The following is a 70,957-nucleotide window of genomic DNA, read 5'->3' as shown; positions in this document are numbered from 1 at the left end:
ATATATATATATATATACTGTATATATATAATTTCCAGACACACCTGGTCACAAGTGTGCCTCACTGACCGGGTCCTTAGTGAAGGTCCTCAGTATCATCCAGTTTCGGTCCTTCAACCTTGATACGTTCAGCTAAGGTAGGCCAGCATGTGCACATGTGCCTCCACATGGAGCAGCACCACCTGGATGCGTACATACCCCCACCCCCAGCCAGTGAGAATACAGACTACAACAACAAAACCACCTCTACTCCCAGAATCCACAGCCCCTCACCCACTCACTCACACACCACCGCCTTTACAACATGCACCACTCAAACAAAAACACATTCATGCAAAACCACACCCACTCCTGCAACACATACACACACACACACACACACACACACACACACACACACACACACACACACACACACACACACACACACACACACACACACCATTCACACATCTCCATTTCTCTTCCACACTCAGTCACTACCCCTCCTTTAGGTTGAAATGAACCACCCACAACCTCAACCTACACCATTCGACGTGTCTCCATAAACTTCCTCCACATCCAAAATGAGCCTTTCAAGGCAACCTGGGCCACCTTGTCACACATCCTCCTTCTTTCTGGCCCACACACTCCCAGCTGAGCAAGAAATGCAGAAAAGGAATTGCCAATATACCCTCTGCACCCCACCTCAAATGGCTGACAAAAAACTCGCCAACCCTTCTCCCGACACTCTGCCTCCAGCTCACTGTACTTTCCTCTCTTCCTCTCATGCACCTCCTCCATGTTCTATTCCCAAGGTACAGACAATTCCCCAAAGATGACCTGTCTTGTTGCACCTGACCACATGACAATGTCAGGCCGCAACCTTGTCACACAGATCTCCTCTGGGAATACCAATTGTGGCTTTAGGTCTGCCACCACCTGCCAATCACAAGCATCTGACTCTGACAGCCCCCTTGCTTTCCACCTCCTCTTCTTTCTACCTCTTACCACTTGGCCCTCTTTGACAAACAACACCTCTCTCCCATCAGTCTCCTTCTTCACTCTTCTCTCTCTCTCTCGATATCAGCACCTCTTGTTGCACCATCTGCATTACCACCACCAGCACCTGATCATGCCGCCACTTGCATCTTCCTGCTGCCAATGCTACTGAGCATGCACTCGGTGCATGCTGCACCGTTCCCAAACCTCCACAAAAATAATATCTCACCTCCTGCAACAACCCCCACAATCTCAAGTTTACTGGTGATGGAAGCACATCATACGTTGCCCACAACACGAAACTCAACAGTATTGGCACCATCCTCCAAATCTCTTGCCACGTCATTGTCCTCGCCTGCACACCTTCCCACCACATCCAAGCACCTTGCTGTGCCTGTCAGACTGCTTTCACATTTAATATATATTGTTACAACCCAGAGTTCGGGTCTACTATGAGGGGGTTAGACTCCGTTCCCTCCCGAACTTACCGGACCTGAGGCTGCTACGCACAAATAACTTCGTACTATGGCAGGTTGCGAACCAGCAACTACAAATGCTAATTGGTCTGTCGCACGACAGCAGGGTCCAATTGTCTGACACCACTTACCTGTACCATGTGACGGTTCCAATCGGGGAACGTACCCTCCGGCGGTGAACTATGTTTTTGTTTCTGGATGGAAATTTAGATGGCCGAGCAACCGTTTGTACCCGCCGGGCTGATGCTAATTTTGTTCTGGCCGATCGCTACTCTGGGTGTGAGCAATGGTGCCGGACGAATGGAAGAAAGGACATTCATGGACAGTTGGAAAGGAAACGTTTAACTATTGGATTTATTTACAAGTATTTACAGTGCAACTTAATCGATAGGAAAGAAAAAAGTTCAAGAGGCAGAAACTTAATATATGCCTTATGACGATTACGACAAATAAACACGACATGGGCGCCCAGCACACATTCACAGGTGGAGGGGGAGGGGAAAACGATTGTTGTGATCCTGTCAGCAAAATGATTACGATATTACCAGGACCTTGTTGTCTTGATTCACCAACGAGCACTACGCCGGCAAAGGGCAGTCCCCAGCACGAGCAGGCAGTCCCAGCTCAAAAACTGGAAGGGAGTCCCAGCACGAACACGATGAGGCAGTCCCAGCACGAACACGGGCAAGCAAGCAGGCACGTGCATATTGTCTGATGAACACATGCAGCGAGAAGGAGCAGAGATAGAGATGAATAAAGCACATGTGCTGAGGCCTGAGAGAGAGTGTGGTGCACATGTGCAGCGAGAAGGAGCAGAGAGAGATATGAATCAAGTACACATGCTGAGGCCTGAGAGAGAGTGTCGTACAGTGAGAAGGAGCAGAGAGAGACCGGCCAAGAGAGAGAATCAAGTGTGCAAGGCCTTTTTGTCAGGCCCAGGCAATGGTGGGGCTGTTTGAGGGTGTTTTCCGGGCTATCCATTGGTGGAGTGACACTTCCGCTGTCCCCACAAGCCTTCTCCAAAGTTTCTCTGGTGTTTATTAGTGGCCCATTGTGTCACCCTGCCCCCAGAAGCCCTCTCGAAGGGACTTTTACATGGTGCATAACCCAATGGTCTTTGGTGCATTTGAAAAGTTCTCTGTTCCACAAAATGTTGTTGCTGGCATCCACACTTGAGGCCTTTGGGCTGTCTTCTGTCCTTCAAGACTTTGAATCAGTATCTGTGGATACAATCTTGGTGCATCGACCTGGCTTCCCCTTATGAGTGGAGGGCACGTCCACTCATGCAATACCAATACCTGTTTTTCCTTCCCCAACGCATAACGACATACCAACCCATATAAGGGGAATGGACTAAGATAATGTTCTGCTATGAAATAATTATTCTAAGGGACCTGTATGGTGGTTGTCATTATATATATATGTATATATATATATATATATATATATATATATATATATATATATATATATATTGTTACAGACACGACTTTGATGTTAAAGTGGGCCGAGCGGAATGGCCGTCGTGTCCGCACAAATTACCCGACTATACTCGACGTTGACGAAGTCGCGCTACGCTGGCTCAATAAGAAAAAGAAGACACCCGGCTGGATTACAATCACACAATACGACACCAGGGGTTCAGTTCTCAAGACCTCCGGAGGAGGTTATATTAAGGCGGAAGGTTAGATTACAACTACAAGAGGTACATCATAGGAAGACAGGCACTTAGACACAACCTTATATTATTCCCGACAGACCACAGAGAAACAGGACAAAAACTGACTCACACGGGGATTGATGGCTAGGAAAGCGGGTATTCGATGGCCAGCACAAGGTGCACCTTGTGCTCAGGGACAGGATGGCGCGGCCCAAAAGATGCAGGAGGTCTCTCAGCGCTCGAGGTGGCGTCTCGTCGTCTCAAGCTGGGGGCGCATCTCTCTTCACATCCGGCGCGTGGCCGCGTATATCCGGCGGGGAGTGACACGCCCTCGGCTCGTTAGCTCCGCCTCGTGGAATCGGCACGTTGCTTCTCATTGGGTGCGTGCGGGGGGGGTTACTGGCTCCGCCCCCGACGAGGAGCTGACAGCCAGCCCCTTCGGGGTAACCCCGTGGAGCGCATGGTCTGGAGCTAATCGAGCCGGTGTGAGGACGCATCCTCCCCCGCTCCGCCGCCATCCCCTCTGTTGTTGTTGTAATTGTTGTTGTAGTTGTTGTTATTGTTGTTGTTTGGGGAAGAAGATGGGAGGAGGTATGGGAAGGTCCTAAACTCACTACTGGTGCCATATAATCACATTCTGGTGCAACGAAGAGTCATAATTAATGGAAACGAGGCCTTAACTGACATAGATTAAGAATAACTAGGAAGATGTCCGAAAGTTGTCTACGTGTGGTGCGGTGGACCTGGGCACGACATTTAATGGGGGAATAAGGGGAAGGTCGGCTCTACTGATTGTTATTTACATGCAATGGGACTAGGGAATGGGGGACTGGGGAAAGTTGGGGAGTATTGGAGAAAATAGGGGAATATTTACAAGCGGATATGGAGGCCAAATTCCATATTCGCAACATTGCACCCTTCTCTACCCTCGGGGCGTCCCGACCCGATAAATTTTTACCTACTTTAGTGTGGCACGCAATGTAGTTCCCTCTACTATTAACTCTACCCTGAGTGCGACAGTTTTACAGATATTCACAAATGAGTAAATATGTCCCCCTGCGACGTTGCACCCTTCTCCTCACAGAAACACACCCACAGGATAACCGAATCCGGAAAGAATTCTCAAACTAAACATACAGCCGGTAGGGAGCATTATTTACAAGACTATGCTGCTATTTACACTACGATCCAGGACCTGTTTTTGGAGGAACACATGCAGATGTTATGCATAGAGAGAGCGCGCTTGCCAGCATCGATACACCAACCCACGAGTGCTCTGTGGCCGACGGCCTTTAATAACGTGCAGAGCACCCTTCCCGAGCATCAAAAGCACCACCCCACCACCAATCGGTGCAGTCACCATTGTTCATTGGAATAAAAATAAATTCGACAACCCCTAACCCTGCAGGTGTCTCTTGCTCTTCTTGTGGTGCACTTGGTGTTAATTAACAGTGGTTCACCTTTATGGCATAGGTGCCACGTTGACCCATAGGTCCTTCCACGGGTGGTGCTTGGCCGCAAAAGAGCTGCGGTCCATTGTGGGTGGCCACAAACATTGCGGTCCATATGGTGTATCGATCCAGGCAGCCAACAGCGAAAGTGCAGGCCCACAACTGCGTAGCCAGCACCTCTCTCTCCTCTCTCTCTACCCCAAAGCCAGATCCTCGGAGGTGGGAGACAAAAGAAGAAACAAGTGAGTAAGGTGGTAAGGGCGCAAAAGTGCACGCAATATAAGGTAATGCACACTGGGGGCACATGGGAACCAGGTGAGACAGGTACGTTCCTATCGTACGCCCCCCCCCCCCCACCAGGTAACCTACATGGCCCCTCCCTTACCCCTTACTGTATCCACAAAACACAACACTACCCATAAACATCTACTTTACAAATCAACAAACATCCCTACTGTCTTCCCCGTTCCTCCCATAAACCAAATTCGTCTTCTCTCCCTCCTAACCAATCAAATTTGCCATTTTCAACTCTCATCAAAATTTGCCATCTCCAACTCAACATCATAATTTGCCATTACCAATTCATCATCAGTCCCTCCTAGGGAGGGAGAGATGGAATCACTCCAATGTCTCATCCACGTCGTGATGCGTCTCACAAATCCACACAGCGATTCATCTCCTGCAACAAAACAAAGAAAACACAGGTGTGGAGTCATCATCATCACCACAGGTAAGTGGCTGCGTATGGTGCGACAGGTTCTTCAATCCTAACTATTTCCTAAATGACTTTAACAACTTTACACTACCCGGGGTCTTTCTCCGGCCAAACCATTGGCCCTCTTACACTATGGGTTCTAAAAACCAATTCCCATTGGCCAAACTGTGGTGCGCTTCAATTTGGGGTCTCACTCCCCCGATTCATCTCCCGGTGCCCTCGTACAATTTCTGGGCTGCGACGTGTACCTCTCCCAGTGGGTCTACCCACCTGCACACCTCCACCACTGCAGTTGCCTCCGAGCTTACCTGCTCCTTACCCTAACCTAACTACCAGGGGAAGGCCCTCTGGCTCTCTCCCCACTCCGTGCCCTCTCTGGCACTGGGCTGCCCGATCCACACCCGGGATCCTCAGGCACCCACTCACAACTACCGGCTCCCAGAGCCCACCTGCGGCCTCACCTGGCCGACATCCTCACAGTGGTGGAGTGCCCAACCAACTACACACACTAACAGGCTACACGCCCAGCCATTTCCACAACACTAATGCACCCATTCACAACACCATTCTGCAACCGCACCACAAATGCCAATATCCAACCACAATTTACCTGCACCCTCTACCTAACACTTACACTACCCGCCCCGGGTACTCGTGAAAGGGGTCCACTCTTCCCCCATCCACACCTTCGCACCACTCCGTACCACTTACTCCAACTCTCTCCACACACCTGTACCTGCACACCTGTGCTCTCACACCTGGTGCCACCTGCACCCTTCTCTCCCCAAGCGCATTCGCGCTGATCCACACACTCACTACTCATACACTGCTCCACACACCTGTCCAGTTGCACACCTGTGCAATCACACCTGTTCAATTCTCACAAACACGGCATCATCTCAGCTAACTACTCCCTTCTGAAACTTGCGCTTCCCAGTCGTCCCTTTAAACTATTGCGCTCCCTCGTCATTATCATCCACACTAATCTACCTGCGTCCCTACTACAGGTATCAGTCACTAACTAAACTTAACGTCACCTAATGTCAATCCTCGCTAGATCCCTACACACCATATCCTAACCCACCCGGGCTAGTTTTCACTGCCATACACCCCATAAGCTATTGCTCCTTTGCCCCCCTCATGGGAAGGGTGGCAGGGATGCCATCCCACCACATCGGGGGTCTCTCACTACCAATTTTGCACATCAAATTTCAACAAATCAAAAATTTGCCAATCACTACCCATCAGCTGCCAATCACTACTGCCAATCCCTTGCCAATCATCAAATTTTGTTTTTCTCTAATTTTGGGTCCAAAACACTAACCTCATCACCCAGTCGACTCACTAATACCTCTCGGTGCGCCAATTCCTGTCCAAAGCCTGGCTTCGTAAAGCCAAGCAATGGATGCTGGTTGTTTTGTGCCAGCGGCTGGATGCGTCCGGCACTCGGTGCAGGGACGGGGGCTTACCCGTGCCGAGATCCCACGCACCACCTCGGCGTGGAGCCATCCAATGCCCCGATCTCGACCTGCCGGCACGTCTCACCAAAAAGTGGTCGCCATGACGACCCTTTCTATCGGGCTGCCAGCTCCGCCTAGTGGAGCCTGGACGCGGCCGTTCAAAGCGAGGCCCGGCACGCACCGAGGGCCCGATTCGGCTATAAGTCGTTCTAAACTCGACCCCGTCTAACGTCGATGCTTCACCTGGACGCTTACACCCCGCAGCCCGTTCCTTGCTCACACATCCAGCCGTGCCCATGCTCCTCGTACCTTTCCTTACACACCCAGGTACACCCATTCCACTCACAGCCTTGGTCACACACCTGACCACCGAACACTTTGGCACACATTCGTTGCTCGCACACCTCACCAATACACCGCTTCGCGCCCCCTCCTCGGTCACCTCCTCTGTGACAATCACAGGTGTGCCCTCATTCGCACACCCAACCACGTGCCTCACCACCAACTCCAGCGTGCATTCCCACTCACGCTCTACCATTCCAGGTGTGCATCCTTCCATCCCAGGTGTACACCCTCGCTCACCTGTCACAACTAACTCACGCTCCTTGTCACTCTCACTACTTTCACCTCCATTCTTGACAGCGCACTCACCCTTACTCTTGACAGCGCAGTCTTTCCCCATGCACCTGTCCGTCACACACCTTTCTCGCGCACACTCTCCCGTTACACCCTCTGTAACACTCACCACAGGTGGACACTCTTCCTTACTTCTGACAGCGCACTCTTTCCTCATGCACCTGTCCGTCACACACCTTCCTCGCGCACACTCTCCCGTTACACCCTCTGTAACACTCACCACAGGTGGACACTCTTCCTTACTTCTGACAGCGCACTCTTTCCTCATACACCTGTCCGTCACACACCTTTCTCGCGCACACTCTCCCGTTACACCCTCTGTAACACTCACCACAGGTGGACACTCTTCCTTACTTCTGACAGCGCACTCTTTCCTCATGCACCTGGCCGTCACACACCTTTCTCGCGCACACTCTTGCGCACACTCTCCGGTCACACCCTCTGTAACACTCACCACAGGTGGACACTCTTCCTTACTTCTGACAGCGCACTCTTTCCTCATGCACCTGTCCGTCACACACCTTTCTCGCGCACACTCTCCCGTTACACCCTCTGTAACACTCACCACAGGTGGACACTCTTCCTTACTTCTGACAGCGCACTCTTTCCTCATGCACCTGGCCGTCACACACCTTTCTCGCGCACACTCTTGCGCACACTCTCCGGTCACACCCTCTGTAACACTCACCACACCACGCTTCCATGTGCTCCCTCGCACACGCGCTACGACCGACTCACTCTCGCCAGCACACTCACTCCTTGGCACGCACTTTTTCCTCACACACCCCAGAGTCGGACTTTCTTGCACACCTCCATTTTCGCACACCAGACCTGTCGCACACTTCACCAACGGCCTCTCACGAACACCCGGGTCCATCTCGACCCCCAAGCTTCTTAAATCCCCTGGCGCATCATACGCACGACCATATTGGTCACCACTTACACCGGGTCCTCTTCCTCTTCGCTTCTCCTCCATCACCTGCGAATCCCTCATCCGGTTAATGAGCACATCACGATCCAAACACAGACTTTGGACCAATTCTTTTATCTCCTCTTTTATCTCCTTGTTATCTCCTCTCCGTCGCTTCTTAATTTCGCTCACCCCTTCTTCCACTTCTTCTAATTTGTGCCTCACCTCTTTTATTCCCCGGTACGTCTCCTCAAGCTCGTCCTCCAAGGCTACCTTGACCGTTTCCATGTGCGTCCTCACCTGCCGGTCCTTCGTCTCCATTACCTCTATCACCTCGTCCAACCTCGTTGTCAGTCCCTCACGTACCATCTGACATTCCCTCTTTGTCGCTATCAAGTCGTTTTTTATGTCGTTTTGTGTCGCTTTCAACCCTCCTAATACCGCAGTGTTCCTTTGAACCTGCTCCACTAACTCCGTCTGTCCCACCGTCAGCTGCTCCACCTCCTGCGTCAGGTCCTCTATGCCCCCTTGTAACTTTACAGTCCCCTTTCTCACCTCCTTCTCCATGTGCTCCTTACAGTGCCTCACCTCCTCGCGCACTCCTCCGACCTCCTCACTCACTCCTCTTCTGATCTCCTCTCCCATCACTTGCATCTCCTGCCCAGATGCCACCCTCATCTGCTCCATTTCCTCCCTGTGAGCATCCAGTTTGGTTTCTACCCCCATTCTGACCCCCTCTATCTGCTGCTCCATTTGTTTAACTTCCCTTTCCGCTTGGTCCCTCATGTCCCTCAATTTGCCTTCCATACTGTTTTCTAACCCCTCTAACCCATTTTTCACTCCCTCTATTTGATTCTCTTGAGCGGCCATTCTGTTTTCTACCCCCGTTAACCCATGTTTCACTCCCTCTAATTTCTTTTCTAATCCCTCACCGGTACCCCTCATTTGGCCCTCCAATCGCTCACCCTGAGCATCCATCCGGTTCCCCATTACCCCCATTTGGTTTTCCAATCGCTCACTATTCTTTTCCATAAGGGCCGTCATTTGTATAAAAAAAAGTTCCAATCTTCCCAGCGGCGCTACTTCGGTCGCGGGCACGGTGACCAGCGAGGCGCCATTTTGCGCGCCCGCTTCTTCGTGCGTGACGGCGCTATTTTGCGAACCTGCCGCCCTCACTGCTTCGCTCTCCTCCTGTCCCTCATTTTGGTCCTGGATCGACCCTACCTCACTCTCCTTTACCGGACCCCAGCTGTCTTGATCCGCCATAGCGCGACTTTCAAAATTTGGTTTTTATTTTTTATTTTCGTAAAACAAATTGAAATTTCGCCGTTATAATTTCGCGCGGGAAACGCGCTCCGAATCGATTCGGTCGAGCGCCGTACGCGCTCCGGCTCGATTTTCCCTCCCAAAATTTGGGCCTAACTAATTTAGTCCCGGGTTCGAATTCCACTCCTCGACACCAATTGTTACAGACACGACTTTGATGTTAAAGTGGGCCGAGCGGAATGGCCGTCGTGTCCGCACAAATTACCCGACTATACTCGACGTTGACGAAGTCGCGCTACGCTGGCTCAATAAGAAAAAGAAGACACCCGGCTGGATTACAATCACACAATACGACACCAGGGGTTCAGTTCTCAAGACCTCCGGAGGAGGTTATATTAAGGCGGAAGGTTAGATTACAACTACAAGAGGTACATCATAGGAAGACAGGCACTTAGACACAACCTTATATTATTCCCGACAGACCACAGAGAAACAGGACAAAAACTGACTCACACGGGGATTGATGGCTAGGAAAGCGGGTATTCGATGGCCAGCACAAGGTGCACCTTGTGCTCAGGGACAGGATGGCGCGGCCCAAAAGATGCAGGAGGTCTCTCAGCGCTCGAGGTGGCGTCTCGTCGTCTCAAGCTGGGGGCGCATCTCTCTTCACATCCGGCGCGTGGCCGCGTATATCCGGCGGGGAGTGACACGCCCTCGGCTCGTTAGCTCCGCCTCGTGGAATCGGCACGTTGCTTCTCATTGGGTGCGTGCGGGGGGGGGTTACTGGCTCCGCCCCCGACGAGGAGCTGACAGCCAGCCCCTTCGGGGTAACCCCGTGGAGCGCATGGTCTGGAGCTAATCGAGCCGGTGTGAGGACGCATCCTCCCCCGCTCCGCCGCCATCCCCTCTGTTGTTGTTGTAATTGTTGTTGTAGTTGTTGTTATTGTTGTTGTTTGGGGAAGAAGATGGGAGGAGGTATGGGAAGGTCCTAAACTCACTACTGGTGCCATATAATCACATTCTGGTGCAACGAAGAGTCATAATTAATGGAAACGAGGCCTTAACTGACATAGATTAAGAATAACTAGGAAGATGTCCGAAAGTTGTCTACGTGTGGTGCGGTGGACCTGGGCACGACATTTAATGGGGGAATAAGGGGAAGGTCGGCTCTACTGATTGTTATTTACATGCAATGGGACTAGGGAATGGGGGACTGGGGAAAGTTGGGGAGTATTGGAGAAAATAGGGGAATATTTACAAGCGGATATGGAGGCCAAATTCCATATTCGCAACAATATATATATATATATATATATATATATCCCTGCAAAACTTCCTTGCAAATGTCTGCTGCTCTTCTTCTGCTCCAATCGGCTCATCTGATCATGTCCTTGTTAAAGTGGATACTGTATCTCTCCAGCCATTCTCAAAGAGCCTCCTCAGCATCGACGAGTCTGGCATTTCACTCAGGCCAACTGGCACGGTCTTCAAGCAGCCATCAATCATCTGGACTGGTCTCCCATCTCTACCGCCTCTGACATCAACTCATACTGGGAATTCTTCCAAAGTAAATTGCTCCCTCTCATGCACAGATTTATCCCATCTTGTCTTCAGTTGTCATACCCTTCCTCCCGTCCAAGGTTCACGGAATCTTGTGGTGAGGCAGTTGTCCAGAAACAACTTGCCTTCGACTCCTGGAAAGCAAATCCAAGGGAAGGAAATCTCATTTCCTTTCACAAAGCCCGAAACAAGTGTGTGTCCACCCTCAGGAGAGCTAGGAAACAATATCTCTCCTCTCTCAAGACTGAACTCTCAAACCTGTCTCCCTCTTCCAAATCCTGGTGGCATCTGGTCAAATCTGTTTCTGGTGTTTGTGCCCCCTCCATCCCCTCCCTTACCTCAAATGGCTACACAGCTGACTCTGCTCATGAAAAAGCTGAATGCCTCAACTCTGTGTTTGCCTCTAAATCTTGTGTCCCAAACCCATCCTTCTCTGTACCCACCGTACCCAGTCATACCCAGCTGCTCCTGGACTCTGTGTCCTTTTCTCCTGACAAGGTGGAGAAGTTTCTGTCAACCCTCGACTCTGATTCTGCAACTGGACCTGACGGCATCAGCCCACGGGTCCTAAAATCCTGCTCTGCTGCTCTTTCACTCCCTCTCTCTGTTCTCTTCACCCTCTCTTTTGCTCAAGGTCATCTGCCATCAGCTTGGAAATCAGCTAACATCACCGCTTTACACAAAAAAGGTGCAAAAACAGATCCTTGCAACGACAGACCAATCAGCCTTCTCCCAATTATCAGCGAAGTCATGGAATCCATCATTGCTTCGGATATCAAATCTTTCCTCTTCTCCAATGGCTTGATCTCTGACCATCAAATTGGTTTCAGAGCAGGTCACTCGACTCTGGACATGCTGCTTCTGCTGTCTCAACAATGGATGGAGGTCCTCAATACCAAACAGGAAATTAGAGCTGTCTCCCTTGACATATCATGTGCCTTCGATACGGTCTGGCACCCCGCTCTGCTCACCAAAGTCTCCTTCTATGGTATCCATGGAAATCTCCACGCATGGCTTGCAGACTTCCTCTCTGGTCGTAGGCAACGTGTGGCCCTGAATGGGTTTCTCTCATCTCCCCCTCCTGTTCAGACTGGAGTTCCCCAAGGCAGTGTTCTGGGCACTGTGGTTTTTCTGGTCTTCATCAATGATCTCTCTGACTCTCTTGAAAATCCTCTCTACCTCTTGGCTGATGACTCCACTCTCTGGCACTCCATTCCTCATCCTTCAGATCGGCAGTCTGCAGCCTCCTTTCTCTCTGCAGACCTGGACAAAATCACAGACTTGTGAACCAAGTGGAACATGTCTATCAATCCTGACAAATCTCACACTCTTACTATGTCTCTCCGAAAAGACCGACTGGACAACCCTCCCATCTACTTTCAGAACAATTCTCTCCAAGAAGTTCTGCCACTCAAGCTTTTGGATCTCACTATCTGCCATGATCTTTCCTGGGAAAACCACATTTCCAATCTGGCCTCCAAAGCCAGTCGCAGACTGGGCATCCTGCGTCGTGCGAAGTCCTTCCTTGGTACACCTGAGCTCCTAACCACATACAAGGCTTTCATCCTCAGCTCAATGGGATACTGTTCTCCCCTCTGGGCCGGTGCTCCTGCCTCACACCTACCTCGGCTGACTGCTAACTCCAAGGCAAACTAACTGAAGTTAACTGAAACTAACTCCGAGGGCCTTTCACTTACTCACCGCAAGCAGGTTGGTGGTCTTTCTGTCTTCTACCGACTCCTCTCCGGCCTTGCTCCCCCAGCTCTCTCTGGGCTCTGTCCCCCAAATATTCCTACAGGTCGCACAAGGTCTGCCTGCAACCCTCTTATGGTTAAGCTGCCAAAATCAAGACTCTCTATTCACCTTCACTCCTTCATTCCTCTTTTCTCCCGCCTCTGGAACAATCTCCTTCACTCTCTTCAATCCCACTCCTCCCTCCAGGTCTTTAAAACAGCTGTTCACCTCCATCTCTTATCTTCCCCCATCCAAAACCTTGATCTTTTCTACCCCCGCAAATTTCACCCCAGATCCACTTTTTTGAAATACCAACTTCTGTCCTGGAAGTCCTTGCAGTGTCCTTGTGTTTTATACCTCTCACACCCCCCCCCCCTTCCCACTCCTCCTCCCCACAAGCCTTCTCCCTCCCACAGATCTCCCAATGTCCCTGCTCTCAAATGTTGTGTTTGTGCTTCCCCTTCTCTCCCCATCTTGTCTACCGCTCCCCATATTATATGTTTTGTGTGTCTGTTTGATTTTTTGTGTGATAAATGTTGGCTCTTTCACGAGCCTCGATCCTGTATACAAAAAAAAAATCTACATATATATATATATATGACATGGAGGTAGGGATCAAAATTTCTTCCTTTTATCTCAATAATTTGGACCCTCCTCCTTCCTTGCATGTCATATATTCATGTGTTCATCTGCCTGAGAGACTGCGTACACATACACTCCTTCTACTAATATACTATTGTTCCAATTACTCCCCACCCCACTCCTGTGGGGTCAGTGAGAAAAGATTTGGCCCAAGTCTTTCACGAACCGGCTGGCCAGGCCTGAGCTTGTAATTTGTGCTTGGTATATGTATATAAATATATCTTGTATATATCTTGGTATATATGTAGATGGCACCGAAAACATGTGATTACATAATTGAAAGACATCACAAAAATGGAAAAACATTTAAATTTCACAATCATCACAACATTCTGCCCTAAATAGAAGCAAGTTTTGAATTATTCTTTTTTTAGCCCTACACGTTTTTATTTTGTTTTTCTTATCCCAATCCTTTGGTGAATGACATTATTGCATCATAATCTGTCACAAGTGAATGCAGACAAGAAAACCAACTGAATGTGTCTTATTAAGGATGGTGTGCGCTAATAAGTCACAAATACCCTGCTGCCAGTGCAGCAACATATCAGTTTACCGTAAGAGGGCATTCCGTTAAAATATAATTTACACTAAGCAAGTGAATGGCAAACTTCTGATCTAGAACCTACCTTAAAGTACTCTAACCATTGTTACCTTCAAAAATGGACTGTTGAACCTCCTGAAATATTTGTGATCAGAATTGAGTGCATCACCAAGCTGTGAAGGTGTTGCAAGGCAGTAAATGCTTCAGGACAAGTCAGCATCTCATGTCATGCAAAATGTCTGATGGCAACAGCTGAACTTCGCATCAGGAAGCAAGCCAGGGGTGACGTGGAGGGTGTGACAGTGTTGCCAGGCAGATGGACTATATCTGGGCTGCAGTAGCTGCCCACACTCATTCCTCATTCTTATTTTCAGTCATTCTTGAGTAGTGGCGTAATGCTTAGAGCGTCTGCTCTGTGTCTGGGGGGTCTGGGTTTGAACCCAAAAACAAACAAAAAAACCAGAAAGAGCAATCAGAGATTGCAAACCCTTGCCAGGATGTATTTTCAGTGGTTTTTAAGGCTTTTGTGTTAAAACAAATATGGCGGCCGAACCACGTGACAGATGACATCATTATATATTTTTTTCTAAACTAATTTATCCCAAGATGACGCTCAAGAAATTTCATCTTGATCGGATGAAGTTTTGTACTTTTCGAATTATGACGTCATAATGGAGGCACCTATGACATCATTAACATATTTTATTCCCCATGGAGAGTTCTTTACAATGAGCCATGTCTAAAATTTTTCTAGTCAGCGCTTTCGGAGATATAGAGGTGCAAATTTTTTCAGTTTTTTTTCCAAGATGGCGACCGAACCACGTGACTGATGACGTCATTATTTTTTTCTCCACCAGTTTATGCCGACATGGCGCTCAAGAAATTGCATCTTGATTGGATGAAGTTTTGTACTTGTCGAATTATCGAATTATGACGTCATAATGGAGGCCTTGGGCAGAGAGAGTTAAAAATTGGGCACAGTCTATTCCAGGGCAAGACAAATATGTTTGTAAAGTATGGCGATTCTATGTGCAACGCTGTAGACGTAGTACTCCGCACAAACAGACAGAAAACAGACAAACAAACCAACCAACCAACCAACATACTTGCCAGAATCTTTTCCGGCAAGTAACAAACAGACAAACGGACTCAAATGCAATAACCTCTCCTCAGGCGAGGGTAAAAATGTACCAACAACTTTTTAAATGGTATGTGCTGCTTCCTTGCTTGACACGCACCATTAAAAAAAAGTATAGAGTACGGAAAAATAACCATAGGACTCGGTTCTGCTCGCCGGGCACTTTTAACCTGCCGTTACTGGCGCGGAATCTGTGATTCGAATGGTCTTTTAAACAAAAATTTCAGCATTTAAACGAAAGAGTGGCAATTTCAAAATGGTTAACCAACATAGTTCTGTTCCCGGATGCAAATCAGACTCACAGAAAGGTATAAATACGAGAAATTTCCTTGATTGACAGGTGTCGAGTTCACACCATTTCCTGTGAGCACATTCTTGCTTTGGTCATGGATATTTCACACACACACACACACACACACACACACACACACACACACACACACACACACACACACACACACACACACACACACACACACACACACACACACACCAACTTTTACCAATAGATGCAAAGATCTAGAATAATTTATCTTGTGGCCCCGAAACAAATGACAAACTCGGACCACTTTCACTCGAGCGTTAGGCCTGACCAGCCGATTTGTGAAAGACTTGGGGAAAAACTTTCCTCACTGACCCCATCAGAAGGTGGGAGGGCAAGTAAAAGCCTCAACCTCCCCCTTCCAACTCTATCCAATCTTTGTTGTTCATCCCTCCCACAACCCCAAGTCCACACACTTCCTCTCCCAACCCTAAAGCATCAATCCCCTCCCCATTTCAGGCCCTCAAACCCCTCCCCAACTCCCCCAAACCACAACTCAACCCCTCAGTCGGGAGAGGGGGGAGGGATGCGGACTTGGGTTCGTGGGTTCATCACTCGTCCCTGAAGATCCCGGTATATCATATTTTAATTGGTTTCATAATCAGGATAATAATGTGAGTTTCATTACAAGGAACTACAACGCAGGAGGACATTAGACCCAATAAAGCGTGCACTATGGTAACCGCAGTAAAGATGACTAAAGTCCAATGTTCGGAGTTGTTTGTTTATTGTGGAAAGTAGCTGAAGGGCTTCGTCTACGATGGGCACTTAGGTACAGTTCTTCTCAAACAGCTCATATAACCATGTTCTGTGATAGTTGCATTATTTAACTAGAACGGCACTCGGTAGAGCACATACCTCCGCCAGGCCGCACTGTTTACATTTTATATTCCACTAATAGGCCAGATCTGGATCCGGCAGGTACCAAAATCGAATCGGCTTGTTCTTGTCACCTACCTAACTCATCCGCCAAGTTTTGTCATAACTTGTGCAAATTTTTTTGAAATACCACGATCGGGTATACATCCACCAAATAGACCGTGCGCTCCCCATTCAGTGCGTACACATCAGATGGCCGCATGAGAAAGCTTGCCCACCATCATCATTCCGGGCAAACGCGAGCTCGGAGAACCCGGATGTGCCTGGATGCGTTTTCATGTGAAAACTCCGTGGAAAGGCCTTACTCTCATCCACTAGTTCAACATTATTAACTCAGTCTCCCTGCCTTTTTCAGTATTACATGTATTTACATTCTATGTTAAAGGTACAGTATAGTACACGGTAGTGGGAATGAAGGAAAATGGTGCAGGAAAGTTTGTAAATTATTAATTAAATGATGAGTTTCGTGGAATCCAATAATCCAGTGATTCCCTATGATTCCCAGTGATTCCCTATGATTCCCAGTGATTCCCTATGATTCCCAGTGATTCCCTGGGAACAAGAACGCTTCACACAAAATTGGCACATGTTCAGTGTGCCGCATTTGATGGACACAAAATGGCGTCAAATTGCAAGTTGTCGCTACTCCTAGTATTATATGGATTGTAGATGCAAGTGCACCCCCTCTCCTCCGTCCCGTCCTATCCCACAGATTTTTTAAAATTCTAAACAATGTCCCACAAATTTGGAGGCTTGTTTGGGTTTAATTACCTCAGGAAAGTTACTTTTCAGTTGAATTTTTTTTTCCCCACCATTAAAGAATGATGTGCACCCATCGAACCCCTTCTGGTGGCGACCAAGCACCTGCAACAAGATATAACTACTTAATAATTGCTTCACGGCAGCCATTCTGCAGATAAAAAAGCAATACAGGAAGATCTACAGAGTTCATAGAACACCTTCCCACATGCAGTCTTGCGAAAAAGGACATGGGACGCATGTTCAAAAGCCTCGCTCTGTGTTTCCGTGCATTATCTACATTTCCGACGAGTCACAATTTTGTCTGAATCGCAATATTCCGCAACGCTGAGAGCACGAGCAGCAAATGCGATTGGTCAAGATGGCGTAAAATGGCCAAATATTTTGTCTAAGTGTATCCCGAGAATACTCATCGCTTGACCATGTTATGGAAATGAAGCTTGAAGTGTGATGGAAAATAAAATGTATTCGATAAGGGAATCAATATAGATATGTTTGAGATTTAAAAACTCAATATTACTAGAAAATGTCAGATGAACTTTGACCTTGATGATTCTGTGAATTCCGGTTCTATTATTACAAAAAAAACTAGAACACCACTCAGTAGAGCGCATCCTCCCGCCGTGGGTCAAGTTGGAATATTACGATTTCACAAAGGTTTGAGGGAGTAGTTCAGTGACAACACAACACAAGACAACACAAGACAAGACAGACACTGCACAGATATATATTTAGAATATATAGAAGATAATGTTAAAAAAAAACAAGGCAATTTCACTTACATTTTCGGATTCAGCGTTCAATTCCAAATAAGTGAGTGTATTTTGAGGCACGTGTGACTTCAAATAAAATTGTAAGCCAGGAAAAGGTTCGTTTCATTCCTTAGGGATACAACATGTATGTTTACATGTTTTACAACATGTAAAACTGGCCCAAACGGCAAAATAAAACTCGCTCATTTTAAGTCGTACAAGATAATGCGACCACTCATTCTTCTGGGAAGAATCCCGTGCACATGCTGGTCACACTTACAACTCAGCTAAGTCTTTATAAGTTCATCAAATACTGACACCGCGATTGACATTCGCTGAGGTAAAGGTTGATATCGACTGAAGTTTAAAAAAAAAAGTTTTAAAGCATTATACGTATCAAACGATACATTTTATGAAACGGGGAAACCGAATACACACTTTGGTGGTTTTAAAATGACAGAATATGTCTTTATTAGAAGGAAAAAAAAGAACCTTGAAGACGACGCTGCTAATAAAATACACCGCTCTAACGCATAACCACGAGTTTAAACTACATTTACAACAAATATGAAAACTATTTTCATATCACAATGTTAAATATAGAATATATAGAAGATAATGTTTTAAAAAATGAGCCCTATCTTCCAATGGAAAAAAATCCTTCAAAAAATTCCTGGATCCGGAATAATATCCTGAGCTTCACCAAAAACTAATCAATTCTTCCTTATCCCAAGGGCAATAATCCCATCAACCTTCATCCAAATCCGTTCAGAAGTTTTCCAGATATCTTGTTCACAAACACACGAACACACACACACACACACACACACACACACACACACACACACACACACACACACACACGGACGAACGCGATCGAATGCATTACTCCCTGGCGGGAGTAGCAATCATTCAGTGATTCCCTGTAGATACTCGAAATATATGATTGAAGTGGTGATTAATGAATGTTATATTTAACTGGAACTGGAGCTGGCACAGCTATGTTGGAACAGCATTGGGCATGGGCTGGCATCGTCACCGTCTGTCATACGCAAGTTACCGACGATGGGACAACAGGACAACATCCAACCGATGACAAAACTTGAGGTTGACCCAACGGGAATGCCACCGTTGGCCGCGCTGACGTAGCTCGTGGGTGTTCACCTTTAATACAAATATTGCATAAAAGATGAGCTTATAGAACACCGTACCCCATGCAGTCTTCAGAAACAAGCCCATGGGCGGGTTCTGCAAGTAGGAAATTAGATTGGTCGTGATGACGTAAAATGGCGTAATATTTTGTTAAAGTACTGCCACACGGAAGCTTTATGAAAGTGCGAAAAGTCTATTTGTGTTTTAGTGTTCACGTGTATAATCCAATTGAAATAACGTAAATATTTTAAATGTTGAGTTGGCTGGAGTTCCCCAAGGCAGTGTTCTGGGCCCTGTGCTTTTTCTGGTCTTCATCAATGATCTCTCCGACTCTCTTGAAAATCCTCTCTATCTCTTTGCTGATGACTCCACTATCTGCTGCTCCATTCCTCATCCCTCAGATCGGCAGTCTGCAGCCTCCTCACTCTCTGCAGACCTGGACAAATCACAGACTGGGCAAACAAGTGGAACATGTCTTTTAATCCTGACAAATCTCACACTCTTACGATGTCTCTCTGAAAAGACCGACTGGAAAACCCTCCCATCTACTTTCTGAATAATCCTCTCCAAGAAGTTCTATCACTCAAGCTTTTGGGTCTCATTATCTGCCATGATCTTTCCTGGGAAAACCACATTTCAAATCTGGCCTCCAAAGCCAGTCGCCGACTGGGCATCCTCCGTCGTGCGAAGTCCTTCCTTGGCACACCTGAGCTCCTCACCATGTACAAGGCTTTCATCCTTGGCACACCTGAGCTCCTCACCATGTACAAGGCTTTCATCCTTGACACACCTGAGCTCCTCACCATGTACAAGGCTTTCATCCTTGGCACACCTGAGCTCCTCACCATGTACAAGGCTTTCATCCTTGGCACACCTGAGCTCCTCACCATGTACAAGGCTTTCATCCTTGGCACACCTGAGCTCCTCACCATGTACAAGGCTTTCATCCTTGGCACACCTGAGCTCCTCACCACATACAAGGCTTTCATCCTTGGCACACCTGAGCTCCTCACCATGTACAAGGCTTTAATCCTTGGCACACCTGAGCTCCTCACCATGTACAAGGCTTTCATCCTTGGCACACCTGAGCTCCTCACCGTGTACAAGGCTTTCATCCTTGGCACACCTGAGCTCCTCACCATATACAAGGCTCTCATCCGCAGCTCAATGGAATGCTGCTCTCCCCTCTGGGCTGGTGCTCCTGCCTCACACCTAGCTCGTCTTCACGCTGTTGAAACCAAAGCGTTCAGGATCATTGGCATCTCCCGCGATGAAGCTGATTGTGAGGGTCTTTCTCTCTCTCACCGTAGGCAGGTTGGTGGTCTTTCTGTCTTCTACCGACTCCTCTCCGGCCTTTCCCCCCCCAGCTCTCTCTGGGCTCTGTCACCCAAACATTCCTACAGGGCGCACAAGATCTGCCTGCAACCCTCTTCTGGTTAAACTGCCAAAATCAAGACTTTCTGCTCACCTTCACTCTTTCATTCCTCTTTTCTCCCACCTCTGGAACAAACTCCCTCAATCTCTTCAATCCCTCTCATCCCTCCAGGTCTTTAAAACAGTTGTTCACCACCATCTCCTATCTTCCCCCATTCAAAACCTTGATCTTTTCTACCCCCGTTAAAACACCCCAAATTCGCCTCTTTAAATCCCCAACTTATTTCCCTAAATTCCTAGTTGTGTTCATTTGCTTTATACCATGTACCCCTCCCTCGTCCCCCAGCCCTCCCCCTTCCACAGATCTACCGACACCCCTGTTCTCTACTGTTGTTGTGCTTTTGTGCTTCCCTCTCTCTCCCTCTCTTCTCTCCCGCTCCCTTCATTGTATGTTTTATATGTCTGTGCATGATTTCATGTTCAATGTGTTAGCTCTTACACGAACCTCGATTCTGTATACAAAAACAAAAACAAATCCCCAAAAATGTAGGAAAAACATTCCAGAAGTCTATACCGCCATTGATGCAGTGTCTTATACACCACCCTTTCCAACTCGTTACATTAGTTCTTCGTGCCTGTTGTTTGTGTCCTTTATGACGTCTTTAAAAATAATAAGTTTCCAATTTGGAATGAATTTTAATTTTGTCTGACTGCCAGACAGGTAGACAGAGTAAACAAAAAGTATCTAACTCCTCTCTGAGCATCCACGATCGGGGCTAATTCAGAGGTAAACTACGGGTTTGTTTTCCGATTCGTATTCAAAATATAACATTCAATTGAAAGTAAGTTGATCCTCGATGATAAACCGCCGTTTGTAGACAGACATACAGACGCAGACAGACATACCAATGGCTTAACCCCGCTTTTCTGTTTTATTAGATGCTTAGCGACTTGGATGGACCTATAGTCCCTCAGGGACTCTAGATGGACCCATATGACGAGTCATTAAAATGGAAATGTTACTCAATATGGGGTTTAAATGTCAGATGAACTATGACCCGAAGACTCGAATTAAAGTAAACAAATGTTCTTTCTTTAATTTTTTTTTTTTTTTTTTTTTGGGATACAAGATCGAGGCTCGTGTGAGAGCTAATATTATTACCTTCGCCAAAAGTTATTATTACCTTCATGTTACCTTCGCCAAAAGTCTGCCGGATCAACCTTTATAAAAAATCTGTCTGTCTTGCTGTCCACCCCACACCGCCCCAGCTTGACCCCTTCCCGATAATCCAACACTCAAACTAATAAACACAAACCTTGTGATGCGATGATCATAATTCTTTGGGGAAATGATCAGCGGTCACGCACTCGTTCACGACCAAGGGTCCATGAACCCCCTAGGGCTGTCCTGGGGGGGTGGCAAGCTCGATTTCCGTTCTTTTCTTTCCCCTTTTGCTCAAGGTGAATGCACGGTAATCGCTCGGGTCCAAAAACGACCCCCACATCCCACAAAAGACACGTGGTCGGTTCAAGTTTTGTTTACACCACCGTGGACATGGTGTGAACGAAACGAGTCACGTGATCACTCAGATTCATTCTGCAGCCGGTAACGAGGTCGTGCACTTTGACCTTTATACAAGTGACGGAGTGGTAGAAAAAAACGGGACACGAACTTGCACCAACAACTATATATATATATATATCATAGGTTACAATCAATTAATTGTTTCTCCTTCATGGACACCAATGTCGCGCAAAAACGGACACCGGCTAAAAGCACCTGCGACGGCGAGCAGGTATAACCACCATCAAGCAGGTAAACACCGGTGAGCAGGTGTGCGTGCTTGTCCCGACAGCCGAAGCGGTTGTTTGTTTGCAGAGACCAAGTGTCCATCAGCAGATGTTTGTTTACAGCTCGCACCGGTTTTCGCACAGAGAGCGTGACAACCACGTGATTCGTGCACGGAGACCGTGCTTTGGACAAGAGCTCCGGCATGACGAGTACAAGCAGCTGCTCCTCCGATCTCATCCACGAGGCTCTGAGAAAGGCGAGTACGTGACCCACGTGACCCACGTGACGAAGAGCTTAAATTTGGAGCGACCAGCCCGGTGGGTTTAGAGGACGAAGCGAGCATCACCAGATCGCAAGAAGCAGCAGCAGAGACCGGCTCAAGGTGCAAAAACCCAAGGAACGAACGGACAAAAGTTGCTCGATCTTTCGAGACTTTCTGGCGTGACCTCAAGCTCAAGGTCGACCGCAGGTGCAAGAGGACGGACATCATGTCCACGAGCCAGATGAGGTCGATGCTTGGGAGCACCGATCAGCTGGAGACGCTCGAGAAGCAATTACTGTGTCCCATTTGTTTGGAGATCTTCACCAAGCCCGTGGTCATCTTACCTTGCCAGCACAACCTGTGCCGGAAATGTGCGAGCGACATCTTCGAGGTAAGGAAAGTTGACATCTATGATCTAATGGAGGACTTCATCCACGTTGTGTAAATGTTTTTTGACATTCCCAGACTCCAGAGGAAGTAAGGTTGAGAATATGTAAATGAGGAAAGGTAGGCGAGCTATCCCCGGCACAATGAACAGGTTCCAAATTCCCACCCTATTTAACTACTTGGTCGCTCGTCAAGCCTGGCCAGCCGGTTCGTGAAAGATTTGAGCCAAAAGCTTCCTCCACCGACCCCACGAGAACTTGGGAATAATTGGGGCCGAAGTGCTAGTTGGGAATAGGAGATTTTCCAAGACAAACGGGAAGATCGGGATAAATCCCCACTTTGCGTACGTAATAAATAAACATGGCAACTTCAACGTACAGCAAGTACTCGGTGTTTTGTAAAGTTTCCCGCTTTGCCACGTACGATCACGTGTTGCATATCAAAATTTATTTATGTATTTACATAAATCAAATTACATAATTTACATAAATTTACATATTTACATAAATTTATGTATTTACATAAAAGTACATAAATGTATTAGGTCGTGCGACCAAAAAGGATAGGATGGCTGCTAGGGCACAGCATCGAATGTTCTGGAATTTCCAACAAGCCATGGATGTCGCGTTCGTCTGGAGCGGCCCTACCCACCACCCACAACCAAAATAGCATGGTGGACAATCTAGATTTGCATGGAATACCAGGCGGGTCACAGCGATAACTTAACACTTGGAATTTCCTTTCCGCAATATTCCTCCTTCGAGGCATTTTGCCCCTAAAGTGTTCGGAGAAATGTCTGTTACATGAAGGTCGAACATTTTAGGTTTAACACTTTACTCGTGCACTTGATATCAGCGGAGGAACAATAAATCGACTCGGACCACAACTTTTACATGATGTACATAGGAGATCTAGTACTAGTTGTGGGACGTCGAATTCCTGCTATAACCTACAGGGGGCACTGCATCAGCGCCCCCAGCAAATCGTGCAACCGACAGCCACGTGCGTCATATACAAGAAGAAGAAGAAGAAGAAGAGGAAGAAGAAGAGGAAGAGGTAGGGGGGAGATAGGCAGTAGTGTGGGGTACACCAGCATTGAACATGGTGATCTGTGGGTGTAAGAAACTAAAACGGCACTCAGTAGAGAGCGGACCTCCGCCAGGTGAACAGTTTACGTTTTGTATCCCAGAGTAGACCAGGAAATCACAATACAGAATCACATTTAATCAAAATCATCCGTCCACAACTTTTTGAGGTGTCTTGTTCACAAATGGACATACAGACAAACAAACAGACAGACAGACAGACATGGGTGAAAACATAACCTCCATGCACCTTTGGTGGTGGAGGAAATTAGTTTCAAATTAAATTATTTTGTGTTCACATATATATCTTTACAATTGAATTCCAGCTAAAGTATCCCAAAAAAGTGATGTACTCATTTTGATTGATGAAAAATAAAATCCCTGGAGTTTTGGCTACACACATACATATACATACACACATACATATACATACACACACATACATATACACACATACATATACATACACACACATACATATACACACACACATACATATACATACACACATACATATACATACACACACATACATATACACACATACATATACATAAACACATACATATATCTACACACATACATGCATATACACACATACATGCATATACATATACACACATACATATACATGCATGCACACACACTTAGACATACACACACACACACACACACACACACACACACACACACACATATATATATATATACACACACACACACACACACACACATATATACACACACACACACACACACACACACACACACACACACACACGCACACACACACACACACACATATATATATACACATACATACACACACATACAGACACACACATACATACACATATATACATACATACATGCATATACACACATACATACACATACATACATATACATATACACACATACATATACATACATGCACACACATACACACATACACACATACACACATACACGTATACACAGACACACACACATACACACACACACACACACACACACACACACACACACACACATATACATGTACACACACATATACATGTACACACACACACACACACACACACACACACACACATATGCACACATGTACAAACACACACATATACACATACACACACATATACACATACACACCATAGTTCCATTATGTTATGATTTGTGGTGTTGTGAAAAGTGGTGTCCTCTATCTCAACCTCCCCATTTAAATCCCCTCCTGGTTTCCAACCTTCTCCTTGTACCCCTTCTCCCCCCACTTCCCCACTTCCCCACCCCCTGCCCCGCCCCCCACCCAACACCACTGTTGCCATGTTTTTGATCGAGTTTCAGAGGTGCTAATGTGGCACAGGCATAATGGGCCAAGTGACCTTCTGTGTTTACCTATCCTTTGTGTGTAAATGCCATAATGGTAATTTTGTGTGCATCCTATTGTGTGCATCCTAAACCCCAACTGTGAATTGTACCTTTGGAGTTGTTGTCCATGATGTTGGTTCCTGAAGGTCCATCGGACTCATTCATCCCTGAAATTCCACCCCATGACCACCCGCGCAGGCTTCAAACCCATACTACACGAGCCGTTCAGGAATGCTGCCCTCCGGGGGTCGATTCCGCTGCCCCTCGTGTCGTCACGAAGTCGTGCTGGACAGGCACGGCGTGTACGGTCTGCAGCGCAACCTGCTGGTGGAAAACATCATCGATCTATACAAGGAGGAAGCGTTGAGGTGAGGGCCATTGGGTATTCATACCTACAAGTCATAAAGGTTAAAATGTGTGCCGGGGCGATTTTGGAATCCTGACGTTTTCATCACAAATGGGGTAATTTCGGATACATTTCACATCATTTGTACAGTATCATGTTGGGGATCATCTATTTATTACATACGCAAACATGGCAGAATTCATGCTTGGGCATGAAACACGGACTTGACTCTGAACTACCTAGCCTAGGTTCGAATCCCGACCCAGCTATAAACTGCTTTGGTAGAACCGACGCTCTTTATTGATCAATATATTCTTAGCTCTTAAATGAGCCTCGACTTGGTACACAAAAAAAAAAAAAAAAACAACAACAATCATCTTACTAGAATTCACCAAATGTCTGTCCGTCCGTCCGTCCGTTCCCAGGTACCGCAAAAACGGCTGAACCGATCGCAACGAAATTTTGGGTGGGTAATCCTGGGACCTCCTGGAGTAAAATAGGCTATATTGTTTTTCCACTTTTTTCCCAATTTTTTCAATTTTCCAGTTTTTCCAAACCCCCTGGAGTAAAATAGGCTATATTGTTTTTCCACTTTTTTCCAATTTTTTCAATTTTCCAGTTTTTCCAAACCCCCGGGAGTAAAATAGGCTATATTGTTTTCCCACTTTTTTCCCAATTTTTCCAAACCTCCTGGAGTAAAATAGGCTATATTGTTTTTCCACTTTTTTCCCCAATTTTTCCAATTTTCCAGTTTTTCCAAACCCCCTGGAGTAAAATAGGCTATATTGTTTTTCCACTTTTTTCCCAATTTTTCCAATTTTCCAGTTTTTCCAACCCCCCTGGAGTAAAATAGGCTATATTGTTTTTCCAATTTTTCCAATTTCCCAGTTTTTCCAAACCCCCTGGAGTAAAATAGGCTATATTGTTTTTCCAATTTTTCCAATTTCCCAGTTTTTCAAAATCCCCTGGAATAAAATAGGCTATATTGTTTTTCCAATTTTTTTAATTTTCCAGTTTTTTCAAACCCCCTGGAGTAAAATAGGCTATATTGTTTTCCAATTTATTTCCAATTTTTCCAGTTTTTCCAAAGACAATGGAATAATATTTACCGATATAAACAGTGATGTGGCTTTTATTGAAATTCTACAAATACTGTTTAGATTTTGATGATTTGCGTGTGATGTGATTTAACGGATGTTTATATAAATCGTTTAAAATAAAAAAAAGCCTTCAATTTCTGATATTTTCCCTTTTCATTTGGGCCTCCCAATTGAAGCCCCGCCCGTAGGGCAGGTACCGTTGCTGGTGAACATAATATCATGTATATAATCCCCTTAGATTGAAGACTACTTTTGATGCTATGATACAACCATAATAGACCCCTTTTGTAAACACGTGCTCACAGGCCGATCAAAAAACTGGATCAGCCGATGTGCCCAGAACATGGAGAAGAGAAGATCAATATTTATTGCGTCACGTGTCGTGTGCCCACGTGCTCTCTCTGCAAAGTGTTTGGTGAACATAAGGATTGTCAGGTGGAACCCCTCAGCAACATCTACACTGGACAAAAGGTGACGCGTTGCCCCCGAGTGGGGTCGATGACTATATAACTAGTGGATAAACGGAAAAGAACTGCGAACCATTCTTGTTTATAATAGTAATAATATTAATAATAATGATAATAATAATAATAATTGGGGAGTGGGAATAATGGAGGAGCCTGTACATACATCACATGTAGGGGACAAACACTGTGTATAACATCAGTATACATATAGACATCAGTGTTTGACATGTAGGGTAATTCATCAATGTGTGTTCCGTTCCTCGGATGGATGTTGAACTGGTCGTCCTGTCAGTCCGCATTAGTTGGTCGGCGTTAAAGATCTCACGGTCCTTCAGAAAGAGTAGGGGAACTATCACTGGCACCCTGAACAATTTTCAACATTCCTGCCCCTACTGTGAGGGCAATGGCAAACCATATGGTATAAACCTTTCCATGAAACTGCTTTGGCAGCACAGATGCCCTGTAACAGAGTATATGTATATGCATATGTACAGTCACATGAAAAAGTAAGTACAACCCATGTAAAGTTTGACTTTTTCAACATATTTCAACATACAGCTATTTGATCTTCATTTCAACAATATTGATAGATAAAGGTGATATAATATAACAAATATCATGAAACATTTACATTTTGTAGTCCATTGTATAATTTAAATAAACATAAATGCAAATTTCGCATGTGGAAAAAGTAAGTACACCCCTACATTTATCACTACTTCAAATACCTAAAATTTGAATCAGGTTCACCAGCTCCGGTGCAAATGATTAGAACATCGTTAGAGAGGATCTTGGAGGAACCTGTCTTATTTAAACCTCAGACATTTAGTTTGGTTTGCTCTTTGTTGTTGAAGTGTGCGGCGTCACCATGCCTATGCAAAAGAGCTCTCTGAGGCCTTCAGAAAGAATGTTATAAATGCCTACGAGTCTGGGAATGGATTCAATAAGATCTCCAAACAATTTGAAATCAATCATTCGACTGTCCGGAAGATCATCTACAAGTGGAGAAGATTCCAAACAACTGCCAACTTGTTCAGGCCAGACCGCCCCAGCAAGTTCAGCCCAAGAGCAGACCGCAAGATGCTGAAAGAAGTCTCTAAGAACCCCAGAATGTCATCACGGGACCTACAGGTAGCTCTTGCCATTGTTGATGTCAAAGTGCACGAGTCTACCATTAGAAAGAGGCTGCACAAATTTGATCTACATGGGAGGTGTGCCAGGAGGAAACCTTTGCTGTCCAGAAAGAACATCAGGGCAAGACTAAAGTTTGCCAATGAACACCTGGGCAAAGACCAGCACTTCTGGAACAATGTGCTGTGGACAGATGAGTCAAAGGTAGAGCTATTTGGCCACAGTACCAGAAGACATGTTTAGCGAAAACCAAAGACAGCATTTGACCACAAGAACCTGATACCAACTGTAAAGCATGGTGGTGGAAATATTATGGTTTGGGGCAGCTTTGCTGCATCAGGGCCTGGGCAGCTCACCATCATAGAATCCACGATGAATTCTTCATTGTAGCAGAGGGTGCTTGAGGATAATGTGAAGCCATCTGTCGGAAAGTTGAAGCTCAGCCGAAGGTGGACCTTGCAACATGACAATGACCACAAACATACCAGTAAATCCACCAAGGAATGGCTGAAAAGAAAGAAATGGAGGGTTCTGGAATGGCCAAGTCAAAGCCCGGATCTAAATCCCATCGAGATGTTGTGGGGGGATTTGAAACGAGCTGTGCATGCAAGAAACCCCTCAAACATCGCACAGCTGAAAGAATTCTGCATGGAGGAGTGGACAAAAATTTCTCCCAGTCGATGTCAGAGACTGGTAGAGAGTTATAAGAAACGCCTGCTTGAGGTTGTTTCTGCCAAAGGGGGCAATACCACCTATTGGAGCCAAGGGTGTACAGTCATCCCTCGCTATATCGCGGTTCACTTTTCGCGGCTTCGGTACATCGCGGGTTTTTCTCGCTAGTATATGTAAAATTATATCGCGGATTTTTCGCTATATCGCGGGATTTTTCGGTATAAATGTATTTTTATATACTATTATTTTAAATATTTTTGTGGTAAAATAAGCATTTTCTAGCCTAAAAAATAAAAAAACGTAAAGAAATAAGAAAAATACAGTATTTAAAACATATTACAAGAAATAAAATACTGTACATAGTGTACAGTAGAAGGGTAGACAAAGAGTCGTGCGTATGGAAAACGCAGATGCGGCAGCTTCCACTTGCGCTCGTTACCCACGTAATGGGTAACTGTAATGCTCTTTCTGGCTGTGCAGTACATTCATCATCGTCATCACCTTCATCGTCATCAGTACTGCACAGCTAATTCATCATCATCTTCATCACGCAAGTTGTAGTATTGAAGAGCCGGGGCTCTTGCTTGATACGGACGAAATGACGGGCAAGACACAAACTCGTCCGAGAAGATATTTATTCTCAAAACCAACTCGGGAACACTGAAAAGCCCGTTTATCGGGCTGCATTATAAAGCACAACCAGAAACCGAAAGCCACGCCTCTCAAGCGTGGCGTGCTTCGGTGGTCACGTGATCAACAGGTGTAGCTGATTATACCCGCAAAGCGCGGCACGCTTTAGCGGTCACGTGACCAGCCACTCTCGCGCCGGGGATCCCCGCCGGTGACGTCACCGGCTGGAGCAAGGAGATTCTGATGCTGGTCTTGCTTGGGGAACCCATGGGTAGCTACAGTATCTTCAATGGTGAGTACCCATTAGAATTTTATATGTTGTTAAAATTACGTATGTTTAAGAGTGTAAAAAGTGTTTAAGAGTATAGGAAGTGTTTATAAGAGTATGGGAAAGGTTAATAAGAGTGTGGGGAGGGTCATAAAGCTTTAAAATATATATAAATAATAAAATAAAAATATGGTCGCTACTTCGCGGATTTTCGTCTATCGCGGGGGGTTCTGGAACGTAACCCCCGCGATAAACGAGGGATCACTGTACTTCCTTTTTCCACATGCGAAATTTGCATTTATGTTTATTTAAATTATACAATGGACTACAAAATGTAAATGTTTCATGATATTTGTTATATTGTATCACCTTTATCTATCAATATTGTTGAAATGAAGATCAAATAGCTGTATGTTGAAATATGTTGAAAAAGTCAAAACTTTACATGGGGTGTACTTACTTTTTCACATGACTATGTTTATTAGGAAATTCAGTAACATTTTGACCAGCGAGAGAGAACAACCGTGCCTCCCCTAACCTTTATCCAGAGTGAACTCTCTGAATCACTTACCCCCAGACAAACACCAAGTGGTGGGTAGGCCAAGTCAGTCGACCAATCACAGAGCTGTGTTATCAGACTTTGTGATGCCAAGCCAATTGTAATTGGCCAATGACAACCTTATATTACCAGTGCTCCACAGCTAGTAAAGGGGTACATTATGATTACTAGCAACGGTACCTGTCCTAGGGGCGGGGCTTCAATTGGGAGGCCCAAATGAAAAGGCAAAATATCAGAAATTGAAGGCTTTTTTATTTTAAACGATTTATATAAACATCCGTTAAATCACATCACACGCAAATCATCAAAATCTAAACAGTATTTGTAGAATTTCAATAAAAGCCGCATCACTGTTCATATCGGTAAATATTATTCCATCATGTTTGGAAAAAATGGAAAATTGGAAAAAAAATTGGAAAAACAATATGGCTTATTTTACTCCAGGAGGTCCCAGGATTACTCACCCAAAATTTCGTTGCGATCAGTTCAGCCGTTTTTGCGGTACCTGGGAACAGACGGACAGACAGACAGACAGACATTTGGTGAATTATAGTAAGATGAACTTCATTGTCTGTGATGTTCCAAGGCCAAACTGGCCAACTCCGTCGTGGGACGATGTCGGCATCTTGTCTGCAACCTTGAGCCGTGTTAGGAGGTGGATATTGGAGGCACATTGGAGAAATACTGCAGGTTCACGTCTCACAGAGGACACTGTGGCTTTAACGCAGGATAATGGATAAACCTTGGTAATGCACCCATGGGAGGAGGACAAAGACAGTGGGAATGATTGGTCCTTTATGTCGCATGGAACATCACAGGGAATGAAGTTCGTAAAACACACAGTATTTCTGTTGGCTGATTAACCTCACATTACAATTGGCCAACACACATCTATGTCAGAAATGTGAATGAATTTGTGATTTTGATGTCCCACACTCTTCCAAAGCGTCGGTGCCGCCCAAGCAGTTTCCATCGCAAGTGGTTTGCCATTTCCTTCCCAGTAGTAATTAGCGCAGGAATTAGTAATTTGTTCAGAGTGCAGGCGATAGATATCTCACCTACTCTTCAGGAAGAACACCTTAGGGGGATCTTTAAGGTCCACTAACTAACGTCGGCAGATAGGCCGCACAGTTTAACGTCCACCAGAGGGATGGCACAAACATTGGTGTGGATCATCCTGCCTGTGAAACACCAGGATGGCAGTTTATAGCTGGTTCCACATTCAAACAGAGGCGAGACAGCTTAGAGGTGAGTGAGCGTCCCTCTACGCCATATATTCTATTATAACGACACCATATTTCCTTGGATCTACGGAGCATGGAAATATCGCCTATCGTTTTTATTTGTTCCTTTTGGCAAGGTCGACTGGCTCTAGCGTCTCGGATTGTATCTTGCAGACGTTGTAACCATCACACACTATTTATATATAGAGCGAGCTATGTATGTCGCCATTCTGGCCAAATGCCAAACTGCCAATTTCGATCAGGTTTGCGGCTGAACCCTTTAAGACCTTACCCTTTAAGGCCACAAACCACATTGGGGTACTTGGAGCACTGAAGATCAGTTTTGACAAGTCTTGGTTACAAAATTTTATTAAATAATTGCAACCTTACTTTATTCTGCAACAATTGCCATCATAAATTAGGAATATGGATTTGATCCGTGAAATATGTACAAAAAGTGGTTTTGAAAAAAAAAAAAAAAAAGGTCAAAATTTTGGTTGGGTGACCTTCGGGAACAAAATGCAAAATATCCAGAAATGCCAAATGTATTGTTCGATCGCATGTGTGTGTGTGTGTGTGTGTGTGTGTGTGTGTGTGTGTGTGTGTGTGTGTGTGTGTGTGTGTGTGTGTGTGTGTGTGTATATATATATATATATATATATATATATAAATATGCGAGGAAAAGCGGGAGGGCCGACGGGAGTTGTGGGAGATATGTTGAAGGCAGCAGGAAGTTGGGGTGTGAAGAGAATGACAGAGATCTGTAATCTGGTGGTGAAAGAAGGCCGCATTCCAGTGGATTGGGAACTGAGTACCCTCGTCCCTCGATACAAAGGGAAAGGTGACCCTCTGGAGTGTGGCTCGTACCGAGCGATAAAGTTATTGGAGCATGGAATGAAGGTATTGGAAAGGGTGTTGGAGAGGAGGATAAGGAAGAAAGTGAAGATCGACGAAATGCAGTTTGGATTTATGCCAGGAAGAGGAACGACAGATGCGCTTTTCATTGTGAGGCAGTTGCAGGAGAAGTACATGGATAAGAGGAAGAAGTTGTTTTTTGGGTTTGTTGATCTGGAGAAAGCATTCGATAGGGTTCCACGCAAAGTATTGACATGGGTATTGAGGAAGTTAGGAGTGGAGGAATGGTTGATCAGAGTAGTGATGGCAATGTACAAAAGAGCGCGCACAGCTGTAAGGACGAAGGATGGGAACAGTGGTGAGTTTGAGGTGAAGGTGGGAGTGCATCAGGGGTCGGTACTAAGTCCACTACTATTTGTAGCTGTGATGGAGGTGCTGGCTCAGACCGTAAAGGAGGGTTTACCATGGGAGTTGTTGTATGCAGATGATCTGGTGTTGATTGCGGAAAGTATGGATGGACTGAAGGAAAAGATGAACAAGTGGAAGGAATGTATGGAGACAAAAGGTCTGAAGGTGAATATCGGAAAGACAAAGGTGATGGCAAGTGGTAAAGCATGTGGTGAGGTGGAAAGAACTGGGAAGTGGCCGTGTGCTGTGTGCAGGAAGGGTGTCGGAGTGAACTCCATTCAATGTACAATGTGTGCTGAGTGGGTTCATCAAAAATGTAGTGGTCTGAGAGGGTCATTAACCAGTGTGGCAGCTACATTCAAATGTAAGGTGTGCACAGAGGGAGCTGCAGATGGAGGAAATGTTGAGTTGGATCTTGGAGACGGCGTGAAGCTGGAAGGTGTGAAAACATTTTGCTACCTCGGAGACATGCTGAATGGAGAAGGTGGATCAGACTCGGCAACGGTTGCTCGAGTGAGATGTGCATGGACGAAGTTTCGGGAACTGAGTGGCGTGCTGATGAGGAGGAGAGTGTCGCTGAAGTTGAAGGGAAAGGTGTATGCTGCATGTGTGAGAAGTGTTATGATTTATGGGAGCGAGACATGGGTAATGAACGTAGAGCAGCAACGAAGGCTGGAAAGGGTGGAAATGCGAATGGTTCGATGGATGTGCGGAGTATCGTTGAGAGAGAGGAAGACAAATGATGAATTGCGAAAGATGATGGGAATATTGCCTGTGATTGATGCTGTGAAGAGGAACAGGTTGAGATGGTTTGGTCATGTATTGAGGAAGGATGAAAGTGACTGGTTGAGAAGAGTGATGGAAGTTAATGTAGAAGGAAGTAGAGGATGGGGAAGACCGAGAAAGACTTGGCTAAAGATGGTGGAAGAAGAAATGCGGGCAAGGGGGTTAACAAGGAGAGATGCAGAAAATAGGGCAAAATGGAGAAGATTGTCATGGGGACCGCAAGGCTAACCTCCGCTCTAGCAGGGAACATGGCCTTAAAATGCATGTTGTTGTTGTTGTTGTTGTTGTATATATATATATATATAAATCTATATAAATAAATATATATAAATAAATAAATATATATATATATATATATATAAATAAATAAATATATATATATATATAAATACTCATATATGATTACGAATTTTTTTCCAATATGTTTGAAGCATAAAAAATTTACCGTTTCAGGATTATTGTATCTCGCTCTGAGAAACATTCTTCGGAGCGTGTAATATACGATCATTAACGATAGTTTTTTTTCTGACATTAACTAACACTAGGGCATGCCCGTACTATATATAAGCTAGGACGTGCCCGTACGTGGGTGCCCGTTCCTTGCCAAAAAAAAAAAAAAAAAAAATTTGTGTAGGGGTGTGTGTGTGTAAACATCCTAGGGCGTGCCCGTACGTGGGTGCAAAAAAACATGCGTGCAAACAACAACAACAAAAAAAAACTTTGAAACCACGTGGCAGTAACGACCACAGAACCCCCCCCCCCCCCCTCTATTTACATGAATGGTTTGGTCCATTCGCAACGACCACAGAACCCCCCCCCCCTCTATTTACATGCAATGGTTTGGTCCATTCGCAACGCCAAAGCGAACGGCGAACGGCTAAATCGCCATAGCTCGGTAAGTACTTGTCCGATTAATTTCAAACCTTGAAAAGGCACATCCTCGGGTCCCCAGCAATATACCTGGCAAGTTAAAAGTATATCGGACCCGTGGTTGTCGAGAAACAGCGGTCACAGACAAACAAACAAACGTACAAACGTACAAACGTACAAACGTACAAACAAACACACAGAGATTACTGGAATTATAGATAGATTAACATTAACTAACAAATAATTATTTGCAAATCAGATGTTATAATAAAGTGTGTATCGGAAAAACGTGTCAAATATACATTCTCACCTTATTTTTAGCGGAGTGCCTGTGAGATTGCAGTGAGGGTGTAAATTTAATGTTGTCTGCTCTTTATGGTGCTGGAGGCTCCACCGTGGTTAACACTAAACTCTCGGACTGCTCAAAGGTGCCTGTGATTTCACCATATTCCTCTATATTTAAACTACCGTTCATTGGCAGCAGTGCCCGATAGACGGAACTCTTACATTTTCATCGTACTTTTAGGCAAATTGTCAGGTCATGTGATGTGCAAATTTAGCCTGGATTGGACATGGTTCACTGGTAGTGCTTCTGAGTTGTCAGGTCTGGGTTCGATTTCTGACCTAACTATCATCATTTAATCTTTTAGTGTGCAGCACACGGCTTCTGGTTTGCATCACTTGCTTGGAGCGTGATCGTGCCACTGATGCAGTGCCCCCTGTAGGTCAGAGCAATGAATTCGTCATTTGTACAGGATGCCAGCGATACTCGTATAACGCACTGTGGGATCTTTACAGTCCACCAGCTAATGTTCGCAGATGAGACGTCCAATTTGCATCCATCCCGAGGGACAGCGCACACATTGATGCCTCCCTCTGAAAGCGAAACACCAGAATGACATATTACAGCTAAGCCGGGATTCTCACGCAGGTCAGGCAACTCGGTCTGTTGCTGGACGTGAAAGATCCAGTGTGTTTTGTGAAGATGATCAACTTAAAAATTGCTGCACACCCCACCACTAAGATGGCAGAGCTAAACGACCCAGTGTAATAGTTGCTCTGGGTCTCCTTTTGGTAGCACTGAACCCACCTCCAGGAGAAGATATATATATATATATATATATATATATATATATATATATATATATATATATATATATATATATATATATATATATTGTTGCGGATCTCAGTGCCGGCCTATTCCCCTTACGGATTAGACCCCTTGTCTTTGACTGACCGACGGGACCCGGGACCTATGATGTCCTTCCCGGACAGCGCGAAATAGGGTTTTAGGACTAAGAATTCGCTATTACCTAATTAATCGCACTGCCCAGAAACGAGGAAATAAGCCCTGCATGAATCACGGGTGTTTGTGGATACGCTGAGCGGTAGCGAACCCGTGACCCAAGCCGTTATCAATGACTAGACCCCGATCCAAGCGGTTCGTAATCGTGCCACGCTTACCCAATGATGGAAATCACAGAAACGGTCGAATTGGAAGAAAAGGAATAACAAGATTTATTTACACGATGTACAATGATCAGCAGAAGAAGAGACAGTGCAGCCTTAATCACAGTCTTAATTTATTCCCTGGACAAACGGGCCCGTTCACACTCAGACACACTCACACGGGGTTTGCAGATGAACAGGTCAGCACATCCAGGGATGGCATCTGGGCAGCTCTCCCTCCGGTCCGCAGCTCGCACCACGAAGTAGATGAAATAGAGACGGCAGGAGCTCTCCGCGTGTCGTTGGTGCACACGGGATAATTACGGGGCGAACGGTAGGGCTGGGCTCTGACTGTTAATCAATCGCGTGGCTGCGTATGTAATAGTTCAATAGGCGCTAACAATGCGCTTTTCAATTCCTTCAATTCCTCGACCAAGTCCTCTCGATACTGTCGTGTGCACGCCGGTCCTCTGAGTCCTTTTCATATGAGTGCTCCGAGTCCTTTCAATACCAGTCCTCTGGTAGCAAGTCCTGTTCAAGGGCTTTGTGCCAAGGCTTATATAGCCCTGCCCAGCAAACTCTCTGGAACGTTCCAGGCGCGCCCTTACCATGCCCTATCACGCCATGCCCACAGAGCCCCGGTTGGCTGATGGCCCTTGCCGTCACCGCCTCTGACGTGCTGCTTGACGCCGGCCCTCCTCGACCCTCGTGCTCCTCCCTCTTCCTAGGCCTACCTCGTGTTACCCGACTAGTTTCGAGCAAACCAAGGGCAGCGAATGCTGCTGGCAGCCAAAGCGTAACACACGGAGGGATCAGCCAAAATGGGGCGCGGGATCGAGTTTGCCCATAGATGGAATTGGAGGGTGGCCGCAAAATGAAAGGACCTGAGTTCATTTCTTTACACAACGCAGATATTACGAGGGGAAATGGCCTACTCTTACACATACTATGACATAACTAATACTCTAAGTGGGCCTACGTGTTGCTTGTGGACCAACTATGGGGGGCAAACCTTTAACCTTTCATGATGTCATATGTACAAATCTCAAAACTGTATCAATATATATATATATATATATATATATATATATATATATATATATATATATATATATATATATATATATATATTTACTGTATATATACTTTTGTTAGCCTGCAGGAAACTGGGTTTTATAATCACTTCTGTGTGTCTGTCTGCGTGTCTGTGTGTGTCTGTGTGTTTGTGTCTGTGCAGGCTTTAACCTTTTTTTTTTACCATTTGAGATATTGTCATCAAATTTTTATATATTGTGTATATATATATATATATATATATATATATATATATATATATATATATATATATATATATATATATATATATATATATTGTTGTGGATCTCTGCGCCGGCCTTCTCCCCGTCTTTGACTGACCAGGCGCGACCCGAGGCCTATGACGTCCTTTCCGGACAGCGCTAAATAGGGTTGTAGGACCAGATTCACTATTACCTAAGTACTAGCGCTGCACTGAAACGAGGAGATAAGCCTCACCCGAATCACGGGTGTTGGTGGATACGCCGAGCGGTGGTGAACCCGTGATCCGAGCCGTTATCAATTACTAGACCCCGATCCAAGCGGTTCTTATTCATGCGCTGCTTACCCAATGATGGAAATCACAGAAGCGGTCGAATTGGAAGAAAAGGAATAACAAGATTTATTCACACTATTTACAATGGTTCAGCAGAAGAGGACACAGTGCAGCCTTAATAACAGTCTTAACTTACTCCCCAGACAAACGGGCCCATCTCACACACAGACACTCACACAGGGATTGCAGATGAACAGGTTGATGGTCACTAGCGCGTCCAGGGATGGCCTCCGTGCAGCTCTCTCTTTCCGGTCCCCAGCTTGTACCGCGAAGATGGATTCTAATAGCAGGGAGGAGTTCATATGGTGCCGTTGGGATGCACTGGGCTACTTGCGGGGCGAACGGTAGGGGAGGGCTCTGGCGGTTAATCACTCACAGGCTATTACCGCGTTTTATCCACGTGGCTGGAATATTCGCTATCGGCTGGCTTGACTGTAGCCGTGTACGTAATAAACGAATACCGTTCCAAGCCTCGAAACACCAATACAATCAAGGGCTCTCAATGCACTCGCCATAAAAGTCCTCTTGCCAAAGCGCGATTCCTTCAAGTCGTTTCGATACAAGTGCTTGGCTTCAGTCCTCCCTCTCGTGCAAGTCCTCGTAAGTCCTCTCTCATGAATCCTCGAAGTTCTTCCGGTCAGTCCTTTCGCCACTGTCGTGTGCACGCGAGTCCTCTACAATGCGCAATTCCTCTGGTAGCAAGTCTTTTCTCATAAGCCCTCTCATACGAGTCCTCCCAAGGGCAGTCCTTTCGCCACTGTCGTGTGCATGTGAGTCCTCTTCAAGGGCTTTGTGCAGCGACTTATATAGCCCTGCACAGCGAACCTTCTAGCACTTGCTAGATGTGCCTTACCACACCCTATCATGCCATGCCCTGAGATCCCTGGTTGGCTGGTGGTCCTTACCGTCATCGCCTCTGACGCGCTGCCTTGCGCCGCCTCACCCCGACCCCGCGCTCCTCCCTCTTCTCAGGCCTACCTCGTGCTACTTGACTAGCGAGCGAACAAAGGGCAGCGAACGCTGCTGGCAGCCAAAGCGTAACAAACTGCTGCGGGTAGCCCAAAGCGTGACAAAATGAAGGATGCCAAATGGGGTGCGGGATCAATTATGTCCATAGATGGAATTGGAGGGTGGCGCAAAAATGAAGGGACCTAAGCTCATGTCTTTACACAATGCAGATATTACTAGGGAAATGGCCTATACTCACACATACTATGACATAACTAATACTCTAAGTGGGCCTACGTGTTGCTCGTGGACTAACTATGGGTGGCAAACCTTTAGCCTTCAATGATGTCACATGTATAAATCTCAGAACCGTAGCAATATATATATTGCATAGGGGAAGGAAAAGGCAAAACAAGCACTTGAACACTTGCTTTGTTATCAATGAACAGGAGCAGAATGTAAGGATGTCCTACTGCATAGGTCTATAAAGATAAAGACTCTGACATTTTCAGGAGAAGGAGAGTAATAAAACGATCAAACCCAAGAAGGAGGTGGTCTGGGGAGTGGGAAGGAATAATAATAATAATAATAATAATAATAATAATAAACGTATCTGTTGTGGAAAAACCATTCAGGTCCGCACAACTTTTAGTCCAACGGTTTGGTTTAATTGCATTTAGATCATCAGATCATTCCTGTAAGTAGAAATACACAATAAGCATACGATGCGACATCTCATAAAGCCATTCATATCAGTCAATGCAAGCAAGCTAGATATTCTATAAAGGCGTACCATTAACGAGGCTACCGATGTAACATGTCACAAGGGAGAAGTCTCGGAGCTCTGACACAGCAACGGGTCTTATAGTCACGCCCCTAGTGGGGGACAACAATGACAGCGAGCAGCGAGCATCCCCACCCGGGTTCAGTACGGATACGATTTCACTACATTCACCCCCCGTCAGAATTATACGGCCGCGTGGCTAAAAGCGAGTGAGCGTCAGCATGGGCGCGGAGTATTAGTCGGCCCAACCGTAGCGGGCCGGGCGGCGAATTTCTCTGCCAGCACGCGTTCGAAATTCCCCGGGTACGGCGTCTCGTAACCCTGTATCCCCGGTGTCAGAGGCGCCAACAGGGTCGGGTGATGAAGGGGGTAACGCCAAGTCGTCGGACCCGGGCAGTCTCGACGGGGGGAGGGTCGGTGGACTGTCGGCGATGGGAGCGTCGGGAGAGGTCATAGTCTCATAGACGGGTTCGACTGGTTCGTCCGATTCCCTACTAAGGTCGTCGACCCCGCAAGGGGCAAGATGACGAACGGAGACAGTAGTCTCACGACCATCAGACGTCATCACACGAGCATGCTCAGGATTAGCCTGGAGAATCTGCACTTTGTCCACAAGGGGGTCGTACTTGCTCGCGCGAACTGCCCGTTTAAGGTAGGCCGGCCCGGGCCCAGCGAGCCAACTGGGCAAAGACCGTATACACCCCGAGCTCCTGGGGTGGTGGAAAAGACGCTCGTGGGGAGTTTGGTTAGTTGCCGTACTCAGGAGTGCCCGGATTGAGTTCAACGCCGCAGGTAGCGACCAAGCCCATTTATCGAGGCGCCGGCCGTGGGTCCGGAGATGGAGCATGACGGCCCTCCAGATAATCCCGTTGAAGCGTTCGATCTGCCCATTAGCCTGGGGTCTATACGGCGTGGTGTAACTAGACGCAACGTTGTTTTGGAGCAGATAGCCGCGCACCTCCTGAGACAAGAAGACTGCACCCCGGTCGGTATGGACATAGGCCGGGTAACCGAACATTGAGAACAAGTTCTGTAAGCAACGCATCACCGTGGCAGCAGTCATGTCCGCGCACATATAAGCAAAGGGGAATCGTGAGTACTCATCAACGATAGTGAGCAGATAGCGAGAGCCGCTCGACACCGGCAAAGGGCCCTTGAAATCCATCGCCAAGCGTTCCCACGGGCGTGTAGCCTTCACCAGAGTCCCCATAGGGGGGTTATAGAAACGCGGTTTGATTTCCGCGCAGATAGCGCAGTCGCGACAGATACGGCGGATATCGTCAATCGAGTAAGGGAGATTCCCACTCCGCACGAAATGAGCGAAACGCGTTACGCCGGGATGGCCCGCAGTAGCATGCAGCACCCGTAGGCCCTCCAACGAGGTGATACCAGCACATGTAGTGGGGCGCGATAAGGCATCGGCGGCCTGGTTATCCTTCCCTGGGCGATATTTGATGGTGTAACAGAAGTCGGCGAGTTCGATACGCCAGCGAGTGATTTTCTCGTTCTTAATGCGCTGGGCGTGTAAGGTGTCGTACATGAACGCAACGCTTTGCTGGTCCGTGATGATTTGGAAGCTCCGCCCGAGTAGGTACGGGCGCCATCGCCGAATAGACTCGACGATCGCATACGCTTCCTTTTCAACGGACGAGTGCCGCCGCTCAGCGGAGGTAAGAGTCCGTGAAAAGAAAGCCACGGGACGTCCCCCTTGGGAGAGGGTCGCCGCGATGGCCTGATCCGAGGCGTCACTTTCGAGGACGAACGAGCCGCTCTCGTCAATGGTTGCTACGGCGGCTCGGGCGATGTCGGTCTTAAGTCCTTCAAAGGCCGTCAATGCGGCCAAACTCAGGGGAAAGGTGTCGCAGGCCACAAGGGGGCGAAGTTTTGCGGAGAAATTTTGCACCCATTTGGAGTAATGGGCGAACAGCCCAAGGGCGCGTTTCAGGGAAGCCCGATCGCAGGGAGGGGCCATGTCGAGCAAAGGTCGCAGACGTTCCTTATCCGGAGAGACAGAGCCATGGGTCACGGTGTACCCCAGAAGATCTATGGTGCGTAGGGAGTATCGGCACTTATCCTCGTTCATAGTTAAGTGATACCGTTGCGCGACCTCAAGGAAGCGCTTCAGATTAGCGTCATGGTGCCCTTGGTCATATCCACAAACCGTAAGGTTATCGAGGTAGACGAAAACATCGGTTAAGTGCTCCCGCGCAACGAGGTCATCCATGGCCCTCTGGAAACAAGCGACCCCGTTCGTCACCCCAAAGGGCAATCGTGTAAATTGGTACAACCGCTGCCCCGACTCGAAAGCGGTATAGATACGATCCGCCCTAGAGATAGGGATCTGGTGGTACGCACTACGGAGATCGAGAGTACTATAGACCGAATACTGGGACACCTGTTGCACTAGCGCGTCCATTCCCGGAAGGGGGTAGGCATCCAGCTGTGTAAAGCGGTTAATCGTTTGGGAATAGTCGATTACCATGCGTTTGCGATGGGCCTCACTGCGCACCACTAAGACCTGGGCACGCCACGGCGACCTACTAGGTTCTATGATGCCGTCTTTCAAGAGCTGAGTCGTTTCGTCCGCAATGAATTGCATGTCCGCGCGAGAGTAGCGTCTCGATTTTACCGCGACAGGGGTACAGTCGGAGGTTAGATTGGGGAACAGCGAAAGCGGACGGACGTCCATTTGCGCTAGGGCGCACACCGTTAGCGCGTCGTCCGCCCCCACAACAAGAGTGTCAGGCCCACCGAACTCCATTACCAGACGTCCATGCAGCTTAAGAAAATCGTGTCCTAGCAGAATATCAGCACATAATGCGGGTAAAACCATAAGGTGTACATCAGGGAAAACCCGTCCCTTTAGCACTAGTTTCAATCGGCATTCCCCTTTTGTGCTAAGCCGGAGTCCCTGGGAAGCCATGAAGATCCGTCGTGTAGACCGCCCGATCCGCCATCCATGCCTGAGCACAAGTCGCTGGTCGATAAAACTATCCGTAGATCCGGTGTCCACCAAGGCCTGAACACAATGGCCCTCAACCATAAGGGGAATAAGGGCTTGAGCCAGGCCAGACGAGGCAGCTGGGAGCGGGACTGAGCCCCCCCGAATGGGTCGGACCAGCCTCGCGGGTGGATCCTACACCAGCAGCAGTTTTGCGATCGTGGCCGGAGTCTGCGTTGACCATGGGGAATCCATTATCATCATCAGAGGGCTTTCCCCAGCATTCCGGTGTTTCGCGATTCAAAATCCGATGAGAAAAGGCCTCAGTAGTATTTGACATCGCCTTTTGACACTCCTGGCAGATAAAGGCTTCCGTTGTAGCCGAAATCGCCTTTTTCGTTTGGTCGCTTTGACAAAAGGCTTCCGTAGTATTCGAAATCGCCTTTTTCGTTTGGTCGCTTTGACAAAAGGCTTCCGTAGTAGTATTCGAAATCGCCTTTTTCGTTTGGTCGCTTTGACAAAAGGCTTCCGTAGTATTCGAAAGCTGTTTCTTCCCTTGCGTGGCTCGAGGTTTGGCCAAGGACGCGGCCTTTGTCCCCGATGGAGAATGAGACGGTGGTGGCTTTCCGGTGGCGCCAGTCAAGGTTGTCTGAGCGCCCAGCGGGCCGCAGAGAGGGGCCCTCCCCTTCGAAGACGGGTAAGGCGCTGGGCTCGTGGGTTCTGCTACAAGCCCGTTCAAGGTTGCCGCGCCTGCGCGACCGCGGCTGCGCGAGTCGAAGGGCCGCGAGCCGCGTGCCGATTTCTTGCACACTTTCGCGTAATGTCCCTTTAGCGAGCACAAATGGCAAATAGCGTCACGTGCCGGACACACGACTCGGGCATGACGAGGCCCTCCACAAAAAAAACATGCGGCCCCGCGCAAGGCCTTGGGTCTGCTGGTCGTAACGGCAGCTGTCAGGGTAGGGTCATCCTCCGGAGCATCCCGGAGTTCAGCAGGCGGATCCACGTCCTCGTCAGTGGTCCTCTCCGGCCGGGCGTGTAGTGAGGTGCCCGCCAAAAGGCGCGTGCGATCATAGGCGTTCGATTGCATCCGCGCTTCGGTATACACCGTCGCTTGCTCAACCGCCGTAGCGAAGGTCAGGTCGGTCTTCTCCAAGAGTTTGAGACGTAGTTCCTGAGAGGAGACCCCTGCTATGAAGGCATCTAAAAGTCGATCATCTTTAGCCTGCTCGGGAGTCCGTGGCTGGGCGCTGTCCAGCATGAGCTGCCGGAGCTCCTGGGCGTAATGATCCATAGGCTCGTTGGGTTGCTGCCGTCGCGTCTGCAGCAAATAACGCGCATACACAGGGCTTTTTTCTTTTATATAAAGCCGCTTGAGCTCCGCGACGGTAAGATCATACGTCGTGCATTGAGCGACCGCGTGGTAGACCCGGTAGTCGATTTTTGAGTGTAATATTGCCAGCTTCGCGGCAGGCGTCGGAGCGGTATCAGGCTCATTAAAGAGATGCTCCAGTTGCTTGAGCCAGTGCTTGAGTTGCAAGCCTCCGTCCGTGGCTTGTGGGTCGGCGCTGAAAATGGACACCGTCAACGTCTTGTTGCCAGCCATGTCAGCAGATCTTAAATGCAATTAAGTGTTGTGGAAAAACCATTCAGGTCCGCACAACTTTTAGTCCAACGGTTTGGTTTAATTGCATTTAGATCATCAGATCATTCCTGTAAGTAGAAATACACAATAAGCATACGATGCGACATCTCATAAAGCCATTCATATCAGTCAATGCAAGCAAGCTAGATATTCTATAAAGGCGTACCATTAACGAGGCTACCGATGTAACATGTCACAAGGGAGAAGTCTCGGAGCTCTGACACAGCAACGGGTCTTATAGTCACGCCCCTAGTGGGGGACAACAATGACAGCGAGCAGCGAGCATCCCCACCCGGGTTCAGTACGGATACGATTTCACTACAGTATCATTATCTAGCTGTTTGTATATTGCCACTGTAAGTGTACTTGGTGTCAACTTCATTGCTGTATTGTGGATTTGCTTTTTCAGACCGAGCTCAATGAACAAGTCGCCGGTCTTGTGACCTGCAATGACAGAAGACAAGCCCTTATCGGTCAACTGGAGAAACTTTGCTCTGTGATCGAGGTATCCACAAGCAAACTGCCCCATGCAGGTGGACTCAAGCACACTGTATTACAATGTATAGCCTCCATAAATATACGTGGGGTGGATACAACTTCTACGAAAGATGCAAGACATGCCCACTTTCTTATCTTGAGATATATAAGTACTGCATATACAATTAGGAAGAAAATACGTAAAATATTTTAATTTATAGTTGCGTGGAAGGGGGGAGGGGGTGTCTATAGCCAGGTTGTGTTCAGTGTAACATGGACTGTGTGCTTCGAGTCGGTTAGATTGCCTGTAACAGGGACCTGTTAGGCTAAGTTGTACGTAATATGTGCATCGTGAGGATTGTGAGTGTTAACTACAGGGTAAGGACATATTCACTGTTAACTACCTGACATAGTCAGGGTAAGGCTGTGTAGCATAAAACCTCCTGTTTGGAAGGTGATGTCGGGTGGAAGGTATGTGAAAGCAGACCAAAGCACCTTTGGGCCATCATGAACTGTTCGGTCGGTGTGTGCAAGCCATGGCGGAAAGATGCGCTGTGGGGCCTGGAAGGGGTAAAATACGTTTTATGGGAAAGTCCCGTGGGGCAGGGTGGCAAAAGCAAGGTAACACCCACACCGGCGGGCGGCCAACGACTTGGGCTTGCGCAGGTGTTCCCAAATGCCAGGAGGATCGGAATGAGGCAGAAGACATGGAGTAGGTGATCAGTGCTGCACAAGAAAGGAGACGCTCCAGCCCTGACCTTTGGGGATTATCGTTTTGAATCTGTGCCATATTGCCTTCATCACTCCACGCTTGCATCGCTCCTCGCCTTTGTGGGCAGAGTTACTCGTCGCGGTGGGACCTTATGCAGCCTGTGCTAATACAAGTCCTTGCCTGCCCCCATTGTCAATAAGAGCGTGTTGTGATGCACCATTTACGGGGTTAGGTTTTATTTCCCTGTACATAAATTGCATATTCCCCTCTCCCTGCTCATGTCTGACCCACTTGGTTTGTTCCTTTCTCCACATCCCGACCACCACTTCTCCCTGTATCCCTTCTATTATAAATGCACCCTTTATAAAGGTAAGAAACGTTTTACATCCATGTGCCTCCCACCCATGTCACCACCAAAATTCGGCTTTTGCTGGAGTGACCTTTCAGCCGTTTGTGGGATAAAAGGTCCCGGCGCAGACAGCTTGTGTTAACGTGACAATATACTCCTTGGTCTACTTTTTATTGGCAACATATTTTATTATTGCGAGTATGTAATTCTCCTAATACCCCACGTATACCAACGTTTCATTTACAACAAGAGTAGCTCGTATTCTCTGGCTCAGGAAACCAAAACTCTCAACATAAAAGTTCATCAAAAATTGCCATCTAACAGACACACAAACTTCAAAAATTATTTGAACAATATCTCCTCCACCTCTTGCATCCTCCCCTACCTTTCATCATTACCTGCATCCCTTGTTGGCCATCTCAGTCTATTTTCTCAGTCGGTCCTGCTGTTGGCATTTCCCCCCTTCTCGTTATGTTGCATCATGGTCCATTCTGCGTTCCAGCTCTTCCGCGAGCCTTGACCCTCTATACAAGAAACACAAGTTACTCAACAATAGTCCAACAAATGCCAGTGTTTTATGATTTTTCAATATACCTATACCAGTGAGCATGGTTTCTCAGGATCTTTCGTATATCCTTTTTGAGTGCGGCAGGATTGTGCGCAGGTAGCAAACTTAACATTCAGTTGTCTAGTCTGGTCTTGATTCTTAACCGGGCTATAAACTGTCAGATTGACGCTTCGCAGGCAAGGCCTTGCATTACAAAGTGCACCAGCCATCATACAGACGTTAAGTTGGGTGATCCATCTGCTAAGATTAGTTGATGGACATTAAACGTCTCATGGTAGGTGATGGACGCAAGGGTGAGCGAGTTAAAATGAGCAGCCTGAACTAATTACAAAAGAAGTTATGGATTTGGAAGAAATTTGGTGGACAGGTTGCGTGTGTGACAAAGATGAATCTATTCGATTTTGGTGAGGATCCAGATCCGGATTGTACAATTTTTAAGTGATTCTTCACCATTGAGAGATGGGGCCGAAAACTATTCATAGCACGATATCTCAAAAAGTTATGGAGGAGTTATGACAAAACTTGGTGGATGAGTTGATTAGGTGACGAGAACAAGCAGATTAGATTTTGGTTCAGTTCCGGATCCAGATCCGGCCTATCAGTGGGATAGAAAACAAACTTTTCAGCCTGGCGGAGGTGTGTGCTCTAACATGTGCCCTCCTAGTCTGGCAATGTTAAGTTTATGAATCCTGTATCAGACCAGTGTCGATGTATGGAAGCGGAGCGTGGGAATTGTAGATCAAATATGTAAAATGAATCGGAAGAACAGAGACGGGAATGACACTATGGATGAATGAATTATCACTGAAAGAAAGAATTCTGAGCTCAGAAATTAGGAAGAGATTGCAAATCAATACCAGTGAAGAAGAACCTCGGTAGAGAATACTTGGTTGGTATGGAAATGTACAATGAAGGTCAGAAGGTGAAGTTGTTAATAAAGCTCGTGGTAGAAGGAAGTCTTGAGGCCGGGCATCCTAAAAAGACATGGATTGGAACTCTCAAGAGAGATATGGAATGTTTGTGTTTGCACAAAACTGATGCACTTGATCCGTATGGGGGAATTCCATAATTTGACCAATCCCCTGAAAAAGTGGAAAATGGTCGCAAATCGTTTGTTATTGTTGTTGCTGCTGCTTCCCCTCCTGTTATCATCATTGTCATCGATTTTTTTTTTTCTAGGTTATTATTTTGCTCCTTACATATCCCTTTCAATTGCACTCTTTGCAGGAAAACGGCCGCGAGCAGCAGAAGATTATAAATGAGGGATTTGATGGGTTGCTGGCTGCGCTTGAAGGACGGCGGAGTGTTCTCCTCCGCACCTTGTGCCGTGAACAGGAGGGACGTATCCACTATGTCCAGGACATGGTCTCACGGCACAGTGTAGCACAACACAACACCTCGCAACTTGTGCAGGTGGCTTTGCAGTCCATCGACGAGCCAGAAATGGCTGTGTTTCTGCAGGTATGTGTTCATGCCGTGTTGCACACCTGACGTGTGATCGTTCTTTGAGAAACTAAGTGTTGATCAGAATGTTGGAGTTTATTTATTTGGCATTCCCATCTGAGTCCATTACACATGATGCTTGAATCCCAGGTTCAAATCCCATTTGGTGTGTGTTGACGTCCATCGTCTACGAATGTACTTGTAATTCATGTACAAGTACAATGATGTACTAACGTTCTTGTCCTGCATATAATATGTACAACCTCCTCCATGAGCCCATGGTTGATGTTAAAAAAGATGGAATCATCCATTACATCGAGCAATTCTCAGGTTTTGATATTCTTTAGTTTCTTTTTAAATAATCTGGATTATCGGGTAATCACTCTTTATTGGAGGCAAATTACTGAATGAAACTGGCTTTATATATATATATATATATATATCACTCATTCCCTGTTCAAGTTCTAACTAATTTTATACATTTTCTTTGCAGAGTTCAGGACCACTCTTTGACAGGTGAGATGGTACACCACGTGATGATCGTTTTACTCTTACCTTATTTTCCTTCCCTGTGTTTGTGTCTCTCTCATCTTCGTCCTCAATGTAATCTCTTTCCCTCCTTAGAATCACCGAGGCTTGTAAAGGAGAAGATATGGAAGCACCAGAGCCTGGTTATGAAAACATGGACAATTTCTCTGCAGACTTGGAGGACGCAGAAGAGGCCATTAGGAGTATAACGTTCACATCAGGTGAGTCTGCTGATAATGGGCAATCATTATGATGGCAACAACAGATAAATAATATAATGCAGAAAAGTAAGGGATTATTAGGTTTTCTTAACAACAGTTGCATGTGTCAATAGAACGGCACTCGGTAGGGAGCATACAGTCGTGACCAAAAGTATTGGTATCCTTGCACTTTTTGCAAATAATGCACCATTTCTTCCAGAAAATTGTTGAAATTTAAAAAATATTTTGGTATCCACATATGTATTTCTTTGGTTTGCAGTGAAACAAAACAAAAATGCTGAAATAATTACTAAATCTTAAGCTTATTCCACACAGAAATCCTAAAAAGGCCCGGACAATATTATTGGCACCTTTTAGAAGTTGTTAGAAATAATTACATTTCAAGCTGGTGATTCTCCTTTACCTTGGAATTGAACTCACCTGTGGCGAGTTGCAGGTGCCTGAAATATAGAAATCACTAATTCAACCAGTTTGAATAGAGAAAAGGAGTCATTCTGCTGTTTTGTGTCACCATGTGTACCACAATGAGCATGGAGAAAAGAAAGAAAACCAGAGAATTGTCTGAGGAGGTCAGACACAAAATTGTAGCCAAGCATGGACAATCTCAAGGGTACAAGTCCATCTCCAGAGACCTTGATGTTCCTGTGTCCAACGTACACAATGTTAACAGGAAATTTAAGGCCCATGGAACTGCAGCCAACCTCCCTGGACGTGGCCGCAAGAGAAAACTTGATCGAAGACTGCAGTGAAGGATTTTTCGAATGGTGGAGAAAGCACCTCGATCAACTGCCAAACAGATTCAAGCTGACCTTCAGACACAAGGTACGACAGTTTCAACTCGCACCATCCGTCGCCAACTCAATGAATGGGGGTTCCATGGTAGGAGACCCAGGAGGACCCCACTGCTGAGAGAGAGACATAAGAGCCTGACTGGAGTTCTCCAAAACACACCTGAACAAGCCAAAATCCTTCTGGGAGAATGTCTTGTGGACAGATGAGACCAAATTAGAGCTTTTTGGTAATGCAAATCATCTCTATGTTTACAAAAAACAAAATGAAGCCTTCCAAGAAAAGAACGCCTTCCCTAGAGTCAAACATGGAGGAGGTTCAGTGATGTTTTGGGGTTGCTGTGCTGCCTCTGGCACTGGGTGCCTTGAATGTGTGCACGGCATTATGAAACCAGGAGATTACCAAGGCATTTTGGAGCACAATGTTCAACCCAGTGTCAGAAAGCTGGATCTCCGTCGAAGGTCATGGGTCTTGCAGCAGGACAATGACCCCAAACACACTTCAAAAAGCACCCAGGAATGGTTCAAGACAAAACGCTGGACTGAAGCGGGAGAAGACACCCTTCAAATCTGGGAGAACTGGAGCAGTTTGCACAAGATGAGTGGGCCAAACTGCCAGTAGAGAGGTGTAGGAAGCTCATTCATGGCTATAGGACGTGTTTGACTGCAGTTATTTTGTCAAAAGACTGTGCTACCAAATATTAAGTCGAGGGTTTTTGTTATTAAGTCGAGGTTTGGGCTTTTGTGCATGCGCAAGATTGGAGGTCACGTCTTTTCGAAGCTGTCCATGCGCTCACGCTTTCGAAGTTAAGTAATTTTTCACAATTGTGTTTTTGTCGAAACTGTATCTATCTCTCGGTGTGTGTACCTATGGTGTGTCTTTAGTGAGATTCTCAGTGTTAATTTTTTCATACCTGTATACAAAATCGTCGGTTAATTCGTGTCGCGTATTCTGAGGCCTAGTAGGCTACCGTGTCCGACCTTGAGGCTTTGTTTTTCTCTCAGCGGTCCATCGATTGCGCTGCAATTACTTTCGTTCTATGTTTTTTGTCCCAGTCTTTCACCCCATACTTCCTTGTTTAAAATCTCAACTAAAAAAAATAACCCCCCAAAAAACATTTCCTTCTCTGTTCTTATTCATTTATTCGTTGTTCTTATTTGTTCGTTCGTTCTTCAATCACGTTGTTCGGGATCATGTGATCATGTTGTTAAAAATGTTTAAACTTTCCCCTGAAGAACTGTATTCTGTCGTATATTATAACACCTTTTTCTTCTTCTTCTATAAAAGGATGCTTTCGACTTGCTCACCACATCTATTCATTCCAAAAAAAATTCCATCTCTTACAGTTCCTTTTTTCTACATTCCCGAAACTCTCCTGCACTCCACCCCTCCTTCATCGTCCTCAAACGTATTTTTGACTCGAAGGTCTCAAGAAACTCATTTTGCAATAAATGTTCGTTTCCCATTAATCGTACACTTTTCAAAATCCAATCTCACCCCTCCCCTCCAAATCTTCCCCATCACCCCTTCCCTCCAAAACTTCCCCATCACCCCTCCCCTCCAAAACTTCCCCATCACCCCTCCCCTCCAAATCTACCCCCTTGCCCCTCCCCTCCAAATCTTCCCCATCACCCATCTCTTTCAAATATTTCCCCTTGCCCCTCCCCTCCAAATCTTCCCCATCACCCATCCCTTTCAAATCTTCCCCATCACCCCTTCCCTCCAAAACTTCCCCATCACCCCTCCCCTCCAAAACTTCCCCATCACCCCTCCCCTCCAAATCTACCCCCTTGCCCCTCCCCTCCAAATCTTCCCCATCACCCATCTCTTTCAAATCTTCGCCCTTGCCCTCCCCTCCAAATCTTCCCCATCGCCCATCCCTTTCAAACCTCCCCCCTTGCCCCTTCCCTCCTAAACTCCCCCCACACCCCTCCCCTCCGAGACTCTCCCTCGTTCCTCCCCTCCGAGACTTCCCTCTCACCCCTCCTCCTCAAAGCGTCCTCCCCACTTCTTCCCCCTTCCAACTTTCACCTTCATCTCCCCCAACCTTCTGCCTCACTCTTCCCCCTCCTCAAATAACACCTCACTGTGCCTCACCCAATCACCATCAAACCTTTTGTCCGCCCCATTCTTCCCTTTCTCCAAACTATTCTGAAATCTCTGACACACCTTCAACAGCTCTCCATACCTCTTCCTCCTCTTCCACATCTTACCCTACCCCTCCCCCCCCCTGTTCTGTATCCGATGCTCCCCCTTCCTCTTCATTAACGGCATGGACCTCAAACATCCAGGGCCTTCGCTCAAACTTGAATGATCTCTCCATCCAGGTTGCTTCAGACAAACCAGACGTGATCTGCTTAACAGAAACTTTCCTCCTTCATGATGTCTCTGATTCCTTGGTATCTCTCCCAGATTACTCCCTCCTCCGGTATGATAGACCTGAGCCTCGTCCTGGAGGTGGGGTTGCTATCTTTATAAAAAAACTCTCTTCCTCACTCGCCCTGCACTGCCCTCTCTCCACCTCACCCCCAGGAATACCTTTGGCTACGGCTTCCCCTTCGCTCCCACCTTTTGTTCATATGTGTGTTGTACCGTCCACCAAACAGTGATGACTCCATCTACATCTCGCTGTCTGATAATATGGACCAACTTCTATCGACCCATCCCAACTCTCTCTTCCTCATATGTGTCACCATGTCACCATGTCACCATGCCACTTCAATTGTCACCATGCCAGTTGGCTGGGTGTGGGTACCTCTCTCACCAGCCATGGCTCTTCACCAAAGGACTTCTGCGACTCACTGGGACTGACACGATCTGTCAATTTCCCAACCCGGATCTCAGTCAACGGAGCATCTTCTCTTCTGGACTTGGTTGTGATTAACTTCCCTGAAAATGTCTGCTGCTCTTCTTCTGCTCCAATCGGCTCATCTGATCATGTGCTTGTTAAAGTGGACTTCTCTCTGACCATTCTCAGAGAGCCTCCTCAGCGTCGAAGAGTCTGGCATTTCACTCAGGCCAACTGGCACGGTCTTCAAGCAGCCATCAATCATCTGGACTGGTCTCCCATCTCTACCGCCTCTGACATCAACTCATCCTGGGAATTCTTCCAAAGTAAATTGCTCTCTCTCATGCACAGATTTATCCCATCTCGTCTTCAGTTGTCATAACCTTCCTCCCGTCCATGGTACACGGAATCTTGTGGTGAGGCTGTTGCCCAGAAACAACTTGCTTTCATCTCCTGGAAAACAAATCCAAAGGAAGGAAATCTCATTTCCTTTCACAAAGCCCGAAACAAGTGTGTGTCCACCCTCAGGAGAGGCAGGAAACAATTTCTCTCCGATCTCAAGACCGAACTCTCTTATCTGTCTCCCTCTTCCAAATCCTGGTGGCGTCTGGTCAAATCTGTTTCTGGTGTTTGTTCCCCCTCCATCCCCTCCCTCACCTCAAACGGCTACACGGCTGACTCCGCACGTGAAAAAGCTGAATGCCTCAACTCTGTGTTTGCCTCTAAATCTTGTGGCCCAAACCCATCCCTCTCTGTACCCACCGTACCGAGTCGTACCCAGCTGCTCCTGGACTCTGTGTCCTTTCCTCCTGACAAGGTGGAAAAGTTTCTGTCAACCCTCGACTCTGATTCTGCAACTGGACCTGACGGCATCAGCCCACGGGTCCTAAAATCCTGTTCTTCCGCTCTTTCACTCCCTCTCTCTGTTCTCTTCACCCTCTCTTTTGCTCAAGGTCATCTGCCATCTGCTTGGAAATCAGCCAACATCACCGCTTTGCACAAATAGGTGCAAAAACAGTTCCTAGCAACTACAGACCAATCAGCCTTCTCCCAATTATCAGCAAAGTCATGGAATCAATCATTGCTTCAGATATGAAATCTTTCCTCCTCTCCAATGGCTTGAAAACTGATCATCAATTTGGTTTCAGACCTGGTCACTTTACTCTGGACATGCTGCTTCTGCTTTCTCAACAATGGATGGAGGTCCTCAATGCCAAACAGGAAATTATAGCTGTCTCCCTTGACATATCTCGTGCCTTTGATACGGTCTGGCACCCCGCTCTGCTCAACAAACTCTCCTCCTTTGGTATCCATGGAAATCTCCACGCATGGCTGGCGGACTTCCCGTGTGGCCCTGAATGGGGTTCTCTCATCTCCTCTTCCTGTTCAGGCTGGAGTTCCCCAAGGCAGTGTTCTGGGCCCTGTGCTTTTTCTAGTCTTCATCAATGATCTCTCTGACTCTCTTGAAAATCCTCTCTATCTCTTTGCTGATGACTCTACTCTCTGTCGCTCCATTCCTCATCCCTCAGGTCGGCAGTCTGCAGCCTCCTCACTCTCTGCAGACCTGGACAAAATCACAGACTGGGCAAACAAGTGGAACGTGTCTTTCAATCCTGACAAATCTCACACTCTTACGATGTCTCTCCGAAAAGACTGAAGGGACAACCCACCCATCCACTTTCTGAATAATCCTCTCCAAGAAGTTCTGTCACTCAATCTTTTGGGTCTCACTATCTGCCATGATCTTTCCTGGGAAAACCACATTTCAAATCTGGCCTCCAAAGCCAGTCGCCGACTGGGCATCCTCCGTCGTACGAAGTACTTCCTTGGCACACCTGAGCTCCTCACCACATACAAGGCTTTCATCCGCAGCTCAATGGAATACTGCTCTCCCCTCTGGGCTGGTGCTCCTGCCTCACACCTAGCTCGTCTTCACGCTGTTGAAACCAAAGCGATCAGAATCATTTGAATCTCCCTCCAAGGGCCTTTCACTCACTCACCGCAGGCAGGTTGGTGGTCTTTCCGTCTTCTACTGACTCCTCTCTGGCCTTGCCCCGCCCCCCCCCCCCCCCCAGCTCTCTCTGGGCTCTGTCCCCCAAATATTCCTTCAGGTCGCACAAGATCTGCCTGCAACCCTCTTATGTTTAAACTGCCAAAATCAAGACTCTCTGCTCACCTTCACTCCTTCATTCCTCTTTTCTCCCGCCTCTGGAACAAACTCCCTCACTCTCTTCAATCCCACTCCACCCTCCAGGTCTTTAAAACAGCTGTTCACCACCATCTCTTATCTTCCCCCATCCAAAACCTTGATCTTTTCTACCCCCGCTAATTTCACCCCAAATCCACTTTTTTGAAATACCAACTTCTGTCCTGGAAGTCCTTGGTGTCCTTGTGTTTTATACTTCTCCCACCCACCCCTCCAGCCCCCCCCCCACTTCCCACGCCTCCTCCCCCCAAGCCCTCTCCCTCCCACACATCTCCCTGCTCTCAAATGTTGTGTTTGTGTGCTTTCCCTTCTCTCCCCATCTTGTCTTCCGCTCCCTCCTTTTATATATTTTGTTTCTCTGGTTGATTTGTTTGTGAAATAAATGTTAGCTCTTTCACGAGCCTCGATTCAGTATACAAAAAAAAAAAAAAAAGGTGTCAATAATTTTGTCAATGCCATTTCGTTTTATTTTCTGATTCAAAAGGTTATATTAAGTTCTGAATCATAAACAAAGGTTCTGCAATATTAACATTGAAATAAAGAATTGTGGAGACCAAATACTTTTGTCAATTTCAACTTAACCCTTTGAGTACGGGATTTTTTTTGATAATCCCGGGATCCCCAGCAACCTAAACAAATTAAAAAAAAATTCTCGAACCTCGATAAATTTGATAAAACTGGATTATTTTGGCATTTTGGTAGGAATGCAACCACGTACTGACGATCTATTTATCGGTGTAGTCGATGACGTGTAGTAACGTCATCCGTCCACAAAACCTTTTCGCGGCTTGCAGCACTGGACGGCATCCGTACTCAAAGGGTTAATTTTAGAGAAAATTGTGTCATTTGAAAAAAGTGCAAAGGTGCCAATATTTTTGGCCACGACTGTACCTCCGCCAGGCTGAACAGGTTACGTTTTGTATCCCAATGATCGGCCAGATCTGGATTCGGACATGAACCAAAATCTAATCGGCTTGTTCTTATCACCTAACCAACTCAGCCACCTAGTTGTTTTTTTTTGTTTTTTTTGTAAACTGAATCGAGGCTCGTGAAAGAGCTAACATTTACTTCACAAACAAATCGACCAGACAAAAAATATATAAAAAGAGGGAGCGGAAGACAAGATGGGGAGAGAAGGGGAAGCACACAAACACAACATTTGAGAGCAGGGAGATGTGTGGAAGGGAGAGGGCTTGGGGGGAGGAGGCGTGGGAAGGGGAGGGGGGGGGGGAGGGAGAAGTATAAAACACAAGGACACCAAGGACTTCCAGGACAGAAGTTGGTATTTCAAAAAAGTGGAATTGGGGTGAAATTAGCAGGGGTAGAAAATATCAAGGTTTTGGATGGGGGAAGATAAGAGATGGTGGTGAACAGCTGTTTTAAAGACCTGGAGGGTGGAGTGGGATTGAAGAGAGTGAGGGAGTTTGTTCCAGAGGTGGGAGAAAAGAGGAATGAAGGAGTGAAGGTGAGCAGAGAGTCTTGATTTTGCCAGTTTAACCATAAGAGGGTTGCAGGCAGATCTTGTGCGACCTGTAGGAATATTTGGGGGACAGAGCCCAGAGAGAGCTGAGGGGGCAAGGCCAGAGAGGAGTCGGTAGAAGACGGAAAGACCACCAACCTGCCTGCGGTGAGTGAGTGAGAGGCCCTTGGAGTTAGCTTCATCGCGGGAGATTCCAGGTGCCAATATTTTAGTTATAACTTGTTTAGTTATAACTTTGTTATAAGTTTATAAGTTTAGTTATAAGTTTAGTTAAAAGTTATAAGTTTAGTTATAGTTATATTATAAGTTTAGTTATAAGTTATAAGTTTAGTTATAAGTTTAGTTTTAACTTGTCCGCAACTTTTTAAAATATCATGCTATATATCGCTTTTCGCCCGATCACTCAATGGTGAAACATCACTTAAAAATTAAATAATTCTCATATCCGAATTCATATTCAGATCTTCACCAAAATCGAATTGTTTCTTCCTTGTCACACACACAACCTCTGCATCAAGTTTCGTCCAAATCCGTCCATAACTTTTAGAGATATCCTACTATGTATCGTTTTTGGCCTGATCTCCCAATGGTGAAGAATCACTTATAAAATTCTAGTAGCCGGATCCGGATCCGGATCTTCACCAAAATCTAATCATTTCGTCCTTGTCACATACTCTACATCTCTGCCAAATTTCGTCCGAATCCGTCCACAACTTTTTGGGATATCTTATTCACAGACATACAGGGGTGAGAACATGACCTTCATCCACCTTCGGTGGAGGAAGTAATGGGAAAGGCCTTTTCCTAAGAGGTCTTTGAACAACTTTGTATACCTTGCGCAGGTATTGAAATTGAAGACGACCCAGAGGAGAACTTTAACGAATTTGACGAAGAGCAGCTGTTTCACGAATCGGAGGAAGACCATTCTGACGCATCTCAAGGTGAGACTCACATCAAATCTTCGTCATCACAACGTGTTCTTTATGGTCAGACACAAATTATATCATTTGTTTTAAATATCGCGATGGTTCTGCTTAGCTTTTTCAAACAAGTTGATGAAAAGAAATCAGAACTATCGACATAAAACGGGCTTTTTTCTCTGTTTTTCAGATCAATACCAATAAATCTACACAACAAGAATTCAAGTCCCCCTGTCAACACTTTGAAAATTAAATTATAATTGGCGCAAGAAAGTTTAACTAACTTATTTAATAGGCCTACTTGTTTTTGAAGAATAAGATGTTTATTTACTTTGTATTTAAATTTGCGGTTTTTTTTTCAGATGTTTTCTATGATAGCTTCTTCTTCTTTTTTCACGACAAATCAAGACAACTTGGTTTTTCCAGTTTTGTTACAATTTTAATTGGTCATTCTGATATTAAAAGCATCTGTACATTTGCCGAAGGTTGGTACGATACCATTTGGCACTTGGCAGCTTTCAAGTTTGTTTTTTTACTATTGTTTAAATAATGTATTATTTATTCCCACAAGCTCGCTCGAGTTAGCGTCTTCCTGAAGAATCATGAGATGTAAGGAAACAAGATTGTGAGGTTTAGAAAGCTTCTGCTTCACTTTTTTTTGGTATACAAGATCGAGGCTCGTGGAAGAGCTAACATTAATGAAAAACAAAAACAAAAAACAAAGGGACACATAAGACGAAATAAAGGGAGCGGGAGACAAGATGGGGAGAGAGAGAGGGAAGCACACAAGTACAACATTTGAGAGCAGGGACACCGGGAGATCTGTGGGAGGGAGAGGGCTTGGGGGGAGGAGGCATGGGAAGGGGGGGTGGAGGGGTGGGAGAGGTATAAAACACATGGACACTGCTAGGACTTCCAGGAAAGAAGTAGAAATTTCAAAAAAGTGGATCTGGGGAGAATTAGCGGAGGTAGAAAAGATCAAGGTTTTGAATGGGGGAAGATAAGAGATGGTGGTGAACAGCTGCTTTAAAGACCTGGGGGGATGAGTGGGATTGAAGAGAGTGTGGGAGTTTGTTGCAGAGGTGGGAGAAAAGAGGAATGAAGGAGTGAAGGTGAGCAGAGAGTCGGAAGGTCTGGAGTCTCATGGTCATGCTCTTTCTGGAGTACGCTCGATGGAGAATGTACTGCGTGGTGTGCGATTTCTCCTCCTAGTGATAGTCAGGCCGGGACTATGGAAAATGGCCGGGGTAGCAACACACTGCGCATGCCCTTTTTGAATGGTACCGTGAAATTGTTGCTGCCCACCTGCACCCGACTAGGAGGCTCAAAGGGGAGTCTGCTACCCCTGAGACATCCTGCCGGCACCTGAGCTAGCCCTACACCAAATGAATGGAAATATTCATAAAAGCTGTGAAAAAAAACATCACTTTCTGAGGCACGGTCTAGCTTTTTGTAATCGTACTTGTAATTTATGACGTGCTTTAAAAAGGTCTGACACATTCACATTTATTCATTTAAATAATAAAAGCAAACCGCACCAGATTGGGACAGGAGGACACAAAGAAAGGCTTCCTCGTTACTTCCTGGAATAGGTCCCTTTTGACCTGTTTAACAGCAAGACCACTTCCGCTGGCTGCTGGCGGCCACGTACTCGTACAAGAGTGAATTTTGCCAGGACTTGAGCTCTCATACAGAGAGGCACTCATACCGTTTGTGATTTATTATGAAAATGGAGTGTGTGAACAGTCATTACTGATGTGTGCCATTAAAGGCCCTTTGTTGCGTGATGATGCGCACATAATACCATAAAGCGTTATGTTTGGAACTTGTTGGAGTAATAATTATTTCATTTGCTCATTGCACAATGGAACATCTCTTCACCATCACAATCTTCACCTTTGTGTTTTAGCAATTCTTTAGACAGGAATAAACCACCTTTCTGAGTTGGCTTTTATGGAATCTTTATAATAATAATAATAATAATACATTTATTTTATATAGCGCTTTTCAAGAAGCCCAAAGACGCTTTGACAGAGTACAAAAAACAAGTGCAAAAAAGACAAAAATCAACAGGTAAATAATCAAAGCAAAAGGAAGGAGAAGGAGAAGAGACAGTCAGGGGTTAAATGCTGTGGGTTAAATGTTGAATGCAGTGTTGAACAGGTGGGTCTTGAGTGATGTTTTGAATGTGGTGAGTGAGGAGGAGTCTCTGATGGTGTGAGGTAGTGAGTTCCAGAGGGTGGGAGCAGCGATGGAGAAGGCCCTGTCCCCCCAGGATCTGAATTTGGTCCGCATGGGGGAGGGGGGAGGGTCAGGAGGTTGGTACCAGCAGAGCAGAGGTTGCGGGTGGGAGTGTGTCTGGAGAGGAGGTCAGTCAGGTAGGATGGGGCCAGGTTATGGAGGGCTTTGTAGGTCAAGAGGAGGATTTTGTAATGGATTCTCTGGGGGATGGGGAGCCAGCCAATTAGCCAGTTTATAAACTTATGAACAATGCATCGGGAATGATACCTGAGATGTATGCACACTCACCTATGTCCAGCCTGGGTTTTAGTCTCGGCCATCCCACTGCGCCTTTGCAAATAGTATGCGAGTTATCGCCGGCACGGTGAAGAAATTCCAAATTCCGCCATGACTGACTGCTGGGAAGGCAATGGCAAACCACACAACATAACCATTGCCAAGTGTCTTTGGCAGCACCGTTCCTCTTTAAGGAATATGGTACTTCCCCCATCCAAAACCTTGATCTTTTCTACCCCCGCTAATTTCACCCCAGATCCACTTTTTTGAAATACCAACTTCTTTCCTGGAAGTCCTTGCAGTGTCCTTGTGTTTTATTCTTCTCCCACCCCCCCCCCCTTTCCACGCCTCCTCCCCCCAAGCCTTCTCCATCCCCCAGATCTCCCGATGTCCCTGCTCTCAAATGTTGTGTTTGTGCTTCCCCTTCTCTCCCCATCTTGTCTACCGCTCCCCTTATTATATGTTTTGTGTGTCTGATTTTTTTTGTGTGATAGATGTTAGCTCTTTCACGAGCCTCGATCCTGTATAGAAAAAAATTAAAAAAATTAAAAATGGTGATTATGATGATGATGCCAATACACAGCAGATCCGCAAAAAAAACTTATTGTATTTGGAATGATACCAATTTAAAACTGATGGCACCACCAGGAATGTAGTCGCTCATTACACAAATCTTATTATTAATATCTCTTAATAGTTTTTCTCAATATTTTTTTGCATGTTTCCAAGAGAGCATCATTTCACAAAAGGATGCTCCAAAAGTCGACAAAGGTCAACATATGCTACAAGTAGACGTGAAACATTTAAATATTAAACCTTTCTATGTTTGAAAGGCCAACGTATCATTCAATATTGACTTTTGTATTAGTAAGAGTTATCAAAAGGAAGTACAGTATCATGGGACTATACAGAGGATCTCAAGGATCATCAACACCATTTTCATCATTGGGATGATCGAAGATCATCTAGAACACAATCTTTCATGACGTTTTCTTAACTTCTCCAACACCGTTGGGGTTGTTAGGAGGACCATCTATTTATTATGTACATAAATATGGTGGAATTTTGGACTTTTGGTCCTGAGTTCAAGCCCCTGAAAACCCCCGTTGAATTAACACCAGGTGGGTTGGCTCAGCCTGTCATATCATCCTTCGGAGGTTGGCAAAATAGGTACCGACTTACTGGGATGAATGGGCCATTCGAGTATCCCGCGACGGAGTGGTGACCCACCCAGGATTGTGCCCAACAGCCAAGAAACTGCTTCAGCAGGCATGTGCATCTGAAGATGTAACAAGGAGTGGTCTTCTTCCTCTTCCACACTCCACTGAACCCTCAGATTTGTTTCTTCGTACCAATTAAAAACTTAGCATCTGTAATTGACGTTTGTTCATGTTGCTACGTAGAGAAAGTGAACATTACATTTTGCAACGGGGTAGTTTAGAATACATTACAAATTCCTGCCAGTAGAATTTGAGGCCAATCCAGGTGGTTCACAAGGATACACAATATGTCCATGGATGCAGGATAGAGGCACTTGGCCCATGAAGGTTACGTCATATCAACACCACTGATTCAGTTGAACAGTTTGTCACCTTTGGGTGTGGGGGTGGAGGAGTGGGGATGACATCAGTGGGGCAAGCAGACATCAGCAGGGTATTTATATATAGCACATACGATAAAATAAAAAAAATTATCCTCCTATTAATTTGCAATTGGTCATTGGCTTTGACACGATACAATTTTTTATTACGGGCCCTATAGGATCAAAAAGCTACATATGTCAAACAAACAGTTTCAAATGGACCACCTCACCACTATTAGAGCATTTAAATTGCATCAGATGTGGCAATAAATGTGAATTGTTGCTCCAACGATGGAGTATCAAGAGCAGTTGTTCAATGGGCTCTCAGAGGGCAACTCGTGCTTGAAAAAACGAGAAAAGTAGTCATGGGAATGAATAAAAAAAAATAGGGGCAGTGCCCCTGGGCGCTAGAGTACAGCAGTATACTACACTGACTAAAGGTATTTTAAACAGTATCACGGTATTTTAAACCGATTTCAATGGCCGTTAGAAGACAGGGCAGCATGTACAATCATACTAATGTAATTATAAGCCTTTCAACAAACAAACAAACAAACTATTTTGGGGGGCATTTCTTTTTTATTTCAATTTTCAATACATTTTAAAAAAATATTTCATTTTAATATTTCAAATTTCAATACAAATATTCAATATTTCAATTTAATATTTACAAATTTAATATTTCAATGCAAATGGCTCATAGATCATGTGCATGCAATTTCAGATTTTTAGGATAAGGAATTCGATTAAAACATTTTTGGCTGGTATACCACTTCACCTACGATGTCATCATTTTCATGCTTTTGTTCCCCATTGGGAGTACTTGACAATGTGCCAAGTTTCAAACTTTTCCATTCAGCGGTTTCCGAGAAATATATTTTTTTTATTTACTTTTAATCCAAGATGGCTGCCATACCACGTGACCTATGACGTCACAATTATCATAAAAACATTCTTCACGGGTGTCACTCCTACCCTGAAAGTTTAGTCTCAATCGCACATATGGTTGCTGAGGAAAAACGAGGTTTAGCCCGTACGGACGGACGGACGGACAACACAAAAACATAGTTTTCGTAAACATAAAACATAAAAAAGTTTTCTTTCTTAATTTTTGAAAAAAAATAAATAATAATTCCAACAATTAACTTCCACCACATCTCTCTTTATTATCTGCCTGACTATTTTGAAAATTTTATTCTTTCCTTCTGATGAGGTCAAGTTGCTTTTTTTTTTTCTCTCCCCAGTCTAAATTCATCAGCTTACAAAAACTGACAAAAGACTAAAAGATCCTCAAGAATAAGGTTTTAATGTTTGAAGGAAACAAAGAAAGAAATAGCAATAACAAAAAACAGAGCGCGCTGTGTGTATTCCCCGTGAGATGTGTCCATTTGAACTAACAATAGCAAAAAACACTTTGTTCATTGCTGTCATTATTTTCTTCGTTTCCTTCTTCAAACGTTTATAAACTACTTTATCTGAACGATCTTCTTCTTTTTTCTTTTTTTTTGTATACTGAATCGAGGCTCGTGAAAGAGCTAACATTTACTTCACAAACAAATCAACCAGACAAACAAAATATATAAAAAGAGGGAGCGGAAGACAAGAGAAGGGGAAGCACACAACCACAACATTTGAGAGCAGGGAGATGTGTGGAAGGGAGAGGGCTTGGGGGGAGGAGGCGTGGGAAGGGGGGGGGGGGGGGGGTTTACTCCATCTTTACTCTTTCCCCACTTTTTGTAAACTTTCTTCAGTTTAGGAATTTATTTGACTCTAATATTCCAGCACCATGTTTCTTGTTTCTTTTGAAAGCTGACTGTGTTTATAACTACCAGCGGGCACTCCCACGCTCCGGGCAGGAGTACCCTTCTCGGCCCACCTTTGTTGGGCAATGTGCTGTCGCACAGTCTTGGAAATGCGTTTTTTAATTCTTGGCATTTTTGAAATGATCACAACATATCATTAGATAAAGAAGATGATTTGTAATACTGGCCGGCTACCACCATTGGTGCCACTATTTCCGCCACAATTATCTATACAATGAGAGGTGTGTGTGTGTGTGTCGTTATTTTTCTCAGAGCTGGCCAAATGGATCTTCATCAAACTCAGAGGTTCATCAGTGAGTGCCAAGGAGTGTTTTCGGCAAAAATAATGTTGGATTTCTTTTTAATCGCTCCAAAGTGCCGAAGCCTTTGTAGCTTCATGAAATGTAATATCAAATGATCCCCAAAGCGCTTAGTGGGTGTAGTCAGGTGCTTCATGCCCCCAAAAGGAAAAATAGAAGAAAAAAAAATTCTTCAAAATGCCAACAGGATTAGCACCAGATCCAGCACCAGGCAACGCCGTGCACTCCTGCCAGTATCTTGAATATTAAAACGCCATGAAGCTGCATGCGTATGAAGCCTTCAAACCCATTGGCTGGAGAGCTGGCTTGACTCCACCCACAGTTGCCAGGAAGAAACTCGTACATCTGCCATGTTGGTTTTCTGTTAAGCCGAAGATGTCTTTGGATGTATCATATTCACAATTTGAATTATCCAAGCTATATAACCACGATGTACGATATAAGCACCTAAGCAGCAGGCATGTTTTTGCTTCACAAACGAAAGCTGAGTTATTTTTATTTTCGGTAGCGATCGAAGCAGCGATCTGGCCAATACACCGCCCAAATAAAGGGATGAGCAATTTATATGATAAATGAAGGTTTTGTACGTAATTTCAGTTCTAGCCGGAGTTGTCAAGGCTAAATAGTGTGAAAATACAGAAGGGTCACCTGTCATCATCAACGAATGACTCCTGCAGGCAACAAATGCAGGATCACACAAAAGAGGTGATAATTCCTGGCATGGCATTACAACCCACTGAAGAGTCCTTACCATTTGTTTGGAAACTATCTCAGTTGCCAGTACAGCTCGTATTTGGCATGACAAATAAATAAATAAGGATCAATATCAATGTTTACAAAGAGTTGGAGTGTACCTGCGTGATGCATTTTTCAAACAGGGCCAACTATATGTTGTTGCTTCCCGCATCAGCCTTTCTCAAAATATTCGATTTGCAGCAGCAGATTCATTCAACCAAACCAAAAACATTGTATATAAGAAAAGAATTTTGCATTTTTTGTTGAAATATATATTTTTTTCTATAAAATATTTTTTCAATCAATGTCACAAAAAGTTTTATATGTCTATATTATAAAACAGCAGTGTCCATCCGTCCGACCTGAAACTACTCCCTCAGTTTTTGGGCTAGCCTAGTCAAAACTATGGTGGAACGTTTTGGGGTCCCAGCGTGTGGCCTAAGGTTTCATAAATTCCTCATTACAATTATGATTTTTGATCCGAATGAAGCTGTTCCCGATCTGGAAGTAAGCACAGTCACTGACATTCGCTGGTTTGATAATATCTCAATACAATTATGATTTTGAGTTTCGATTTGTATGAAGTGTTTCGTATCCGCCCTTCCTTGCTGGCAGATTCGCCTGTATTGGTTATCACGTGAGATCGGAGTCTATATTTGTTTACCTCACGAGTGCTTGTAGCATTGTAATTTGTTATAATAATGGTATAGTATTAATTTGTGATTGGAATGATGCAATGTTCAGCAATGAGTTTAAAGCATAATGAGGACATGACATGGGGGTTTCCACCTGTGACATTCATGAATTCGGCATTTGTAGTTTCACCATGGACCATGTGGAGAAACAACGAACCTGACGAACCTGACGTCCATGCCCGACGTTCGACTGAAGGTGTCACAGGAATGTGGAATTTATTGATGCAAACTTTTTTCTGAGATGTCAGCCTCCCGTGCGTAGCACGAGTGCCTGGCTAGGATAACATATTGTTACATTTATGGGAGGTCGCCAATGGAATACCTGAGGCCAGGTGGGATTGTATATGGTAGTGTGCTCCGTATGCCGTGTTGACACCTCGATGTAACTAAGTAGCCCCGCATGTCTGGTAAGATCGTATATGTGTCTCCATATGAGGGGTGGAGCTATGCTAATTAGGTCGGGCTTAAGAATAATCCCCTGTGTGTAGTTGCCTCTGTAGTTTCCCCTTTGTTCTTATAAAACACTACACCACCAGCCATGCGATCAGGACCCGAAATAAATTATAAACCACAAAACCGGCGACTGGATCCGGACCTTCAACTACCACTGACACCACCAGCCGAGTCATCGCAAGGGACGGCAAGGGGGGCCGTGGGGCCCTGCCCTGAGAGGTGATGATTGGTCGTGGCCATGGAGCGATGCAATGGCGCTCGTTGATTGGCACGTGCGTGACATCACAGAACGTTCCAGCACGAGGGACAAAAGGCAGCACACCGCCATATTTGCTCTCTTGGTTCGTGGCTGGCATCACAAGCAGTCACGGTTCATTTGCTCTCTTGGTTCGTGGCTGGCATCACAAGCGGTCATGGTTCATTTTCTCTCTTGGTTCGTGGCTGGCATCACAAGCAGTCACAGTTCATTTGCTCTCTTTGTTCGTGGCTGGCATCACAAGTGGTCACGGCTCATTTGCTCTCTTGGTTCGTGGCTGGCATCACAAGCAGTCATGGTTCATTTGCTCTCTTTGTTCGTGGCCGGCATCACAAGCGGTCACGGCTCATTTGCTCTCTTGCGCTGGGTTTTCATAATGGACTGGACGCATTGCTCTCTCTCGTTCTGGGCTTGGTCACAGGTGGTTGCATTCGCGCGCTCTCTCTGTTCCTGGCTGCAGGGAAAGGCAGACGCATCCTTCTCTGTGATCCCGGTGGTGCTGGCTTTGTGACTGCTGTGTTCCGTGGCGTGTTTGCCTGAGAGACCCCGACACTTTGTGGACCATGGGACGGTGGAGGAGAGAACTCTGGCTGCCTCGCGCGGGCGGCTGACGGCGGCACAAGTTTGTGCCATTGGGCGTTTCCCGCGCAAGGACTCGGGGACCTATTCGGTGGCCAGTGGGGTTCGAGGACCAGCTGAGGAGACCACATAGTAGCAGGAAAACGCACCACACACCTTTTTACTTTCGTTTATTTCTCCCTGTGTCTGTTTTATGAGTCCGTGCGGAGACGTCTGAATTAAGGAATTTTAGTTACTGCACAGTTCTGTTATCCTGACATTTTATTTTATTAAACTCATTATTTGTTACATTTTCAAATCCGATTCATGTCTGTCTTGTTTATCTGTCGTGGGTTCGAGGACGCCGCAGTGAGGCCCGTGCAGGTAAGCCTTATCACCCTCCACCCTCGCGAGTGCAAAAGGCACCGCCATAGTTTGGGTGAATGCCTCGGAGTTGAAGCTCGGTTTGCCATCCGTCACCAAGGGTGTTAATCCCGGTCAACGTGACATACATACATATATATATATATATATATACAGTATATATATATATATATATATATATATATATATATATATATATATATATATATATATATATATATATATATATATATATATATATATATATATATATATATATATATATATATATATATATATATGTATATATATGTATATATATATATATATATATATATATGTATATATATATGTATATATATATATATATATATGTATATATATATGTATATATATATATGTATATATATATATATATATATATATATATATATATATATATATATATATATATATATATATATATATATATATATATATATATATATATATATATATATATATATATATATATATACATATATACATACATACACACACTACATAACCAAAAGTACGTGGACACCCCTTCTAATTAGTGGATTCATCTATTTCAGCCACACCTATTGCTGATAGATATATAAAATCAAGCATACAGCCATGCAATCTCTATTGACAAACATTGGCAGTAGAATGGGCCGTACTGAAGAGCTCAGTGACTTTCAACGTGGCGCCGTCATAGAATGCCACATTTCCAACAAGTCAGTTCATCAAATTTATGCCCTGCTAGAGCTGCCCCGGTCAACTGTAAGTGCTGTTATTGTGAAGTGGAAACGTCTAGGAGCAACAACAGCTCATCTGTGAGGTGGTAGGCCACACAAGCTCACAGAACGGGACTGCCGAGTGCTGAAGTGCGTAGCAAGTAAAAATCATCTGTCCTCGGTTGCAACACTCACTGCCGAGTTCCAAACTGCCTCTGGAAGCAATGTCAGCACAATAACTGTTCGGCGGGAACTTCATGAAATGGGTTTCCATGGCCGAGCAGCCGCACACAAGCCGAAGATCACCATGCGCAATGCCAAGCGTCGGCTGGAGTGGTGTAAAGCTCGCCACCATTGGACTCTGGAGCAGCGGAAACGCGTTCTCTGGAGTGATTAATCACGCTTCACCATCTGGCAGTCCGATGGAGGAATAATGAATGGTGTGGGGCTGTTTTTCATGGTTTGAGCTAGGCCCCTTAGTTCCAGTAAAGGGAAATCTTAATGCTACAGCATGCAATGACATTCTAGATGATTGTGTGCTTCCAACTTTGTGGTTTGTCAAGATCGGTGTGGAAGAACTTGGCTGGCCTGCACAGAGCCCTGACCTCAACCCCATCAAACACATTTGGGATGAATTGCAATGCCAACTGTGAGTCAGCCCTAATCACTCAACATCATTGGCCGACCTCACTGATGCTCTTGTTAGCGGGGGAGGAGGGGGGTGGCGGGGACATGTCATAAAACACAAGAATCGTGCACTTTGTGACACCTTTTTGAAATTTGACATGATGATAGGGCAGGTCATGGAATTTTCAAAAACCACTGGCTACAAGTTGGCACACCCCTCTGATGGCCGGTAGGTGCAAAATTCAAAATGGCCGCCAATAGGTATGAAACGGACAATATCTCAGCTTCTACTGATCATATATCAAAGTGTAATACCACATTTTCCATGTTTTCGAGTACAGATAATCCATTTTTAAAGAGTATTTTAGGATTTGAGATCAATTTAAAGGTTACAGAGGAAATATCAATAATAAACTAAACCGCCTCTCACCTCCAGGAGTGTCAGACGCGAGAAAGATAAACAGCAGTGCCTCTATATATGGGCTTGAAGCTACATGCTCATGATCGCCTGAAAGGTCTTATCAAGGAGTTCCATCAACTGGGTCTTACAGTTTCCTATGATCGCATTATGGATGTTAGGAGAAAATTTGCACAGGCAGTGTCAAAGAGGTTCAAAGATGAGGGTGTTGTTGTACCTACAAACAGCAAACGTGACGTTTTCTCAACAGCGACTATCGACAATATTGATGTCTCTTGGAAGGACTACTGATATGCATGGTACATCCATCACACTGAGTGGTCATTTGAGCAAGGACAATACTGGAACTGATCCTCTACCGCTAACTTTGGATGTTCAAGAAGACACTCCAATTGTACCTGTCACATTTTCAGGGTTTTTTTTTTCAAAACACCAAGACCAAGAAGATGTCAAGCCCCGTGCAGTTATTGGGGTGTCCCCTGTATTCAGCCAGGAAAAAGCCGGTGTGATTCAGGATGACAGTTCCATTGATGCTTTGTGTTCCATTTAATGTTTCTTCGTTTGCTGCTTGACCTCTGTAACATTTTAATTGACCTAAAATCCTAAAATACTCTTTAAAAATGGATTATCTGTACTCGAAAACATGGAAAAAGTGGTATTACACTTATATATATGATCAGAAGACGCTGAGATATTGTCCATTTCGTACCTATTGGCGGCCATTTTGAAGTTTGCAGCTACCGGCCACCAGAGGGGGTGCCAACTTGTAGCCAGTGGTTTTTGAAAATCGCGTGCCCGGCCCAAACATCGTGCCAAATTTCAAAAAGGTGTCACAAAGTGCACCATTCCGACATGTTCCTCCCCCGCTATGTGGCTGAATGGAAGCAAATCCCCACAGCAATGTTCCAACATCTAGTGGAAAGCCTTCCCAGAAGAGTGGAGGCTGTTATAGCAGCAAAGGGGGGGGGGCGGGGCGGGGGATCAACTCCATATTAATGCCCATGATTTTGGAATGAGATGTGTGATGTTCGGGTGTCCACATACTTTTGGTCACGTAGTGTGTATATGTGTATATGTATATACACATATACACACTACGTACATATATATACACACATATATATATATATATATTCCATATATATATATATATATATATATATATATATATATATATATATATATATAGCCATATACGCTTGTGCTCCATTATTCATATCTACTATGTAAGAGAGATGTCTGTGTCGTCATTTTTCTCGGAGATGGCTGAACGGATCTTCGTCAAACTTTCAGAGGTTCATCAGTGAGTGCCTGGGAGTGTTTTAGGCAAAAAAAAAAAATGAATAAAAAAAAGATCGGTTTTTTGGAGTTAAAAAAAAAAAAATTTTTTTTAATAATCGCTCGATAGTGCCGAAGCCTTTCAAAATTAATGACAGTTATATACAAGTGCACATTCGCATGAATAAATACAAAACAATCACCAGACATTTGAATACAAATAAATCAAACAATTCCAGAAGTGTACGAAGTTGGTAGTACGGCTTCTTCTTCTTCCTGTTTGGCATCACAGTTAACTCAGAAACGTGATGAACGCCACATTCACCCATCAGCATATATATGAACCCCCCTCCCCTCACTTCCCCCCCCTGCTCTACCCCTTTCCTCCTCCTCCCCTTCCCCCCTTCCCTCCCCTCACTCTCCCTCCCCGCTCCCCCCTCCCCTCCCCTCACTCTCCATCCCCGCTCCCCTGCCCGGCAACGCCGGGTACTTCTGCTAGTATTCCATAAATATTGATTGCTTGCTGCTTTTATCCAAGCATTTTTCATTTGAGTCCACATCCCACCTACATATTCACAAGTAAAACTTCATCTCGTTTTTCAGATCCTCCAGAAATTTGTCTCTTGTTTTCACATTTCTAAGCTTCTAAACTTATATGCGTGGAATTCCCTTGAAGCTTTTGCTTTTCCTTTTGCAAATTAAAAATCTCCAACTGCTAATCAATGGCGAGTCAAACATTTCCCCCCTGCTATTACTTTCACATAGCTCACTCTTCTTTTAGAACTACTTCACACTAATAGATTAATCAATCTGGCTCTTTGCAACTCCAATTGCAAAAAAGTCACCGGTTTTTCTTTTCTTTTCTTGGAGTACGCATTGAGGACACACCTCTGTGGTTTTCGCCATTTACTGACATAGCTTCTGCTGCCTCATTCCTTTCACCATATCCGAATCTACGATGGACACCGTCATATCCCTTTGACTTTTTATAGCTCCTTTTAAATGTATAACACATACATACACCCAAAAGTCATCATCCAATAAGTTGAATTGGAGGTCTTTATGGTGTAGTTTGATACCTTTATTGGAAATTGGTTTGTTTTAATACAACCAACTGCAGGTTTTGTATAAATACCAGCTAGGCACATGTTCTTTACATAGACAGCTGCTACAATAACTTAACACTTAACAGTACGGTATAGTCAGGTTCACTATGTTAACAAATATAATTTCGTTCAAAATTTTGGGATTAGCAAACCTGTACATTTTTGGAATCACCAGAGCATTGAGAATCCGAAAATCAATGTTGGCATTTGCACAGACACCTGCACGGCCGCCATTTTGTATTTTCAAAATGGCCGCCATAAAATACATATTTTGCGCTATCTCGGCTTCTCGTCAACCTAGAAACTTGATTAAATATGCTAATCCTATGTTTTCTGGGTCGAGGAATCCAATAAAGGCCTCAAAATAGTGCTCAGGATTATAGAAAAGCAACAAACAAAGGTAATTGAAAACCATTGTCTTTATATTTGTGATATAACTGCATTACATAATACATGATATTGCAAGTCCTTTGAAGTTATCGGTTTGGGTTTATAAAGCAAGAAAGCAGCCTTGTTAGTATCAGATTGAACTATAAGTCCTATACACAGGATCTACGAGGTCTATACCGTTCAGGAATATGCTTTTACAGATCTTCATCACTGTCCTGAGTGTCATTTTCGCAAAGGTGTCTACGCAAATGTAAACATTAATTTTTGGATTCCTCATGCTCTGAATATTCCAAAAATGTATAGTTTTGCTCATCTCCAAAATTTTGAACGAAAAAACATCGTGAACCTGACCAATATGTCACAATGTTATACGTGAACTATACAACGCAAATAACTTGTCGTAAAATAACTACAAGTATGTTTGCTTTGCATTGGAGAATGGGGCGGTTATGGTCACATCACAGGGAAATAGTGTGTCTGGTCAGACGAGTACCGAGAAGGGCGTCCGCCCTCAGTTTCATCTCACTTTCCCACCAAGTCCAAGATCCTGCGGTTCTTGCCCGCCTGCTCTTCTATCTGGTCGGCCCGGGCCATCTCCAGGGCTTCGCGGAGCAGA

General features: G+C 45.4%; 1 protein-coding gene across 2 annotated transcripts; it reads left to right on the top strand.

Annotated features, from left to right (window-relative positions):
• The first annotated feature begins 22,300 nt into the window (after nucleotides 1-22,300).
• On the top strand, nucleotides 22,301-58,449 carry LOC137438671 (tripartite motif-containing protein 54-like). Of its 2 annotated transcripts, none has more exons than XM_068133911.2 (9): nucleotides 22,301-22,853; nucleotides 25,504-25,673; nucleotides 27,057-27,222; nucleotides 44,430-44,525; nucleotides 47,354-47,587; nucleotides 48,063-48,085; nucleotides 48,194-48,318; nucleotides 56,424-56,522; nucleotides 56,692-58,449. In XM_068133911.2, exons 1-9 carry the CDS (start codon nucleotides 22,689-22,691, stop codon nucleotides 56,703-56,705), a joined length of 1,092 nt encoding a protein of 363 aa, XP_067990012.1. In that variant the 5' UTR covers nucleotides 22,301-22,688; the 3' UTR covers nucleotides 56,706-58,449. The 2 variants fall into 2 exon arrangements, with proteins under 2 accessions (XP_067990012.1, XP_078623258.1); XM_078767132.1 differs by having other exon boundaries at nucleotides 22,463-22,853; nucleotides 56,424-56,555; nucleotides 57,502-58,326.
• Nucleotides 58,450-70,957: the final 12,508 nt, after the last annotated feature.

The sequence above is a fragment of the Myxine glutinosa genome, chromosome 13 (genome assembly GCF_964187855.1).
Source record: "Myxine glutinosa chromosome 13, kmMyxGlut1.1, whole genome shotgun sequence".
Taxonomy (NCBI): domain Eukaryota; kingdom Metazoa; phylum Chordata; class Myxini; order Myxiniformes; family Myxinidae; genus Myxine; species Myxine glutinosa.
Note: the sequence above shows the minus strand (reverse complement) of the source record. Positions and strands in the feature narration are given on the sequence as shown.

What these genes read in the sequence shown, in the direction of transcription:
- LOC137438671 (XM_078767132.1), top strand. Translation starts at nt 22,689, where the DNA reads ATGTCCACGAGCCAGATGAGGTCGATGCTTGGGAGCACCGATCAGCTG. An exon ending in GTGCGAGCGACATCTTCGAG is followed by an intron (nt 22,854 to 25,503) that starts GTAAGGAAAGTT and finishes CCACCCGCGCAG; the next exon opens with GCTTCAAACCCATACTACAC. An exon ending in TACAAGGAGGAAGCGTTGAG is followed by an intron (nt 25,674 to 27,056) that starts GTGAGGGCCATT and finishes ACGTGCTCACAG; the next exon opens with GCCGATCAAAAAACTGGATC.